Source organism: Boleophthalmus pectinirostris, unplaced genomic scaffold (assembly GCF_026225935.1).
Source record: "Boleophthalmus pectinirostris isolate CB_2022bp ecotype Guang Dong unplaced genomic scaffold, ASM2622593v1 HiC_scaffold_22, whole genome shotgun sequence".
Lineage (NCBI taxonomy): Eukaryota > Metazoa > Chordata > Actinopteri > Gobiiformes > Gobiidae > Boleophthalmus > Boleophthalmus pectinirostris.
This window is the reverse complement of record NW_026571190.1, coordinates 7,520,578-7,576,760: the sequence shown is the minus strand read 5'-3', so window position 1 is coordinate 7,576,760 and position 56,183 is coordinate 7,520,578. Positions and strand designations below refer to the sequence as shown.

At 39.1% G+C, this 56,183-nt stretch overlaps 2 protein-coding genes and 1 pseudogene across 2 annotated transcripts; 1 reads left to right on the top strand and 2 right to left on the bottom strand.

Moving 5' to 3' along the window:
- The first annotated feature begins 335 nt into the window (after positions 1-335).
- Positions 336-24,715, top strand: LOC110158258 (cytochrome P450 3A30-like; annotated as a pseudogene).
- Positions 24,716-36,060: 11,345 nt separating this feature from the next.
- Positions 36,061-41,939, bottom strand: gpank1 (G patch domain and ankyrin repeats 1). The gene is made up of 5 exons (XM_020922713.2): positions 41,676-41,939; positions 40,680-41,574; positions 38,891-39,032; positions 38,234-38,309; positions 36,061-36,816 (listed from the first exon to the last, which is right to left on the bottom strand). The coding sequence occupies exons 2-5, from the start codon at positions 41,097-41,099 to the stop codon at positions 36,366-36,368; spliced, it is 1,089 nt and encodes a 362-aa protein (XP_020778372.1). The 5' UTR covers positions 41,100-41,574; positions 41,676-41,939; the 3' UTR covers positions 36,061-36,365.
- An 888-nt stretch (positions 41,940-42,827) lies between these two features.
- On the bottom strand, positions 42,828-51,030 carry LOC110158273 (zinc finger protein 836-like). Its single transcript, XM_055158683.1, has 3 exons — positions 50,903-51,030; positions 43,529-47,830; positions 42,828-43,452 (listed from the first exon to the last, which is right to left on the bottom strand). The coding sequence occupies exon 2, from the start codon at positions 47,785-47,787 to the stop codon at positions 43,558-43,560; it is 4,230 nt and encodes a 1,409-aa protein (XP_055014658.1). The 5' UTR covers positions 47,788-47,830; positions 50,903-51,030; the 3' UTR covers positions 42,828-43,452; positions 43,529-43,557.
- Between the last annotated feature and the right edge of the window lie 5,153 nt (positions 51,031-56,183).

Below are 56,183 nucleotides of genomic sequence, written 5' to 3'. Positions count from 1 at the left end.
AATAGTGTGTTGCTTCTAGCTGTTTTGACTTTGCGCAGTGGCCACTCAATGCACCTAGAGCGAAAAAATTCCTCCTGCCCAGATAAGAAAGGATTTTTCTCATAGATTGCAATGTAATAACAAACTGCTCGTGTTCGGCTGACAGGGCACCTACAGTTTTCAAAACGGTCGAATTTTGTGGTGATTTTTACCTATTTTTAGATAATAAACTTCTTCTCAGCTCAGAATCCTTTAGTTGTCTTTCCCCGGGGTCTTTGGCTTGACAATAGATGCATGGGTCAAGCTCACACGAGATCCTTCTCAGTTGCTGCCGGAAATTATGCAATCAGACGGAAGCAAAAACGTGCAAGGTAGAAAAATAGTGCGTCCACCGAATCCACTGCCGAAGCGCACCTTGGAGCTGCCATGACTTATCTCGTATTTTCCGTGGAGACATGGATCTTGCTGCTGACTTTTATCTGCCTCTTTGTCGTGTACGTAAAAATATAACGTCCCAGTGTCGTTTTGTGTAGTTTGAGTTCGTGCGTAACGCTGTCGCACGCATTGTTTTGGTTGTTGAGCAGGTATGGCTCCTGGACGCACGGGGTGTTCGAGAAGATGGGAATCCCGGGGCCGAAACCAGTTATATACTTTGGGACCCTCCTGAAAACCAACAAGGTAGCTTTCTGCATTCAGAAATAAGAGTCCAATCCAGTATTTTATTTTATTTTCGGAAAACATAAAAAGGAGTCGAAAGAAGAGCAATCTTATGTTATATTCTTATGTTAATTTCATTCATTAAGACAATGCGTATAGAGTGGGACATCCCTGGTTTGAGATGGTTGATAATAATAAAATTGTGAAACGAGTGTGTAAGCTGTTGCACTCGGCAGTAATGTGATCAATATAGTCACATTTTCTTTGTGTTTTGGTCATTTTTAAGCAGCTTTTCTGTATTTTACCTAAACAAATGACAGTTTATGCCTCTCTTTGCTGATAGCACTAGGGGTGTAACAATATCCATGTCTCACGATATGATATCGTCACGGTATGAACCTCACGGTACGATATTTATTGCGATATCGTGGGAAAGGTCACAATATGGTGCTGAGGCTCACGATTAGAGATTTAACAATATCCAAATCTCTCGGTACAATATTTTCACGGTATACATCTCATGGTACAATATTTACTGCAATATTTTGTGGAGGCTAACAAAACTGTTAATATTCTAGTTTTTCCTCATAAAATGTCTTGACAAGACTTAATCCAAAGAACTAAGACTTAAAAGTGTTTAGAACTGTTATTTCTTCTTGTAGTCTGCACTGAAATGGAGCAAAGGATCATGGTCTATGTAGTTTCCTCTGTCTTTTTTTCTTTTTTTTTAGCTATTGCCATAACTCTTTATTTAAGCAAAGAGAATTGTGATTCGATATATTGTGAGGGTCCACGATCAGTGTTGGGAATTGTTACTTTTAAAATGTATTCCCCTACAGATTACAGATTACATACCCCAAAAAGTAGTTTGTAACGGAATTCATTAAGTTACTTTAGGTGAGTAACGTAATCTGAATACTTTGGATTCCTTGATATTGTCATGCTTTTTAAAACTACCTGAATGTAACAATCACATCCTGAAAATTCTTGTTTGTTCTCTTCAAATTGTCTGTTGAGCCCAAGTCTCCATGAACAGGCATGTGTTTGCTGTAAAGTAGCAAAGATTAGGAAATCTTAACATAAGATATTTTGTCTGTTAAAAGACAATAAAAAGCCCAGTCTTTCCTTAACCATATTTAAAAGATTATTGGTAGAGAAATGCTTTCTATATGAGATCACTGCTGCTTTAAATTATGTCCACCCTACTGTTAGGTGTCATATTGTTTATTAAAAAAAAAAAAAAGTCACTTTCAGTACAAACATAAAGGCGCCAGCCCAGTAAAAATCAGTAATATTTTATGTTTTTTACTCAAAATGATGCAGAACGCATTATTAACAATGACGATTATTAACAACCTTGTCCATTGTGTGACCACAATTAACATTAACAAGACGTTTACGTAGCTCTTATTGTGCACGTTCTGTTTGGGTTTCCGGCAATTACAGAAATTAAAAAAACAAAACAAAAACAAATGGGATATAGCTCAAAATGTGAAAACCATGTAATCCATTTATTTCAGCAAAGTAACTGTAATTCAATTACCACTCACTGAAACAGTAACTGTAACTGAATACAGTTACTCATAATTTGTACTCTGATTACGTAATGCCAGTACATGTAATCCGTTACTCCCCAACACTATCCACGCTATTATTGTGAGAACTTTGACAATACGATATCACAATATTTCGGTTATTGTTACATCCCTAGTTGGCATGGATCAGATTGGTCAAAAATGTGGACACCTGGGACATTTCTTGTATAAAACTGGGACAAATCAGTGGTTTTGGATAAATCCACTGGGACAGGGGACACAAGGCTCAAAATTGGGACTGTCCTGGGTAAACAGGGATGTCTGGTCACCCTAAATGCAGTTTTAGGGCCCATATTATGATATTTTCTAATCTTTTATAATGCTGTTTCCTCATCAAAAACATAGTCTACTTGGAGTTGTTTCATTCACACATGTTTAACACACGTGCTCCAGTGTGTTTTTAAACTCCATACAGCTTCACTAGAATCATTTGGATCATTTCAGCCCTGGAATTGCCGATCTGAACAAAAGGTAAAAGATAGCTGTTAACTTGAACTACCACTCCATAACATCACAAGGTGGAACAGAGCATTTGGGGGTTTATAGGTGTAGGCAGATACATAAGAAATGCAACTCAGGAGGTAACAAGATACTAACATGGCTTAAAGCTCACAAAAGTCCATTTTTCTTAATATGGGACCTTTAAACCTTCAGTTAAAAATCATCACACACATTATGTTATCTGCCCCCTTTTTCAGATATTATTTTAACACAAACTGTTACTAAAACTGGTGTGAGATAGTATTTTGACCCCAGGGTGAACATAGTAAAGTGACCCCCCTAAAGGATTTTGACTCCCCTTACTTTGTTCTTTAGTAGTTACTTATATGATCATTATTTCTTATGTAATTGACTTTTATTATATATTGCTACATATTCACTTTCTTTTAAGGTATTTTAAGGAATGTTTTGATGGAGAACGACTGGGTATTTTGTGTAAATGTAACGTATTGTTAAAATTGCATATACATCGCAATCTTGTCACTTTTTATATTGTATTTTACATTGTTATAGTTTTTAATTTGCTATGTTCAGATAATCCTTAATCATAATGTCAATTTAGGCAATAGTTTGTAAGGATAATGACCTTGAATTTAGGAATGTTGTGTTATAATAACCATATTGGGGGGTCAGATTACTCATAGGTTTCCCCTATTTATCTACTTAATTGATCAGCCCTGTCTATTTTAACAAGATTCCAAATCATTATACATCACTTTGATTACCTAACTAATTAATAATTACTTATCTCGTTTTCAGTAAAATATGTGTTTAAACAACTTTAAAAGTCATTTTTAACATTCAAAAGTTATAATCCACATAAAAAAATGCATCTGAGATCTACAAAAAACACTTTTAAATATGTAAATATGTTTTATGGGGGGGGGGTCAATATTCTATGGGAGGGTCAACATACCATAATAGGATTCTGACCCCGGGGTCAAAATAATATATGGTATGTTGTTGACCCTGGGGTCACCTCACCGCGGGGTCAAAATCCTATACCACACCAGGAAAATAGTTTTCTTCAACAACCATGCATGCACCAAACACTTGAAATCACATACTTAAGCCCATCATCTTGAAAAGCTTTGCAATTAGCCCTAGTGCTAATTTAGCCCGACACTGTGACTCATTATGTTATCATGTAATTACTGTAGACTAAAAATACACGTGTTGTAAAATGTCAAGATAAGATTTGTTCATCGATCACTCCTATCAAATTCCTATTTTTAACAAGTGAGATTGTACACAAATAGAGCGGTAATATCAGTTCAACTACAATCACATTTTGAAGTATAGACCTTTTCTTATGGATGGGACATACACCTGCTTCTTCATATTGCTCTGCTTAGTTAAATTGAAAGCCTTATTGTGAAATACTCTTAACACAGCTACCTCTGCTGGAAAATACACTGAAGTAGACAGTCAAGTTTATTTACCATCAGTACGGACCCAGCACCTGGACACATAAACCCTTAAAATACTGTGATAGTGTCCATTCCAGCCTAGTACAGTCCAGTATGGCTATGCTGCTGATGTAGGGAGTATTATACAGTACCTCTGATGACTCAAGATAACAAGGACTGAGCTGGCAGTGAGAGCCCTCAGTACAGCACAGAAATGCAGTTACTCCAAAGGCTATGAAGACCATAGACGGCATAAAGAAGTGGACTAAGGGAGAGTGACATCATCCATAGCGTCTCCAGTCAAATGAGGCTCACGAGGCAAGCAGTTAAAGGACCGAATTTGGAGCCAAGATCTATATTAGGAATTTATTTACAGACAAAATAGCAAAATAAAACACGATGCAGAGCGGGTTATTACCATAGACTATATAAAAGAAGTGGACTAAATGAGTGTGACGTCCTCCACAGCGTTCAGCGCCGCTCAAATGAGGCTCGCGATGCTCATGGTTACAGGAGAGAGTCTGGAGCCAGACTCTGTGATTTTTTTGACGGACAAAATAGCGAAAAAAAAATTCAGGATCATGTAGAGCGGGTTAATATGAACATTTTAAGACCAAAATGATGAGGCTCACTGCAGCAGTTACAGAGAGAAGGATGACAAGATCCTATTGTAAGTCAATTGGAGCCAGAGTTAGAAGAAGCCAGAAGAGGTGAACTTCCTGTCTGGCATGCGGCGGCTAACAGGTTAGCTATCTCCACTCATATATATGGTCTATGGTTATTACAAATATTTTAAGATCAAAATGAGGAGCCTGACAAAGGGCGGGAGGCAACGTTTTTCCAGTACAAAGTGAATTTGAGTCAGAGCCGATGGAGCCGGAAGCATGCCTGTGCTCACTTTCTGTTTGGATCTGTAACTTGCCCCATCACTTGCTTGTCTGAAAATAAATAATTTTATGTCATACTGTAGAAAACTACTAGCCAGGCTGGCACCACCTAGTGCCTCTGCTCAATTTCATTTCTCTCCAGCAACTAGGTCAGGAATCAAAATACACTAGACAGTTCGCAAAAACCCCAGAAGTGCAAGTTCAGGCACCAGCCAATCAGCAAAGAGCTATATATTCTGTGTTGGCAACGATTCACAAGATCAAGGATTTAAAGTCGGAACAAAGAGAATGTTTGGTGAATTTTATCAAGAGGAAAGACGTTATTGTCCTTCTTCCTACAGGATTTGGGAAAAGCTTAATATACCAGTTAGCCCCGTTAGTGGCGCATTACATACATCAGCGATTGGTTAAATGATAAAAAGTACCTGCCTACAGTCGAGCGAACAAATTCGTAACACTGCGAGGTAAGACGGTTTCCACAAAGTGAAACCGGCTGATGAATCAGGCTAAAAAACTACAGATAAAGCAACAAGGTTTATAAAAAAAGACAAACATCCTTAAGTTTATGTAAGTTTATTCTTCCTCTGTGTGTATCATTTTCTTTCTTTTTTTATTTATTTTGAGGACATACTAACTAGAGGAGTATTCTGTCTGCAGGTGTACTTCCTCGCTGACCTGGAGTGTGCACAGAAGTACGGCAGAGTTTGGGGGTGAGCTCACGTTACACTCACACGGAGACCACAGCCAAGAAAATACTAAAAAGCTAGTTCTTCCCTTGATTTTTTTTTTTTCTGGGAAACAGACAAAGAAAATTCTATATTCATTTCCAGTTGGAATCAGTTTCTTGCTGGTTTCAAGACACACATAGCCTTAGTGGCATCATCTTACAAAAATTAGACTTAGACAAAACTTTATTGATCCACAAGGGAAATTACTTTACAGTAGCTCACGCATCACAATATATTATAATAACAAAGAGAAAAAATATAAATGGTAATAATAAATTTAAAGGTGGGAGGGGATTGAAAATGTAAAAACTTTGCTTCATCTATCCCCTTTTCAAATCATGCATGGTTGTATCTGCATTTGTATTGTTGTGAATTGTATGTGCAGGTTTGAAATAACTAACTAACTAGGAGCAGAAAAAGAAAAATTAGACAATGCACGTTTAATTTAATAACTTTGTATACGGCTGCTATCGCCTGTGTTTTGTTCTCTCAGGTATATAATGATGTTATATTTAATCTCCCATTAAAATCCAAGTGAAAAAGACATTCCACAAACTCCACACAGGACTTGGTGAGCTGCTCCAGAGCTTTTGTTTCTACGAAGGAAGACATCTGGAAACTTCAGTTTATCTCTAGAAAGAAAAACAACAGAAACATTACCATACACTCATAGTTACACATGACTGTAACTGTGTATATGTACAGTATGTATTAATAAATGTTATGTAATAAATTATATGTTTTTGTAGGGCTCCAAATGACTATGCAAATGATAAACTTCTACTACAAATTTTTAAAAAAAAGTAAATAATAATAATAAGTAGCAATTTAGTAACACAAATATATCTCGCTGTAGTAATTTCTTTAATATTACTGTGTGGTCGTATCCTGTTCTGATAGACTAGATCAAATCCTTTCTAAAACTAAGACCAGTGTTGTCCTAGTTAAATAGTTTTTTTCTGTATAATTCACAAAAAAATCAGATAATAATCAATACTAAAATTAGTATACTCGATTGATTGATTGATAGTATACTAATTGAGCAAGTAGTACTAAAAAGTCACATTCATAGGACAGAAATGAACCTTTTGTGAACAATTTTAGAATGAACTTGAGCGTATCAGAGCAAGTATAGGCGAGTTTCATTGTTGACAAAAGCGCGCGTTGCATGCTGGGAATTATTGTGGTCTGCAGCAATAAACACTAATTCAACATGAAGGACGGAGTGAGAAAGCACGTAAAGGGTATTGATCCCGGTTATTTTTCCACTCTAATGGCAGAGGTTCGAAGACGATTTGACCAGAAATTGGTCATAAGCATCGATGGACGCCAAATCACCCTTTTCAACCCCGACAAAAGGTGGACCAAACCAAATTTTTGGTCAGAATTGCCAACTACCTGGTCAAATATTCACTTGGGCGATATCCACAATGACTTGGTGGAAACTCCTGGGCCATTCACAGCAGAAAAGATGAAAACCTCCAAGAGTCTCGATGTGTTGTTGAACTTGTTGGAGTCCACGGTTTGCTCGGATCTTCTACGTTTGCTCTGCGAATGTTTGAAAGCCATTTAATTCACCGTTAGCGGTTCTTTTCATTCGGAATACGAAAAAGACATTTTCCTTCTTCTGTGCTTCTGTTTGTGCATCCGATAATGCAGCAGGAATTGACCATTATCAGGGATAAATATGCGAGGTTACGCACTGTGTTTGACCGCTATCGTGTTTCTTCCCTCCAACCAAAATATTTCTCAGCATGCAACGCGGGCTTTTAATAACAATGACGTCACCTGAAACTTGCCTATAAGAGCATATAGACTAGTATACACCCATGGACAATTATGAAACCTACATGTACCACTGAGGGAGTACACAGATATAAGACCACATGGGGATATAAAAAAATACTACAATTTAATGTTGAAAATCACTATTGTAGACTTTTATCCAGATAAAGTGTTTTTCATCATCATCACTGCATTGGAACCGGTATTGAGGATCGAATAGTATCAAAATGAAGTTTGAAATTTTAGTATCAACAACACTACAGCAAAGTACTGTAGTTATTTACAAGTGCATGTTTTTGTGTCCCTGGTGAAGGTTCTATGAGCTGCGTCAGCCTGTTTTAGCTGTGACGGACCCGGACATGCTGAAGACTATTCTGGTGAAGGACTGTTCACCAACTTCCCCAACCACAGGGTGAGGATTTACATAAGTATCAGTATCCAGCTGCACAAGTCTCAGAGTGTAAGGTTTATGGTGATTATCGTATTTAACACAACACCGTATCATAATCGTGAGAAATCTTAAAAGGTCATCCATTTAAAAATATCATTGTATTTGATTATAAGGATTTATATGGGACAACAGTGAGTGAGTGAGTGTGTTAACTAGCCGAAGATTTTGTATATTTTTGTATTCATATGCAAAAAGACAGATTAAATTCATAATTCAGAAATGTAATCTCTTTCTACACAGTACATACACTGGTTCCTGTACTGTTTCCACACATAGTTGCTTTTGCATAAAACTCCGTACAGATGTAGTCATATCTTTGTGCAGTTTGGCTCAGATACATAGAGATACGTAATAGTTCTGAAAGCTTTTGCCGCGTCCCGTTTTTAGTTGATTAATCGAGAATTTCTTGAGTCAGTGACAACCTATCAACCTGATACTCTATATCAGTCTGAAATTTCAATCTGCAAATTCCAAACCAGAAGTTAGTGTACGTTTCTTTAAATAAATTGTTTTAGATGAATATTGTGAATACTTAAAAATATCCAAATTATAGCATAATCATCAACGGATGTCATAGATCTTTTATAATGTTGTTTCTTCATCGCAGACAGATCTGGAATTGTGGTTTGTTTCATTCACACATGTTTAACACAAAAACCCTGCATATTTAGGCTGTGTTTTTCTCGCAGACTGAAACCACTTGACTTCCACCTTGTGATGTCATGTGGTAATTGTTAAACTCCATACATCTTCACAAGAATCATTTGGATAATTCAGCCTTCGAAATTTCTGTTATCTTTTGAACAAAAGGTACAAGGTTCCAAAGGTGGAACAGAGCAGTTTGCGCTTTGGAGATGTAGACAGACTAATACTGATACATGTAAATAAAACAAAACACAACTCCAGGTCTGTTTTTGAGGAGGTTTACATTACATTATAACATGGCTTAAAGCTCACAAGAGTCAATGGTACATAATGTAAACCCTTTCAGCAATTCAAACCATCTTTTGTATGGGAAGGAATTGTTTATCTGAAACCTATGAGTAGCAGACTTAAGCACAATATGTCTTCTGTAAAGCAAAAGAAACATTGTGGTTGCAGAACCTGGGCCTGCTTGGGGACCTCCGAGATGCCATGACTCTGTCTGAGGACGACAAGTGGAAACGCTTGAGGAACGTCATCAGTCCAGCCTACACCTCCGGCCACGTCAAAGAGGTGAGGCTCACTACTGGGCATTATACTCAAAGTCACAGGTGGGTAGTACTCAGTTACATTCACTCCGTTGCATTTAATTGAGTACCTTTTCAAAGAAATTTTACTTTTCTAGTAGCATACTTTTCCTTAAGTAATGGTTTATTATTGTAATTATTTCATGTTTTGTCCTTCAAATTACATTCACTTGAAAGTATACATCAGATTTTTCCTCCCAACAGTTACCCTTTAAAGGTGTATTGTGTAGCTTTTCTGGTGGAGGGTCTGTCAAATGTTTTTCCTCCATGGACATGTTATTGCTTTGTCTGGAATGTTTCACAATATGGCACATAAATTCCATTATTTCTATCATCATGGAGACCAAACCAGGTCAAGTTAAAGGAGTGGCGACCCCACTCATAGTCAGAATGTCTGTTTTTCTAAGTATTTTTTAGCTATAAAACCACCTGTAATTGAATAAATGTAGAGTAGAGATGTTTAATGTCATACTGTGGAACATTCCAGGCAGAGCAATGACATATCCATAGAAACAAGCAGGTGACGGACCTCAAACCAAAATCTTACACAGTACTGCACTTGAGTAAATATTAATTTGTTTTGAAGTAACGTTACTCTCATTTGAGTCTTATGGAGTTCTGATCATAATGTAATTTTGAAAACATGCACAATTGGTAAAATACTCCAGCTATGGTAGTCCCATACTATGTTCCAGAGTTCAAAATGGGAAAATAAGTCCCCTGCTCCTGAGAGGTTGTCCTAATGGCATTGAAGGATGGTCAAATACAGAGGACAAATTTCCGAATGGAGACAATAAAATGTATCTTAACCCTATAACAGAACGCTGAAACACATGCATACATATTTTCATACCATAAGTTGTCCTATGAATCTCCATATAATTATCACACTATTATTACCTGGTAGTTTTGATCGCCACCAGTAGGGTCCAGTTAGATTTTTTTTACCAGTCAAATATCAGTCAAAAATTTTGATACACCGTCTCATTCCATGTTTTTTTTTTAATGTTTACTGCTTCCTACATTTTATATACATACAGAAAACATCAAATATATGAAGCAAGGTATATGAAATTATGTAGTTAACAAAATATTTTTTTAAATATATATTTTATATCCAAATATCTGCCTTTTGGTTTGTCAGCCTCTGTAAAACCTTGGCCTTCTCTCATTGTGTTTCATTATGAAGTTTTTTGAAATGGTTTTCACTTTACAGCTGTTTTGAGTTTTTGTTTCATAGTTTTAATGCCTTCAGTGAGAATTTACAGTGTAAATCATTACTGACATAAAGAAAAAACATACATGAAAAAGTGCGTCCTAACTTTTGACTGGTGGTGCACGTTGCCCACAGCCTGTGTGTCGTCCTGGTAAACCTGAGCAAATATGACTCCCTGCATTCATGCACTATTCTTATTTTCTAACAGATGTTCAAAGTGATGAAATACCACTCTTCTAAAATGGTGACGAGGCTGAAGGAGAGGGCTCAGAGAAGTGAAGTCATCACTGTCAAAGAGTAAGTGTCTGCTCTGCTCCTCTGGACAGAAGAGGGGAATGGACAAGTGTGGTGGCCATTACTGTGTTTTGACTAAGTAGTTTGAGAATCTCTTATACTGCCTTCATGTGCTCCTCGAGAGGTGAAAAATGCAAGAGCTTAATGCCACATGCTTTGTGGAGATAGATGAAAATCAGTTTGTGAATTTGTACATTTATTTTAAAGATAATCTTTTTGTGTGTGTGTTTTGTTAGCTTCTACCATGCTATAATGTTGTTCCCTCATCAAGAACATGCCCGAGGAGGTTTTAGAGTCATCCATGCATGTTTGAGTATTTTAGCGATCTCTCCCAGGCCCTATTCAAACCCTCTTTACAGCTAGCTTAAGATTCTGTCCAGTGCGCTGCCCACAAGCCTACCTCACCCATGCTCCCACACGACAATGTACACAACAACTTGACAAACCTGATGCGATGTGCTGTCGTTTCATTAATGGGATGCACGCTGATTGTGTTGTGATAGCACTCTGAAGGGGAGTAACTAAATATGGAGAGTAAAGGGAGGGGAGCATTTAAGTTCTTTGGCTTATTACATTTATATATACATATTTTTCAATCATAAAAGCAACTGTTTTTTTTTTTTCAAAACAGTTTAATTTATTATAGATGTAATGTTAGCTGGCTGAAGTAAAAATGTGCAGGATATTAAAAAGGTAATTAAAGTAATAAAGTGATAAAAGTAATAAAATAAAAGCAAAATTTTGGGGCAGACATTGTGATTGCAATTAGGTTTGTCATTTATGTTTAATAATAGAATTCTGTTCAAAGTTCATACTTTAAACATGTTCAAAAGAATTCACAACAAGACTAAAATAAGAACTGACAGACAAATACAAGAATCACATTTCAGCACATGTTTGTACAGATCTGAACTACAGGGTTAGCAGTTTTTATGCAGAATAAGACAGGACATTTTGTTGTTTGTGGAGGAAATTATTGCAGCCTTTATTTCATGTAGATTGTTATTGTGATTGCAAAAATATAATAAAATAACAGCGATTTGCGTGTAGATAGATAGATGACCACTTGTTGAATAAAATCTTGACTCCCTGACATCCTGTATGTAACCTGACCTGATCTTCTTGCTCTGTGTGTCCCAGTGTGTTTGGCTCATACACCATAGACGTGATGGGCACCTGCATCCTCAGTGTGGACATGGACGTGACCAACAACCCCTCCGAGGAGCTCATGCACCACGCCTCCAACCTCTTCAACGTCTCCATCCCTCTATTCATGTTAATAGGTGACTCCACTTTACTATGCTTACTCCTGATTTATTTAGCCCAGTTGTAATTCTAGATAGGTGCCAGTTCAGACCTGAATGTGACCAACAAATCCCACTTCTGAGCTGCTTAGATCATACCAATCTCCTGAATACTTGTCCCGTCCTGTTCTTTATGTTTATAGGTGATTTTAGTTTGTTCGTAGTTTAATTCTAGCTTTGATCTGAAGGTGGTTTCAGGAGTCTGTCTTATTTTGTTGTCATTGCCATCCAACAATCCATTTTCTTCCATTTCCCCTTTCACTCTTCCCTTTAGTCCTCCAAATTGCCTCTGCTTGTCCCCTTCACACTCCCCCTTAGTTCTCCAGAACCCCCCCATCCCCTTTAGTCCTCCAGAACCCTCCCTCTCCCTTTAGTCTTCCAGAACCCTCCCTCTCCCCTTTAGTCTTCCAGAACCCTTTCTCTCTCCTTTAGTCCTCCAGAACCTTTACTCTTCCCTTTAGTCCTCCAAAACCCTCCCTCTCCCTTTAGTCTTCCAGAACCCTCCCTCTCCCTTTAGTCTCCAGAAAACCCTCTCTCCTTTTAGTCTTCCAGAACACTCACTCTCCCTTTAGTCCTCCAGAACCCCCCTCTCCCCTTTAGTCTTCCAGAACCCTCCCTCTCCCCTTTAGTGTCCCATAAACCTCCCTCTCCCTTTTAGTCTTCCAGAACACTCACTCTCCCCTTTAGTCCTCCAGAACCCTCCCTCTCCCCTTTAGTCCTCCAGAACCCTACCTCTCCCCTTTAGTCCTCCAGAACCCTACCTCGGCCCTTTAATCTTCCAGAACCCTCACTCTCCCCTTTAGTCCTCCAGACCCCAGCGCCATTTCCTACTCACTCTCCCTTTAGTCCTCTCCCCCACATCTCCCATTTTTCCCTTTACTCCACCAGACCCCAATCCTCCTACCCTTCCACTCACTCTCCTCTTTAGTCCCCCAGCCCCCTCTCCTCCTCCCCACTCACTCCCCCTTTTAGTCCTCTAGACTCCGCCCCAACTCACTCTCCTCTTTAGTCCTCTAGGTACTGCACGCTTTAGGTTTAGGTGTTTTTTTTCCCAATCTAAAGGCAATTTTAAAGCTGATTTTGTGTGTGATTGTTTGTGTTTGTTTCCAGGTTTCTTCCCTTTCCTCACCCCGGTTCTGGACTGGCTGGGGTTCGCTTTTTTCTCCAAGACTTCCTTTGCTTTCTTTAAAAACATTGTGAAGAAGATCAGGCAGGATCGAAGTGACAGTTCAAGAAAGGTCAGAAGGACACATCTGAGTATTGATCTGAATCCAAAACAAATCATTATTGAAAATAGGAAACTCTACTAGAATGCCGTACTCAAAGTATGTTATTAGGTTCTTTTTTCAGACCAAGAGTTTTCATATCTATATCTAACAGTTTGGACTGCTCGAGGTCTTCCTCAGAGGTGATCACGTGATGTTGCTGTGACTTGTCCGGTCAGCTGATTTAAACAGTTTTTGGCATTGTCTTCCTACTGGTGGATGCATTGCGACAGCGCCATCTACAGTCCCACTTCCTCAGGACAGTATCCCAGGTGTGTGAGAGTAAAAAAGCCCTCTCGTCTCGGTTTATCGTCCCGTGGGCATGTTTCCGTATTTCGATTGCATCTTTAATCCAGCGACGGTGTTTGTTTTCCTCTGTCCCAGTGATGTTTACTCCGTCCCAGTCCATAACGTGGTTCTCTCTTTTAAAGTGGTCAGAGAGGGCTAATTTGAGTTATTCCTGTTCTGCTTTGTGCTTTGTTGCTCGTGTTTCACCTTCGCTGTTTCCTTCTCGCATTCATGTCCTATATTCCTTTTCTCGTTTACTGAACTCCCTCCCTGTTTCCCCATTGTATGTTTTATTGCAGGACATTATGACGTTACATTTATGCTCCGGTTCTATTTTATCTTTTGGGTGGAGGAGTAATTGCCTGAATTTTCTGTATGGTTTCAGTGGTGTGTTCATATTGTGTTTTCTCATTGCCCTCTGCACTTTTTCTGTTATGCCCCTGATGTACGGTAATGTTATCATGCCGGTGCTCTTTTTTTCTGTTTTATTTTTGTTTTTCTGGTTCTGTTTTTCTTTTGTTGTTTTCCTTTGTTTATTGCCCATTTTGGGTATTGGCACTGCCTTAGTGCGTTGTGAATGTGTCTGTCTTCTACATGTTTGTCTTGTTCATCTGTTATACTCTGAGGAAGAGCACTAAGTGAGCAGTCCAAACTGTCAGGTAAGCAAACAAACTCTTGGGCTGAAAAAAGAACCTAATAACATAAATTATCAGGAGACCAAATGAACCTCATTGGACTAATACTCCAAGTAGATAACACATAATGCTTTTTCACAACTCAATTTGTGAAAGACTTAAAGTGGATCTGTTCTGCAAAATAGATGTTTTAGATCTTTTAACCATGTTGTATTTATTTTACTTCATGCATGTTCGTGTTAACTTTATTACCGTTTTCACTGTCACCACCAATACACTAGAGATGCGCGGATGGGCTACTTTTTCATCCGCAACCGCATCGCAAAACTCATCATCCGCCTGCTATCCATTTGCAACCACAGTTTTTCAAAACAGCACCCGCCCGCCATCCGCTCGGTCTCCTCCCATTTGCTCCGAGTTCAGAGTTATTTATTTGAATCCGCCACCCGCCCGAATTTAATTAAAATATTATTTTTCGTCACGTCATCCGCCCGACCCGCGGTTTAGCCGCGGAGTCTGCGGTTGTAACCGCAATCCGCGCATCTCTACAATACACGCCCACTCATCTGTACTTACTTTGTTCGCCAGTTGTATTTTTACTCCATTCATCCATCCATTTTCTTATCCAGGGATGGGTTGCGGGGACAGCAGTCTAAGCAGGGACTTCCAGACTTCCTTCACTCCAGTCACTTCCTCCAACTGTATTTTTACTCATTTTGGCAAATGAAAAAAAAATAAAAATGACTACTCGTGTGTGACAGCTGCAGCTATCCATCAGAGGTGCCAGCAACTGCATGGCTCTTTGTTGTGATGACGTTTATGGTGACGTCAGAACCCTTTGGGCACCGCTGTTTTTTAACATGGACCTTGTTAGATCAATGTACCGTATTTTTCAGACTATAAGTCACACTTTTTTCATGGTTTGGGTGTTTTCAAACATATTTATATATCAAAATTTTCACACTGACACTACTGACTCACACGCGCTCTAGGCTTGTGTGTCAGTATCTGCTACTACTGCACCTGTGCATGCCTCCTGCAGAAAAAGCTGCTGTTTTGCGAGTAGTGAAACAATAATCGAGCAACAGAAAGAAAGTTTGGAGTGAGCGAGAAACTTGTGAGGGACTGGCGGAAAGTGGGGATGGAGAACACAGCTTTACGGCAAATGGGCGGATCCACAGTGCAACTTTCTTGAAGTCATTGGATGGATGGACAAAGCTTGAACTCCAGTGATAAACGAAACCATCCTGTCGGGATTCAGAAAGGCTGGAATAATTCTAAAAGGAACTGATGCTGAGTCTGGCGACAGCGACACAGAAGAGAAAGCGGTGCTCCGTTTACCTCATGGAGCTACAGTTTACCTCCGGAGATCATGCAGAAATGATAGGATGAAGAATTCAATGGATTTAGTGATTTGAAGTGAGATGGAGAGTTTGGTAAATTTGTTCTGTTGTTTTGCTATAGTTATCTGAAGAACTGTTCATATGTGACGTAAACATACTAATGCCTATTCAGTCTGTTGTTCTCTGTTCTATTGTTATTACTAGAACTTGCCTTTCAAGTTAAAATGTTGGTTCCTGGTTTCTGATTATATAAAATAACATTTCCCCAAAATGTTAATATATATGTTTTTTTCTTCTTCATTGTGCATTTTTTGGCTGACGCGACTTATACTCCGGAGTGACTTATAGTCCGAAAAATACGGTACCTTCTCAGATAAATATTGAGATTTAGAATGTCCACATTATAACATAATGATTCATAGCTGTCATAGATTATAAGCATGTATGTAGCATGTTTCTTTCTATTCAAAAGTGTTTGTGTCTAAATATTTTTCAGAACCATGGAGACTTTTTGCAATACCTCAACCAAGTTCAGTCGTCCAACAAGCTCAAGGGAGAGACCTATGAACAAGGTATGTCCAAGTGTATTCATCCATTTTTGATTTGAAATAAATAAATCTATAATTGCTAAACTGATATATATGTTAACCTTTTTTATTATCAATTACAGCTTAAAAGTTTTAGCCCTAATGTCCCTTCAAAAGTTTCTTTAAATTACATTTACTCAGCTACTTTTTCTCCTACTTCATTCATACTTTTTACTGAAACAACAGTAACAGTATGAAATAGTAAAAGGGCTTGGAGAACTATTTTAAAACATTTTTAGGCCCTGGAGAAGACACTGTGCGTGGAAATGTGTAGGCTGTCCTTTTCATAATATAAAGGACTTTTATTGTCAGAGTGCCACAGATCTCAGAGTTTTGCACTTTACATTCGCATTATTATTATTTTTAAGTTCTAAAATGTTTTACAGGTCTCTTTTTGATGCTATTGTGGCCTATTCTTTGATGAGGACCTTACATATAAATACATTTTTAAAGCAACCTGATCCCCCAATGCACTTGTTTGCTCCTTAAGTTATGCTAAGTTATGGTTTCTCTTTCCACTGTGAGTAAGTCTAAAGTGACAAAAGCTTTATATTGACAACATGAAATTATTTAAACATTTGTATTTATTTCACTGCTCTTCAGATAAGGTTTAGTTTTTGTAATTTTTGTGTTTGACCTGTGAAAATACTGTGCTTTATTTCATGTTTTGCCATTCAAATTACATTAAGTTCAAATTCTACATTAGTTACCTACTTGTGGCCATGAAGATAGTTAGTTTAATGGCGTACTGTGGAATATTTCAGCAAAGCACTATCATCTCCAAGTAGAAAAGTTGCTTGGTTCTGCTTTTAAACTTATTAGCACATTAAACCATGAGCAGATGTTAAATGTCTGATGAGTTGTGTCTGATTGGATGTTGTGTGTTGTGTAGTGCTGAGTGACCACGAGCTCCTGTGTCAGCTGGTCATGTTTGTGGTGGGGGGCTACGACACCAGTGCCTCGGCTCTCACCTTTCTCGCCTACAATCTGGCCCAAAACCCGCATGCCATGAGCCGCCTTCAGGGGGAGATAGATGCCACATTCCCAAATGACGTAAACAAATGCAGTACAGCACAGTTTGACCAGAAGATAGGACTGTTTTTAATGCAAGTGTCAGGAGGAAAAAACATCTAGGGCTAAAATAATAGACCGACTGACTACAAATCAGAAGGTTATATACGAACTAGAACTCAGGTAGGACTTAACTAAGGCTGCTTTCAGACTGCAGCCTGAAGTGACCCAAATCCGATTTTTTGGCTTCTATGTGACCTGTATTCGATCTTTTAATGACAGTCTGAACGACACAAATCTGATTTTTTCAAATGCGACCCAGGCCACTTGAATATGTGCTCCTGAAACCGATACATATCCGATCTTTTGACATGCGACTTCAGTGTGAACGGCCAAAGTGCATTCATCGCCACAAACGTCACTATTCTGCACTGAAGTAGGCGAAAATTGTTAATGAACTCCATGTCACTGAAGTGAAGCACATCACCACTCACCACTCTTGGCTCCGTCTCCGCATCCACACGTTCCTTTCAACTGACGTCGCTGCTGCTGCCCCACAAAACACCACGGCCAAAAAACCTTGTCTTTCTCCTTCTCAATCTCCTCCTTAAAACAAGTAAGTTGTTCATGTTCTGGCTCCGGTACGAGAGGAACTTTAAAATCTCCAGGTGCTCAATGCTCACGTCCATGTTTGGACAACTTCCGTAAACACAGAGCACGCTCGCTGCGGTTTATGTCATCGTGTCCTCCAGTGCGCATGCGGGACACTTTCGGGCCGTTTACTGTTCACACAGGGGATCGAAATACAAGTCGCATTTAATTGGAAATGTGAACAACCTCGCAAACCATTGGATTTCACACAAAAAAAATCGGAGTTGAGCGTTAAGCCCTGCTGTCTGAACGTAGCCTAAGTCTTTGATGGTGCACTATAGAATTTTTGTCATGGGGGGGCTGCAAAATTTTCCATGCTGTGTCTTTAAACTCTCTTACATATACTGCATATATTCAAGCAGGTCCATTCCGATTTTCAGCAATAAATTTGACATACATACATACATACGTACATACATACATGCATGCACTTCTTTATATTCTTTATATTTATGGCTACAAATTTTTATAAAAAATTATTTTGTCTTTATATAAATAAACATATACATGTGAAAAATATAATTTCCCAAACAAGAAATAAGACAAACATTTAAACGTTTAAACTGAGTGACTTCTGTTCCAGACCCCATGTTTTTCATGACAGAAGGTTGTTTGCACACCTCTCCACTAAAAAGACCCAAGCAGATCATTGATCATTACAAATGAATCTTCATCTCAATTAACTGTATTGGAATTGGATTCATTGCACAGAGATGTAGACAGGCTAATAGTAAAGCTCAAAATGCTCTGTTCCACTGTGTGTTATGATGTGGTAGTTTCCAAGTTAACACCTACTTTTTACCTTTGTTTAGCAGAGATTATTGAGTCTAAAACACAATCAAATACTTCATACCACATGACATCACAAGGTGGTGCAGAGTTCCAGATGGACAGAACTCCATGCAGTGTGCACATGCGTGTAAAACATGTTAAGGCAACAAAACACAACTCCAGGTCTGTTTTTGATGAGGAAACAACATTATAACATACATCAGAGAATGGTGTAGTATGGGCCCTTTAAGCTCAGTCAGTTTCAGCTTTGTGTGATATAGAGCCTGCTCAACATACAAGACATACACAGCTCACTAGGACTATACGAAGTCTAAGCCGATCTGAAACACTAGTATTATACAGGCCTAGTCTTGGCTGATGTCTGGAGGTAACTTACAGTTTGTGTGCAGGCTCCGGTGGAGTATGAGGCCCTAATGCAGATGGAGTACTTAGACTGTGTGTTCAATGAAAGCCTGAGGTAAGTGTAGGATTAACGTGCAGGCTTTTCTCTATGATGCTAAATTAGGAAATAGATGTGCTAGCTTGTATTAAAGTTACAGGTGAAGTCATTAGAGTTTAGAGAGAATTTTGTACTGCCACAAAGCAAATGAGTGATATGATAAAGCTATTGACAGGAACTTTTGACCAGATATTTATAACCCAAGTCCATAAACGATGCAGTAATCTTTCTCTATCTCTTTCTCTCTCTTTGTCTCTCTCTTTTTCTCTATCTCTTTTTATCCATCCTAAAAAAAAAAAAAAAAAAAAAACTTAAATAAATAATATAATTCCATAACTTGCCTTTTCTTTGTTTAAGGCTATACCCATCCATCGCTCGTACAGACCGTGTTGCAAAGGAAACAGTGACTATTAAAGGAATCACTATCCCCAAAAACATGGTGGTGATGGCGCCCTTCTACGCCCTGCACCGCGACCCAGAGCTGTGGCCCGAGCCGGAGGAGTTCAGACCAGAGAGGTACCGTTAATCAGAATCTATAGGTGCTACTTTTTATAATAGGTTGGACTATTAATTTCACTAAAATACAGTAAATATGATTATATTTAAACTTATTACACTATTTTATGATATGTGATAGAATGTTTTTTCCTCATCCGAAACATACTTAGAGTTGTGTTTTGTTTCATTCACACGTTAAACACACAAACCCTGCATATTCAAGCCTTTCCATACACCTTCACTAGAAGTATTTGGAAGATTTCAGCCCTGGAAATGACTCAATTGAACTAAAGGTAAAAGGTAGCGTCAACTTGAAAACTACTTCTTCATGACATCACAAGTTGGAACAGAGCATTTTGAGCTTTGTAGATGTAGACAGACTACTGTATTTTCCAGACTATAAGTTGCTCCAGAGTATAAGTTGCACCAGCCAAAAAGTGTGCAATGAAGATGAAAAAAACACACATAAGTCGCACTTTTTAGGGAAATGTATTTTGTAAAATCAGAGACCAGGAACCGACATTTCATCTTGAAAAGCAAGTTATAGTAATAACAACAGAGTGTGTTAACTGTTAATATGTTAACGTAACATATGAACAGTTATTCAGATAATAATTGCATAAACAACCTAACATAAGTTTTATCAAACTCACGATCTCACTCCAAATCACTAAATCCACTGAATTCTTCATCCTCTGTGTCACTTCTGCATGACCTCTAGAGATAAACCATAGATCCATGATGTAAACGGAGCGCCACTTCCTCTTCTGTGTAGCTGTCGACAGACTCAGCACCAGTTCCAGTTAGAATTATCCTGGCCTTTCTGAATCCCGACAGGATGGTTTCAATTGTCACTGAAGTCCAGCCTTGGTTGATTCATCCAGTGACTTCCAGGGAAGTTACATGGTGCATCTGTGAACCTGTGTTCTCCATCTCTGCTTTCCGCCAGTTCCTCACAAGTTTCGCGCTCACTCCAAACTTTCTTTCTTTCTGCTCGATGACCGTTTTCGGCTGAATATTTCACTATTTGCAGCGATACAGCGGCTATTTCTGCAGGAGTCATGCGCAGTAGTGTGTGAATTGACAGAGGTACAGGAGTAACAGGAGCAGCAGATACTGATACACAAGCATATATATGATACATAAGCCTAGAGCCTCTCGTGGCTGTCAGGCTGGAAAATTTTAATATATAAGTCGCACTGGAGTATAAGTCGCAGGAAACACCCAAACCATGAAAAAAAAAGTGCGACTTAATAATAAAGGGTTAATCAAACGTGTCAATGAAACAAAACACGTCTTAAAGCTCACAAGAATCCATTTTATGTTATATCAGAGTATTTCTTGGAATGTTTTATCAATTTTGTGTGCTAGAATTTTGTTTAGAGGCAGTAAAGTCACATTTGACACACATGTGACATACTCACTCTTTTAATCATGAAAATGGGTGTGTTTGAACTTTGCTCAGGTAGTGGTTTAAACAAAGACATCGTCATTAGGTACTTATATGGTGAGCCCTTTGTACAAGTAAATGTGGATGAATACGCAGTGACCAGGGCAACGGTATAACAGATTCTTTTTGGGAGTGACATGCTTTTAACAACACACTTGTTTGTTTTGGCTTTTGTGTGAAAATGGGTTATAAGTAAGGGCTTGAAATCCTTTACTTTTTACTGAACTGTATCAATTTGAAATACGACAGTCACAAGTTTAGATACAACCTCTGAATCAATGTTGTTTTTTTGGGGACATCAAATATATGGAGCAAGATTTCTGGAATTATGTAGCAATGTTTTTATATAGATATTTTAGTATTATTTATTTCATCCTCATAGTATCCACCCTTTGCTTTGTTGACAGTGCTGTTAACCCTAGGCCTTTTCTCATTGAGCTTTACAATAAAGTCTCCTAAAAGGTTTTCAATTCAAGGTGTGCCCTGACAGGGTCAAAAAGGGTGGCTGTTTTTTAAATCTAAAAATGTGAAACAGGTTTTGAGTTAGTTTGAGTTTATTTTTTGTTTTGTTTGTTTGTGTCCATTGACAGTTTTGATGTCTTCTAATCTAATCTAATCATGGAAATAAAGATGAACCATAAATGAAAACACGTGTCCAAACTTTTGACTAGTAGTGTATGTCGGACAGACAATTTGCAGACTTAATCAAATATACCCTAATAAAATTAACCAATGTTTTCGATCAATGAAAAACTTAAAATGATTTTTAATAAACTGTAACAATCATTGATTTCAGGTTTAGTAAAGAACAAGGAGAAGATCCATCCGTATTCCTACATGCCGTTTGGAGTGGGGCCCCGGAACTGTGTGGGAATGCGCTTCGCCCAGGCTGCGGTCAAACTGGCCCTGGTGGACGTCCTGCGCCACTACAGCTTCAGTGTGTGTGAGGAGACAGAGGTGAGCAACTGGGTAAAGTGATATCATATATTAAAGACAAGGTATTATGCTTTTCTTTAGTTTCTATCATGTTATGACATTATTCTCTCATCAAGTTTAGAGTCATCCATGCATGCTTGAGTGATTTAGTGATCTCTGTTGGGCCCTATTCAAACCCTCTTTATAGTTAGCTGTAAGATTCTGTACAAGGCTCAGCCCACAAGCCTACGTCACCCATTCTCCCACATGACAATTCTCCATAAATATACAAAAACTTGATACAAAACTGTGCACGGCAACTTGACAAACCTGTTCTGATGTGCAGTCGTTTCATTAAAGGGCCCATCTCATGCAAAATAACTCTTTTCACATTGTATCTTCTGCACATAAACAAGCACAATTTGGGTTTTGGAACATCCATTACACAATAGTTCTGAAATCTTACTGATTTCTTGGAGACAGTCACAGACCAGGAATTGTGAAACACCAGCTATTGCTCATCCCCCCGCCCGTCCTGAGAAAGCACAGGCTCCGCCCTCCAAACGTGACGTAGGCTCTGAGTGAGCCGCCCTTCCTCCGCCCATCTCAGGGAGGGAGGGGGAGACAGACGTGCACCCTGATAGTGGTAGGAATAAACTTTTATTCATCATGGCGAAACAGCCTTATGTGTTGGACCTGGAATCAGACAAGGACTTTGAGGTGCACGAAGCGCAAGCACCATGTCAACATCAGCTGAACATTACTGATTGGTAAAGTATTAATAAACGGTAGTAGATAAACTTATTATATCGTGTACACTGCAGTGGAGAACAATGAGCTGATGCTTTCGCTTTTGTTTAGGTGTTCATGTGGGAATTGTCAGCCGATGCGGGGTGGTGGAGCGGGTGAGGGAGGCAGGTACAAAGTGCTTTCTGCTACGTCAAATGCGTCATAGGTGTTGCTGCCATGTCATCGTTGTAACAGCTTCAGTTCGTTGTCACGTGGGAAGGTGGCAGAAATACGCTGTTTGTTAAAAAAAGGCTGAATCAATCTAAAAACCACTTCGGCGACATATACAAGGCCCACACATCACTCTTAGAAGGTAGAAAGCTCTGAAAAGTTGATTTTGCATGAGATGGGCCCTTTAACAGGAGGCAGGGCACACTGATTGTGTTGTGATAGCGCTCTGAAGGGGGAGTGACTAAACAAAAATGAAACTTCTGAAAGATATTAATGTGTTGTTTTCAGTTAATAAATCATTGTCATAACATTAAAAGGTAACATGTTGATCTAAATACGTTATGTGCCAGCATTTAACATCCCATAGAAATAAAATACCCCCTTTAAACAAGAGAGTCTGGTTGGTAAAATTTGAAACATTCTGATTTAAAGGGTGCATTCATTAATTCATGCCTCTTTGCCTTGACCCTCAGATCCCCCTGGAGATGAGCCATCAAGGCATGATGGGACCTGTGCGACCAATTAGATTAAAGATCCAGCTGCGGTCGGACATATAAGGAAATGAGCACTTACCCTGAATGCACTTCTACCTTACATTTCTACAATTTATAGTTTGAATTATTATGGGCTACTTACTGAAATTAGTAAAGTATTTGACAAAAGAGAAATATTTCCAGTTAGGTTTTATTGTAATGTAAAGTTGTAATTGTCATATTTAAGGATTTAAAGCAGCCAGTGGTTTGAGATTTAGGCCCCATCCACACTAGTTTGTATTCGAGTCATTTTCGTTGTGGATGCAGTGTTCATCCACAATAATCCGATGAAATACGACTCCAGAGACGGAACGATCTGGTGCCGCCAACTCCCACGAATTCATCTGAGAACGGATCTGATTCAGCACTGTGTGGATGCCTGAAAACGTTGATATGCTGGTGTATGTCTATGTACCACGAAGTAATTCACTGCCAAAATGTGAAGAGGCTAGAATACATGTCCATTCATATATACGGTCTGTGTGTACGACCTGCGGATGTATAATCTCTGAAAAGTTTAACATGATCCATCTCCAACGCAATAGAAGCACAGAACAGACTCACCATCAGCAGAACACCCCTCTGTCACAGAAAGAACACTCATATTCCACTGAGTCGTGTCCTTTAGTCCAACAGAAGATGAACCACATCAGTGCACAATAGTGAGCCGCTTTTTGAATGCTTAGTTTATACAAATTAGCCATACGGTTTTAAGTTGTGTTTCTGTAAAACGTAAACAAATCTGCTCAAATCTGTGTGGATAGGGAAGACTTGCGGACACAGAAACGACGTGTCTGGATGCAGATCGTTTCCAATACGGTAATAAGGTGATAAGTTTCAGTGTAAACGTAGCCTTAAAATATATATAAATATAATTAAATAAAAGGCAAACAAAATTGGCATAGAATACAAATAGAAATGGAAAATTGATCCATTATGCCACTATAAAAAATAAGTGACAGGTTTGTGGAGATGCAAGCCAGCTCACAGTAAAGACACATTATTTTTTCAAATGTTTCATTCCAATAAACACAACCAAAATGAAAAAAAAAAAAAAAAGCTTGTAGTTTAAAAAAGTGACTTGAAGGACTCATATCATGCTATTTTTTGATGTGTTATAATGTTTCTTCATCACAGACAGACCTGGAGTTGTGTTTTGTTTCATTCACACATGTTTAACACACAAACCCTGCATATTTAGGCTGAGTTCTTCTTTCAAATGGAAAATACTCCACTTTGTGATGTCATGTGGTAATACAGAAAGTGCTCCACTGTGTTTTTAAAATCCATCCACATCCTTTGGATGATTTCAGGCCTGGAATACATGCATCACGAATCTCGGACTTTCGGTCATTGCGCAATGCATACTGGGAAGGGTTTTCCGAAAAAGTGAGCATCAAACCACCATGTTTGTTTTCCCAGTGGGATGTGTCTATTGACAAAGCCGATCTTTTCTAGTCTTTTGAACCATATCGCTTTTGTTTCTGGTTCTGATATTGTCATATTTTAGTTATGGGATTCAGACATCGTAATTGTGTGGTTGTTGGATACTAACAGCAGAAAACGAGATTCGGAATGTTTGCAAACTCCATAAATGCAAAAGGGAATCAGATCTGTGTGACTGCAAACCTCTGTTCAAACTGTTTCCCTTCCCAACGGAATTGAAAAATAGTGAAAGGTGAAGGTGATGGGCAGTTTGCAGCGAACATTTTGTATGTGGAGCGCCATCATCCCATTTGTTAAGCGAGAGGTACAGAAGACAAAGGCTGAGCTCACACTTTTTTGTTCTTGTGGTTTTACAACAACATCATGTCTTGGTCACTTTGCAGTGGAAGGTGTTTCTTGGCGAGCAGCTGGTGCTTTTCACTTTGGTGTTGACTTTTTAAATTCGTAACAAAGGTTGAGCGCTCCACATATAAAATGTTCGCTGCAAACTCAGATGATTTGGGCAGTCAAAGGTTTCCTTTTTGGTCCTTCCTGTGGATCAATACTGCCCATCGCCTTCACCTTTCACTATTTTTCAATTCCATTGGGAAGGGAAACAGTCTGAACCGAGGTTGCACATAGATTCACACAGATCCGATTCCCTTTTGCAATTATGGATTTCGCAAACTTCTGAATCTGATATCCAACAACCACACAATTACGATGTCTGAATTCCAAAACTACCGTATTTTCTGGACGAAAAGCCGCTACTTTTTCCCTAGATTTTGAACCATGAGGCTTAAATAAAGGTGCGGCTATTCTGTGGATTTTTCTTCCACCGCTAGGGGCGCTCTAACCGGAATTAGAATAAAAAATAAGATAGACGAAAAATCAATGCAAAGAAGAATACGGTACTTTTTCTTCAGCAGATAGAACACGCACGAGAAATTACCAACTGGTAATTATTTTAAAATCCTCACCCCTTCATCATGGAAATGGCACGAAGAAGTTCGTATGATGCACGTTTTAAGCTGAAGGCCATCGATCTTGCTATCCAGGAAGGAAACCGTGCTGCTGCACGCAAGCTTAGCATCAATGAATCTATGGTGAGACGATGGAGGCGTCAGCGTGAAGAGCTCATACAATGCCAAAAGTCAAAAAAGGCTTTCAGAGGACATAAAAGCAAGTGGCCTGAACTTGAAAATGTCCTGGAGGACTGGGTGAACACACAGAGAGCAGGTGGCCAAGGTGTATCCACTGTACAGATCCGACTGAAAGCCAAAACAATCGCCCGCGAAATGAATTTTGAAGATTTTAAAGCTGGGCCGTCATGGTGTTTCCGATTTATGAGACGTAAAAACCTGTCCATTAGGGCACGGACCACTCTCTGTCAGCAACTCCCTGCTGACTATCAGGAAAAAGTTGAAAATTTCCACAAATTCATTGAAACAAAGATACAAGAAAACTCCATCAGACCAGACGACATCATAAATATGGATGAAGTACCTTTGACGTTTGATCTGCCTCTAACCCGGACTGTTAACAAGACAGGTGCATCATCCGTGTTGTTGAAAACAACATGCCACGAGAGAACGCACTTCACCTGCATTCTGGCATGCACGGCATCCGGACAAAAACTTCCTCCAATGGTGATTTTTAAGCGGATAACTATGCCGAAAGAACAACTTCCGAAAGGCATTGTGGTCAAAGTTAATACCAAAGGGTGGATGATGGAAGGCCTAATGAAGGAATGGTTAACGGAGTGCTACGGCAAGCGCTCGGGAGGATTTTTTCACCAGAAAAAAGCATTGCTTGTTTTGGATAGCATGAGGGCCCACATCACAGATTCTGTGAAAGCAGCGATCAAGAAAACAAACTCCATTCCAGCTGTGATTCCTGGAGGTACAACAAAGTATTTGCAGCCACTTGACATCAGTGTGAATCGAGCATTTAAAGCCGCTCTCCGGGTTGAGTGGGAGACTTGGATGACAAGTGGTGAAAAGTCATTCACAAAAACTGGCCGCATGCGAAAAGCATCCTTTTCTAATGTCTGTCAGTGGATCCTAACAGCGTGGAGTGCTGTGAAAGAATCCACCATCACCAAGGGGTTCCGAAAGGCTGGACTGCTATGCGAAGAGAATGGCGTCCCTTCAGAGTCAACTTCACCGGAGGATGACGGAGACAGATGTGACGAAGCGCTTCTGAGGCTGTTCAACTCCGAAACTGAAGAAGAGGACTTCATGGGTTTCAGCGAAGATGATTAAAGTGACTTGTGGTTTCAAACACAAGAGAAATTAAGGTAAATAAATACCGGTTATTTTCTCTTGGTTCTGTTCCGTTTTAATGAGCAAAGTTGTTGCCGTGTTAAAAGGCACTGTTTAAAGAATCTGTTCAGGTACATACATGTACATTTACAGTACAAAATCGTTCTGTACATGCAGTAAATATCAAATTTTTCAACATAGATATCTGCGGCTTATAGCCTGGTGCGGCTTGTATATCGTTATTTTTAAAAACAGAGCGGATGCGGCTTTATACAGGTGCGCTCTTTCGTCCAGAAAATACAGTAAAATATGACAATACCAGAACAAGAAACAAAAGCGATATGGTTCAAAAGACTAGAAAAGATCAGCTTTAACAATAGACACATCCCACTGGGAAATCAAACATGGAGGTTTGATGCTCACTTTTTCGGAAAATCCTTCCCAGTATGCATTGCGCAATGACCGGAAGTCCAAAATACATGATGCATGTATTGCCAATCTCTACTGAGCTAAAGATAGATAAATGTCGCTGTTAACTTGAAAACTACCACTACAAAATATCACAAGGTAGAACAGAGCATTTTGAGATTTGGAGATAATAATAAAGGGTTACTCAAATGTTCGAATGAAACGAAACTCAAGTCTTGTTATGTTTTTGTGAAGGTAACAACATTCTAACATGGCTTAAGCTCACAAGAGTAAATTTTGTGCAATATAGAACCTTTAAGTGATAACAATTTTACGTTTCTCAATTTCACATAGTATATATTTTTCACATTGACTAATTTTGTATATATTTTTTATTATTACTATCAAATAATACAGAGCACTCTTATTACTATGCAATGTTTGGGTCAATGAAGTAATGACTGAAGGTGCTGGCTTGGCTCATTTGATATCAGATCAAAGGTAAACAGGAAGCAGTACTGCGAATCAGAGCTGTAAACTCAGGACTGCATCTGACACACTCACTTAGACTTGGAACTGGACGTAAACACCTTATCTCCCCCCACAACCATTTCAAATAGACCTGTTAAACTGGGCGGGACCTGGAGGACTAAAGGGGGTGGTGTCTGGACATGTATGACCAGTCAAAGGTTCGGACGCACGTTTTTATTTATTTTTCTTCTTTGTTTCCGTGATTATTTACGTCGTAGATTCCATGACTATGAATGGACACATACTGTATGGGGATGAGGTAAACAAAAATAAATTCAAAATAAATCAAAAGTTCTTAAAAATACAAATATCTACCATTTGCTGTAAACTCGAACTGAACTGGTTAGGAATTTCTTGATCCTGACAAGAAATAAGGAGGTACTTAAGACATTTAACTTTTTTCCCTTTGCGACATGATTCCATTTATTTTGCATCACACATTACCGGTCAAAAGTTTAGAACGCCCTAATTTTTCCAGTTATTTATTGCAATTCAAGTCCAATGAAGAGCTTGAAATGGTACAAAGGTAAAAAATGAACAGACAGAGGTTAAAAAAAAGGATAAAAGATACAAAACACAAGTCCAAGCTCTGCCAAAACGACCTGAGGAAAAAAGAACAAGATGGTAAAGCTTGAAAACATGAAGTGTCCACAACAGTGTCCAGACTTAAACCCCATCGAGCTGGTTTGGGATGAACGGGACAAAAGAGTGAAGCAATCTACAAGTGCCACACATTTATGGAAACTTCTGCAGCAGACTTGGGAAGGACTTTCTGAAGAATAGCAGGTGTTTTTCGTTGCGTGTTCGCTGTCTGCTCCGTGCGTGTTTACGTGCGCTGTGGGTGGTGCGGCTTTGTAGTTTACTGAAGTCGTGCTGGGACACCTGAGTGGATTCGTGTATAGGGCGCTCTGGATTGCCTGGAAAATACGGTACTCAAATAAAGCAAAATGTTCTTAATTTAAGTCATTTTAATTTAGCTAGTGTTGGATTTTTGCGGTGCAGGCATCACAATGATACGCGTACAGTGGGAATAGGCATTATTCAGCGCAATACATATAATTCCGAAATCCATTGGTGAGCTACTTGGAAGGGGGTGGAGAGCTACAAGTAGCTCCCGAGCCACAGGTTGGAGACTCCTGCAGTAAGCCTTTATTATCAGTGTGTTTACATTTCTAAAGCTCAAAATACTCTGCTACACCTTGTGATGTCATGAAGAAGTAGTTTTCAAGATAACAGCTACCTTTTACTGTTTGTTCAGTAGAGATTGGTTCCAAATGATTCTAGTGAACGTGTATGGAGTTTCAAAACGCAGGAGAATGTTTGGGAGAAGTAAATATGCCTAAATCTGCAGGGTTTGTGCGTTGAACATGTTTGAATGAAACAAAACACAACTCCAGGTCTGGTTGTGATGAGGAAATATTTCAACATAGATTAGAAAAAGGCATAACCTTTGTAAGCCCCATGTGCACCCTTGGCACTACGCCACGACGCCTGGGCAGGTGAATAGGTCAGTACATGACCGCTGACACAGTCTCTGGTGTAAGTGGAGCTAAAGTCACTCAACTTTGCACAATGAAAATAGAAATCTAAAATCGTAACAAGATTTTTATTTAATTTTTTTCCCCCTAAATCAGCCCTATCTTGATTTCTTTATTTCAGCCCTGGAATTGCCAATCTCTACTGAACTAAATGTAAAAGGTAGCTGTTAACTTGAAAACTACCACTGTGTGACATCACAGGTGGAGTATTTTGAGACAGACTAATAATAAAGGGTTATTCAAACATGCGAATGAAGCAAAATGCAACTCCAGCTATGTTTTTGAGGAGGTAACAGCATTTTTAACATCATTTAAAGCTTACAAGCCTCAATTTTGCATAATATAAGACCTTTAATATAATTTCATATTTGTATAACATTATATAAGGTATTATAATTATAGATATTTGCTTGTATTTCTTGCTTGAATGCTTGCTAACCTTCATATATTTGACCAGAATTATTTTTTGGGACTGTCACTGTGCATTAAATGTAAAAAAAAAAAAATAATAATAATAATAATAATAATGAAAAGAAAAAGTACCTGTATGAACAGATAAAAAGTGTATTTTTATTAGACCAGTCAATACTCATTTTCAATATTTTTGCCCTTAAGTTATTATAAAATTCACACACATAAAGCTAGATACATGTGTTTTTGTTATTTCGGCTAGAATATATATATTTTTTTTCTTAGTTTTTATAATATCTATTGTACTTTTGTGGTCTGTTGTGTGTCACATTATGATAAAGCTATTTTAATGGCTACAATTACCAAAGTTTCCATTATTTAAAGACCAGCTTTAACCATAAACCTCGTCTCCATGGTTTCATCTGTGTGAAACCTGCTAACCCTGCACTTTAGTCCTTATATCCAGAGGTGGGAAGTACTCGATTAGATTCATTCAGTTACATTTACCTTTAAAAGTAATTGTACTTTTCTAGCAGCATACTCCTACTCGAGTTATTTTAAGGTGCACTGAGTCACTTTTCTGGTGAAGGGTCTGTTACCTTTTCAATGTATCTACCTCCATGGAGACAAAAAAATGACACCACCAAGCCAAGTTACACGTCAGATCTGTGGAGAGGTGACCCATGTTTTTGTCAAGCAATAAAAACATCTATGATTGAATAAATGCTATAATAGATAAGATAGGTCAAAATGAGTTTCCTCCGCAGGGTGGCTCGGCGCTCCCTTAGAGATAGAGTGAGGAGCTTGAGGAGCTCGGAGTAGAGCCGCTGCTCCTACGCATGGTGAAGAGCAGTTGAGGTGGCTCTGGCATCTATTCTGGATGCCTCCTGGGCATCACACCTCAGGAGGTGTTCCAGGCATGTCCCACCAGGAGGAGGCCTCGGGGAAGACCTGGAACACGCTGGAGGGACTGTGTCTCTGGTCTGGCCTGGGAACACCTCAGGATCCCCCTGGAAGTATGGGAAGTATGGGCCTCCCTGCTTAGACTGCCCAAGATAAGGAGGAAGAAAATGGATGGATGGATTTCTTGCACTGCTCCTTCTGATATAATTTAATTTGATATTTTCAAAGGATAGACACAAAAATGAGCCAGTGTGTGCTTTATTTAATGTTAAAGCCATTCCAAATATGTTCACATCACATTTAAAATCAGATCTCTTTTTTATCTAATTTACTTGAGTAGTAATTTTCCCAAATACTTTCTTACTCTTACTTGAGTAATTTTTGGACAACTACTTTGTGTTTCTTCTTGAGTTAAATTAATTTTGAAGTAACATTATTACTTAAGTTAAAAAAAAAAAAAGTTGCCGACTCTACCGACCTCTGCTCATATCAAAGAACAGAAATTGTACTTGTACTATTAGCAGATACAGATACGGCACAGATAGGACCCAATCAACCTTTGTAACAGTCACTCCTCTGTTTACTCTTATGTGGGAAAGACAACTCCAAATATGGAATTGTAATCTACTGTAATCATTTTATTACTTTATAAGGAAACATATTTGTGAGTGTGTGAGTCAGTGGAAGATTTGGTATTGTTTGGTGTTGTGTAAAAAGGCTGTAATGACTCATGATTCACACGCTTAATCTGTCGTTATATAAATACTAGGGGTGTCAAATTATCGCGTTAATTGCGATTAATTAATTACAGTCATATTTAGCGCGTTATGTTTTTTAATCGCGTTAATCTCATTTTTAATCTCTAACTTTAGTGTTTCTGTATGCGAGTTGCTTTATTATAAAACCTGTTTTTATGTGTTGTTGGGACAACAGCACACACACACACACACACAAAACACATTTACACATTTTTTTATTTCGGTAATGCTACTCATTGCCGGAAACCCACAAAAAACGCGCGCAGTAACAGCGATGTAAACGTCACGTTAACGTTGGCGGCGTCAGGACGAGGTGGTAGAGCCAGTAGAACAGAGGCAGCAGTGCACAGGTAAAAACGCATTCGTGTCTTGGAAATTCTTCTCCCGACGTGAAATATAAAAGAAAATAACAAATATAAATCGCCTACAACTTAAATGTCACTGGTGAAAACAACCTGCATAGGCTCATGATGTCTGCACTACTGTCCTATAGTGACCTGCCACATGAGGGACATGCACACAAAACACACACAAACAAACACACACACCTTTCATCATCGTCATTAACCTGAGAACGCGCGACCACGTTTCCTTCCGTAGTTACTGTGTGGACACCGACGTGCTCCCCGTGCGCCGCGTGTGGATCGTGTTTTCTCGCGTACGCGGCGTAAACCGCGCTTCCTCCTGCGCGCCTCTAAACCAGAACTAACACCAAGACTAAAACCAGGACTAAACCAGTCCAGGACTAAACCAGGACTAAACCAGAACTAAAAACCAGGTCTAAACCAGGTCTAAACCAGGACTAAACCAGGACTAAAAACCAGAACTAAAACCAGGTCTAAACCAGGTCTAAACCAGGTCTAAACCAGGACTAAACCAGGACTAAACCAGAACTAAAAACCAGAACTAAAACCAGGTCTAAACCAGGACTAAACCAGGATTAAACCAGAACTAAAACCAGGTCTAAACCAGAACTAAACCAGAACTAACACCAGGACTAAAACAGGATTATCCATTCCAGGACTAAACTAGGACTAAACTAGGATTAAAGCAGGTCTAAACCAGGACTAAAAACAAGGACTAAAACCAGTGATCTCATATATAAAGCATTTCTCTATCAATAATATTTTTAATATGGTTAAGGAAAGACTGGACTTTTTATTGTCTTTAAGTAGACAAAAGTTATCATGTTCAGATTTCCTCGTCTTTGCTACTTTACAGCAAACAATTTCTTATTCATGGAGACTTGGGCTCAACAGCCAATTTGGAGAGATTTGTTAAACAATAAATGACTTTATAAAAGTCACTTTTTTTTTAATCTATATCAGTCTTTTGATCTGCCACAATAATGTAATAATGAATTTAAATTAAAAATACCTCAAATTGAAGGCTTTTCTCAGCAATTTTTAGGTGAGATTAAAATGAGATTAATTAGATTAATTAATTACAGATCATAATTAATTAATCTCTCAATTTTTTTAATCGCATGACAGCACTAATAAATACATTGTGAGTACTTTTTTCAGCATAAATAGTAGTTTTTGCATGAAATCCCGTGCAGGTGTATTCTTGTGAGTGAAGTTTGGGTCCAATACATGGAACTCAATAGTCCCACTCACTTCAAAATATAAAATTAAGACTTCCATTCTTTTTTCCACTAGACTTTTATCGAATATTAAGGAATTCAAAGACATCAGGGAGGTTACCCAGCTGCATGCTTATTTATATCCATAACGCAGTAGTTTTAGACCAGATATCAATGTTTGTCTTGCTATTGTGGCCACTATTTATTACCGATATTTGCAGATACCGATATTAAGCTTTTAATATCTATAGCACAGACCAAACTGAGTTAAGTTAAGTGAAGTTTACAAATTAACTTTTCGCTTTTGTAAGAAATAATAATTTGGGGGTTTAAATTCATATTTTTGCAAATTTAGTCTAAACAAAAAAACACATCTGATGCACTGAAGACAAACTGGGAGTGACAGGAATACACAGACTGGGACCGCGCAAAAAATATCAGTGCCAAATAACGACTAAATTTTTATGGGATGTTTTAGATGTGGAAACAGTATTATACATTATAACATAGATCTGAAAATAGTGTAACGTGGGCTCTGTAAATCAGCTTATAGGTCCAGAAATCAGATAAGGATCAGATTTTGGTTTGAGCGTAACATAGCCTGTGACTTGTTCAAAGTTGTCACAATACTTAAATTTTGACTACAGCCCTAGACCAGAGACAATACTCTAATAGGAGACCAGATAAAATACATACACTGCCATTTTTTGAGAAATCTTGACAAAATCTGAGGTAGTAATACACTTGTAACATCATCTCAGCACTGCTTTTGTAGAAAATAAAATAAACATACAAAATTACACACTTGGTACAGTAAAGGGCACAAGAAATTGCCAGTGTACTGAGGAGTGAAGCGTGTGCGTGTTACCGATTAAATAAAGGTTAAAATAAATAGTGCCTATATTTAATGTGGGATTAAACACCTAAACCCCGCCCACATTTCATTTCAAATAGAGCTGCTAAACTGAACAACTAAAATGAAAATAAGTACTGAAAAAACAAAAATGTGGCTGTTTGCTGCAGGTGTTCAAATCAGTGGGAGCAGGTAGAGGGTGCTCTTGGAAAAAGGATCAAAACTAAAATACAACGGACTCCACGCACTGCAAAGTAGTAAAAATTGCATGAGGAGAAATATAGTTAAAAGGCCTTTATTTAAATGGCCAAAGCCAACATGTTTCGAACAAACTGGTCTTCATCAGGGCTTAATTGATGAATTAAACCCGGATAAAGACCAGTTTACTTCTTTGGAGTGCCTGGAGTCCATTGTGTTTTAGTTTTGAAAATGAGTATTGAAAACGCAATAATGACATTAGGACCGTTTTTATGATTTCTTGAGACAATGTTTATTAGGTAAAAATTGTCAAATATCCCAAAATACTACACAGTCTGAGTAGAAGACGCAAAAGTGGAGTAGCGTCTTCACTTTTTATTCCGTGTTTAGACAAGCATTTTTGGGAGAAAATCTGCATGCATACGGTGATGCAAAAGTGTGTGGAATTTGATTGGGTATCCATGCCAGGTATGTATGTGACGTAAACGCGTACACGACGTGAGCAGATATGACCATAGTTTTGCGTCTTGGGCAGTATAGACGGAAATGCTACGGCGAAGCATATTCAACTTTTCCACTCTGGAGGGTGGTTTCAGATTTTTGCGTTTTTAAGCCCCAAAAACGTCGTCACCGTCTAAACGAAAGGCACTTCCGATTAAATATTTTAGTTTTTTGTTTTTTTTTTTACCAGCAAGCGTTCTTGTGTAAACATGCCCTTAATCTTTATCACAAGGGCCTCCAACTTTTTTCCTCTGGTGAGCTACTTTTACAAAACGAAAATGCCAGAGAGCTACATGTTTTAACAGTCACAGGAAATGACTATATATGAAAGCCACGTGGCACAGTTCGATGCCTATAAAACATAAACCATTATCCATTTATTAGTGCAGAAACTTAAAGTTTTATCATGATTTGAGTAAATTTCACTTGACAAGTAAAATTATCTACCAATGGAACAAGACTTTTGGTACTTAAAATATGAAAACACATCTTGCTACATTTAAAATAAGAAAAACAACAACTTTTTGCACTTAAAATAAGAAAAACAACAACTTTTTGCACTTAAAATAAGAAACAAAATCTAATTTTGCTTGAACTGAGAAAAAAAAAAACACTTATTCCATTGGTAGATCATTTTACTTGTCAAGTTGAATTGAATCAAATCAAATAAAGCAAAATGTTCTTAATTTAAGTCATTTTAATTAAGCTAGTATTGGATTTTTGCAGTGCAGGCATTAAACTGATACATGTACAATGGGAATAGGCATTTAATCCAAATTTTACTTATTCAGTGCAATACATAGAATTCCGAAATCCCTTGGTGAGCTACTTGGAAGGGGGTGAAGAGCTACTGGTAGTTCCCAAGCTACAGGTTGGAGACCCCTGCTCTATCATGTGAATTTAAAGGTCCTATGTCACACTTTTCTTTTTTTTTTTTTTTAACAGTGAAGCGGAGCACTTCCTGTATTACCACGACACATCACAAGTATTTTCCGTTTGAGAGAAAAACACAGCCTAGATTTGTGTGTTTTTAACATGTATGAATGCAACAAAACACAACTCCAGATATGTTTTTGATGAGGAAACATAATATAGAAAATAGCGTAATATGGGCCCTTTAAATGATCCAGAAATGTCCAGAAATCAGATAATGATCTGATTTTAGTGTGCACAGAACACAGCTATTGACTTGCTCATAGTGTTGTCACAATATAAACATACCTCAATTAAAAACTCGGTACTAGGAAAAAGCTGTATACTCAATATTGATTTCAATACCACAATAATAATGAAAAAAACAGTCTTTATTTAGACAACAGAATGCCATTTTCAGCATTAAACTGTATTACTTTCTTTTAAATTACCATGTGATCTTATATCTTTGTAATCCCCCAGTGGTCCATGGGTGTATACTAGTCTGTGTACTCTTATACTTGTTCTGATACAACTCAAAATCATTCCAGGAAAGGTTCATTTCTGTCCTGTGAATGTGACTTTTTTAGTATCAATAGCTGCTCCAGTGAGTATTTAGTTTGGATACTAGTTCAGTATCAGATTTTCGATACTACTGCTCGCATAAATACTCGTCTTAAAGGTAGAAGGCGCTCCGGAAGTCTCTCTCCCAGTTCTTGTCCCTCTGCTCCTTCCTCCTCTCCTCCTCTCTCCTCACCCCTCTCCCCACTTTCCTCTCCTCCTCCCTCCTCCTCCCCCTCTCCCCCTGCACAGCCTGAGCGTCCATGGCCTTAAAGTGTGTGACCCTGGCCTTCTTGCCTGGCCCGTAGCCCAGCCCATCCGTGTCCCTCTTGAGCACCGTGGGCACCGGCTGACGGGCCCCGCTTCCCTCTGGTCCCAGGCCGCTCCCGGGGTCCCATCCGCAGCGCAGCATCATCTGGTAGCTGGTGCTGGAGGCGGGCAGGCAGTAGTGCGGGGCGGGTGGAGGGCGTCGCAGGTTGAACTGGTGGAGGGTGGAGGAGAGGTGGGAGGGGGCTGGGCCTGTGTAGGACGTGCCGCAGGATTCGCACCACTGTGGACAGGGGGCGCTGAAAGAGACAAAATGAAGATTTAGTGCAGGTGGTACAGGTGGGCAGTCACAAGCAAAACAAGAAAAGGATTTAAAGGGCATACATTTGATTTCAAACCATTAGTCCTTTTTGTTACTGTGATATTGCACCATGACACAAACAACAAGCTCTGTTACTCTCTGCCTTTTGTCACTCTGGGATAATGCCAGGCAGCTGGTTTCCCATGATTCTTCATATGATTCTTCCCATGATTGGACAGGTGACCCTGTCAGTAGCTTGTATATTAGTTATTACCTCAGAAAATGTTATGTAAAATGAATACATTATATTATATCCTGATCAAAATCTTACAGGAGACTGAAAAACATGGCAGATTCCTAAATCAGTGAGTGAAGCACTAAACTCTGTTAACCTGAGGTGAGATTAGGTCTGTCGCGGTTAGGGAATTTCTCCTGCGGTACAGTATAGCGGCTCAACACCATGGTATGCAGTGATACAGTAAGTAGAGTAGTCTCTAAAAATGGACCCGTGTAGGACTCTGGGTCGAGTCACGTTGGTCACGTGATGTGATCACGGTGGCCCAACATGGTGGGCGTTTTAGTACCGCGGTGATTGATTTTTGCGGTTGTCGCGACAGCCCTAGGTGAAATAAATTGAATTTTATCTGTAAATGATATGTGACCAATGAGCCCCTTTCATACGCGTTTCACATGCGTCAATTAAAAAAAATGCAGGATCATGTTTGGTTTGTTCTGGCTGATATCAATCTGTATAAAAAATATACAAAGATATCGTTATGGTTTTCCCAGGCAAGAGTTCATGTGGTCCTCGGGAACTCCAGAAAATATTTTTCAGCGTTGAAAAATGCACTCTGACTCACATTAGTGGGGAAAACAACCCTGAGTTCCACAGCTGATGTCTCTGCTGTAGAGACCAAACGAAACCAGCTTATTGATCACTGTCAGTTGTCAAAGTCTTAAGGGCACAATAAGTGTGCAGAAAAAAAAAGAAAAATGGTGAAATGTTTTCAAAAACAGTCACTTGGCCTTTGAAAAGGCTAACAACTCCTCTTTACTAGTTAGCTCTCTTAAAAGCTGTCAAAGAGAAGGATCAGTGACTTTACTCCAACTTTACAAGTCAGACCCTGGACGTCTCATCTGGAACACTCTACAAGAATGCAGAATTAAGCCCTGATGATTTAGGGTCTATCAAATGAACAGCAATAGTTAGAGGGTGCCAACATTTCTTGCATTTATCGATGTAGATTCAATTATGTAATGAATAGACGTGACACCAAACAGAAATATCTCTGAAAATGATTTGAGTTCCAGATACAGTGTGAGGCCACAGCAGCATGTTACTGTTTTTGTGCTTCCCTGTGGATTGAGCATCTCTGTATATAGTGGCTCTTTATATAGTAGTAAGTAAAACAAACCTTTTAGCAGGCTTGGAGTCTTTTGTCGGTCTTCTGCCAAAGCTGTCCAATTCTTCTACCACTTCTTTATGGCCAGCTGAAGAAAAATTGAAATAAAATGAATATTGGGTTAATATTTACACTATATATTGTACATTTACTATACTTATTTTGCTGAACAATACTTTTTTCAACCTTAAAGCAGACCAATTCTGTGCCAACTCAGAGCTTTTCACGATGTTGTTTCCCCTCACCATTTACTCGCCTGAAGTAGTATTTGCAGCAGCTTGTGCATTTATTTTATCAACACCCATTTTCACCAGCAACAGTACATACCTGTTTTGTATTTATTTCATTCTCCAATTTTATTTTCTTACTCAGTGATACACAAAGGCTTTGGCAGTGTTGTGTAGTCCTTTTGGTACAAATCAGGAAAAATAAGACTTGTTTCTTTTATCAAATAATTAAGATTATAGTTAGAGGAGTAAGTGAGTGAGACAAATTTTGTGATGTGTGTGTCCAAATTATAACATAATGATCCACAGATGTCATAGATTACAACTACTAGTACATAGTAGACATGTCTTCTTAAATATATGCCTGAATAATATCTGTTGCATTATTATTCTGAAGTACACTACCATCTGACAGTGAGTCTGACTCGACTGAATGAGTTACCTTCCATAGCGAGGTCCCTGGCGTCACGGCCCTGCAGGTCCACCACCCCTACCCAGGCCGCCCCTCTCTGCAGCAGGAGTCTGACCGCCGCCCTGTGCCCCGCCCAGCTCGCACACATCAGGCCAGTCCACAAGTACGAGTCCTGCAGTCCACACAGAAACATACTGCGTAATAGAGCTGCATGATATCAGAAAAACATGCAATATTCAATAATTATGATTTGCAATATTATGTTATAAAAAACGCCCTTATGTAGAATATTTGTTTGTTTAGAATGTTAAAATATATTGAAAACAGCAAGAAATGACTTGCAGTGTATATGATAAGTTTGAGTATACATTTCCAGGGTGTCTCCGTGTTTGACTACCCCAAATTCAAGACTTTTTAAAGACCTTTTTAAGATCACTTAAATGAAAATTAAGACCAACGTCGCACCCATTATGTGGGCGAAAAACACCAGGTCTAATTCTAATAATTACCAACCAACTACCGGTACCTTATTTAAAATCTAAGGCTACGTTTATATGATGACGGTCGTTGTGTCTTTACTTTTTATTCCACGTTTAGACAGGCATTTTCGGGAGGAAATCTGAGTGCATAAAAGTGCACAAAAGTGCGTGAAATTGGATTGGGTATGCATGCCAGGCGGCTCGGTGGTGACACGAGGTGGTGATGTATGTGACGTAAACGCTTACGCGACATGAGCAGATCTGAACAGAGTTTTGCATCTTGGGCAGTGTAGACGGAACTGATTGTTTACTCATTGTCGCCGGCGCCAAAAACCAAAGTATTGTTTGTGCATACTCCAAATTAGATGTTCATTCATGTTAAGTTATTTCACGTTGTTGTTGTTTTTTTTCCCTCCCTCCATTTAACGTTGCACTGCAGCCTGGTTGAAGAAACAAAAAAAATATGCTAATGAAATTTAAGACCTTTGTGAAAAAAATAAGACTTGGACAACATAATTTAAGACTTTTTAAGGCCTTAATTTAGGAACATAAAATTTAAGACCTTTTTAAGACTTTTAAGACCTCACGGCTTTACTAAAATATACTAAAAATTAATCTTATTTTGGTGACTTCCTGACTTCTTTCCTTTTTAAATGGTTATTTTTAAAAATAATTAAAACGGGAAAAATCTGTGAAGGTAGTTATGATTAGATTATGTATAATAAAAACAAACCACAACATGTTTATTTTGTTAATTTTTTTCTTTTTAATGCTTCCCTCACAAACTGCCACTTGATTGATGTAAAACTATGATAAGTATTTACCACATTTGTGTGACTGTCGCTTCAGCTTAAAGGTCATATGTAGCACAAACTGGATTCTTGTTGCTTTTTAAGTCATGTTATAATGCTGTTACCTCATCAGACACATATGTAGAGTTGTGTTTCTTTCATTCAGATATGTGAGTAAGCCTTACTAGTCTGTCTATAGCTCCCAAACTCAAAATCCTGTCATATAGCTATAGTTTTCAAGTTAATAGCTCCATTTATATCTTTAGCTCAGTAGAGATCGGCAATTCCAGATATCAGCCAAATGTTTCTAGTGAAGGTGTAAATGGTCCCTCACCCATTCACACACACATTATACATCAGGCGTGAATGTGTGAATGGTGTATGGAGTTTAATAACACAGTGGAGCACTTCCTGTATTACTGCATCACATCACAAGGTGGAACAGTATTTTCTGTTGGAGAGAACTGTGTGTATATCTTTGATAAGGAAAGAACATTATAAAATAATGAGAAAATAGCATTATATGGGCCCTTTAAGACCTTATGGTACCTGGAAATTGATGTCTGCTCCCTTGATCAGCAGAGCTTTGAGAACCGATGTGTCTCCTTCGTGGGCACAGCGTAGTAGCCGCAGTCCTTGCAGCTCTTCTCTCCTCTCTCCATCTCCTGTCTCTCCATTCACACCAGGCGCCACATGCCCTCCTCCTTCAGGATTCAGCTGACCATTAGCAGTCCCGTCTGCTCCCGTACCCTCTCTCCTGTGTCTTAATTCTCGTCTGATCTGCCTTTTTCTTCGGCTGGGCTTGACCATCTTTGCTGCATCCCCCTTCTCATCTTTCACCAAGTTCTCATAAAATTCTCTGGCCTCTAGTCCTGTTATTGGAATAGTTGGTGCTGGGCTGGAGTGGTGAGCTTCTATTCTAAAAACATCCCGGTCAGTGGCACGGGTGAAACCTTCTAAAAAAGCCATGATGAGCCAAAATAGGGTGACTGGATTTTCTAAATAAAAAACTGGGACATGCCCGGTTTGTGGTGGTTGATAGTAAAATTGTGAAACGAGTGCATGATTAAAGAAAACCGTTCTACTGTCAGTATAGTCACATTTTTTTTGTGTTTTGGTAATTTTTAAGCATGCTTTTCAGTATTTTCCTACACAAATTAAAAAGTATGCCTCAAAATAGGGACACCAGGGATATTTCTTAGATAAAACTGGGACAAATCAGTGGTTTTGGATAAATCTGCAGGAACAGGGGACACAGGGCTCAAAACTGGGACTGTCTCTGAGAAATAAAGACATCTGCTCACCCTAAGCCAAAACCAACACTACCTTATAATTTGTTCCAATAAGATAAGTGGTAAGCATCGCTCCAAATGCTATCTCACCATTACTATTAAATCATTGAATAAGAGAGTTGATGAATATTTCTTTGCGATTATTTTCCAACCTGTGAACATAATTTAAAAGATAAGATACACATACATTTAACACAAGCTCTGTCAATAAAAAAAAAGCTGCCTATAACTTCATATAACAAAATAAACTTACAAAACATTGTCCCGGCACAATATCAGTATTGTCAGATCCAAGACTTCATATAAATTAGATAGATCGGTAATATACGTATGAAGGATTTTCTCAAATAACGAAATCGAGCCCGGAGTGGTTTGTTGTTGTTGTTAGCACGTTAGCATAGCTCAAACCGGAACACGATTTGAAACGTTTGGGAAAGTGCTGCTCTCTAGTGGTGTGGAAGGATGCTCTGTGCAGAAAGGGCAACAGCAAAAACTTAATTTACGTTAATACACGTAAATAGAAAACTGGGACATTCCTGGTTTAGGCTGGCTTATAATAATAAAATTGTGACACGAGTGCGTAATTAAATAAAAAAATTTATGCACTCGGCACTAATGTCAGTATGACTCAGTATAGTCACATTTTCTGAGTGTCGTGGTCATTTTTAAACAGCTTTTCTGTATTTTATCTGTCTGGGACATTTTTTCTAATAATACTGGGACAAATCAGTGGTTTTGGATAAATCTGCTGGGACAGGGGACACAGGGCTCAACAATGGGACTGTCCCAGGTAAATACGGTCATCTGGTCTACAAAATAAAACCAAATAAACCAAATTTAAAAAAGCATCAGCCCCGAGTCGATGAAAAAATATAATATTGTATAAGTGAAACAGACTGGTAGACCTAAAAGTGTATTATCAAGCAAAAATATTCAGATAATATGCAAATAAATAAAATCCACAAATTGATTTGTTCCAGTTTTATACAAGAAATATCCCAGGTGTTCCTATTTTTAACCAATCTGATATCTACCAAAAGTGAAGACAGGCATAAATTGTCAATTGTTTAGGTAAAATACAGAAAAGCTGCTTAAAATTACCAAAGCACAAAGAAAACGTGACAATACTGACTCACATAATAATCATGAATAGACCAAGTGCAGAACAATTTTCCTTAATTACTCATTTCACACAATTTTATTATTATTAACCACCCTAAACTGGGCACATATTCGTTTTTGATTTTGAACATCTGGTCAACCTAATCTAATCAGGCCTAAATGTCCGAGGTTTGGACAAAGGGACATGGATCATTAATGCTTTTCATTGTAAAAAAGGCTTGTACTTGTACTTGTACGAGTAACTTTGATGTACCTGTACAAACACTGAAAATGTGATGGCATAAATAGAATTACAACTATTAAGATTTTTTTAACAAAGATTTATTGTTATGGCTTGTTTTAAACAAATGAGGAAGCCTAACAAATAATTATACATGTGCACATATATTTTTAAAAGAGAAAGCCTACATGGTTAGTAAACATGCAAACTAAAACTAATAAAACTAAAATACCTGCCTTATCTGCTGACATGTTTGTAATATGTGACAAAATTATGTACAACCTTATATGAATGAATGGACATGTTGAAATGAGAGTAGTTGACAGTTTATAAAACTTGACTCACTGCATGATGCTGAAATGAACAAAATGGTAGAAAATCTATTTAATTTGTCTGTATTTGTAAAGATGTCAACAGATTATAATAAAATGAAGTTGGTGATAATAGCAATACGTTAGTAAAGATGTTAAAATAATCGGAATAAAATTTAATCAAATGCTAATGAGATAAAAGTGACTGTTTATCACTGAAAGGATGTTTCTTGGTATTGTCATTCATAACTCTACCATACACTCTTACAGAAAAGACAAAATACATTGCCATAGTTCATTTCAGCTGGTAGCACAGGTGGCTCTGGTACAGCTCCCTTCAGTGTTCCCAATGATTGTCTCCCTGTCGCTGAAATGTCCTAAAAGAGAACCGAGAGATTAGATAAGAATCAGGAACCATTACATAAGATGACAATAAAGATACTACCAACTCACCATGAGCGGTCTGAGCAGCTCTTGTAGTGCTAATGGAATTTCTTCATGTGTCTGTTTCTGTCCCCAGTCTGAGAGAAGGTCTGTCCACAGTGTGGGCAGGAGTATGGCCGCTCTCCAGTGTGGATGCGCATGTGCACGTTCAGTTTGTCTCTGCTGATAAAGCGCTTGTTGCAGCAGCTACAGACATGAGGTTTGTCCCCCGTGTGATATCGCTGGTGCATCTTCAGTTCTGTCTTGCGGCCGTAAGTGCGTCCACAATCAGGACACTCAAACTTGGGCCGGACGGCCATGTGCTGGCGGCTGTGCAGCTTCAGACTGCTGCTCGTGCTGAAGCTCTTTGGGCACTGGTCGCACTGGAAAGGCTTGAAGCCAGTGTGGATGTTGACATGGAGCTTGAGGCTGGCAGCGTTGGCAAAGCCATTCCCACAGATGGAGCACAGGTGAGGCCTCACTCCAGTGTGTAGACTCATGTGCTTCTCTAGTTTGTTTTTGTTCAGGAAACTCCTTCCACAGACAGGGCAGTTGGTTGGCTGCTCCCCTTCGTGAGCGTTCATGTGTTCTGCCAGCTCTGCCAGTGTAGCAAAAGCCCAGTCACAGCGAGTGCACGAGTAAGGCCGCTCCTTCCTCAGTTTCTTATGTCTAAGACAGTGGTAGTCAAATTCTTCTTTATGCTCAAAGCTCTCCGGGCAGCAGACACACTGATAGGGCCTTTCCAGTATGTGAGAGCGCAGGTGGAGCTTAAAAGCATTCAGTTTTATGAATACAGTGTGACAATGTGGACACATGCACTCTCTTTTCCTGTGCACCTGCATATGCCTCTTGTAATGAGACTGTTTTTGAAAAAACTTGGAGCATCGGACACAATAATACTTTCCACTTACATGACCTTCCTCATGCTTCTTAAGAGCATGCTCAAGCTTGAACTTCTTTCCACATACCGAACATGGATATGTCCTATTATGGACCTCTTCTTTATGTGCCTGAAGTTCTTCAGGACTGCTAAAGGTTTCTGAGCACATGGGACAAATACCATTTCTTTCCTTTTCATGTTTCTTCATATGCCTTGTCAGATCTTCTGGGAAGGCAAAGGTCTGCTCACATGTGCTGCATGTGTAAAACTCCCCATTTGTTTCTTTGCGGTGGCGTAAAATGTGTCTTTTTAAATGATTCTTCCGCTTGAAGACACTGCCACAGTCAGAGCAGGCAAAGCTCTTTTGAACACCGGGAATTCTTTTTGCATCATTCCTATGGACCTTAATGTGGCTCAAATATAAGGATTTGTGCTTGAACTGTTTGTCACAAAAAGGACAACACACAACCCCTGGTTCATGCAGGCTTTTATGATTTTTAAACTCTATCCAGTTGGAGAGGTTCTGTCCACAAACAGTGCAGGTGTACCTGCCTTGGCTGTGCTGGACCCGATGGTGACGCTTCATGTGGTAAGACTGGCTGAAGGCCTTGTCACAGATGGGGCATTTGAAAGGCTTCTCCTTAGTGTGCACTCTCATGTGTCGGGCCAGTTTGTTTGGCCCCCTGAACCACCTGTCCTTACAATGAGGACAGCGATGTCTTTTTGGAACAGGTTTGGGCACTTTGTCTGTTTCATTGTTAGCTTTTGATTTGGATTTCTTGCCATCTGAGAGCTCCTCACTATCATTCTCTTCATCACTCCCAGGACAATAGTCACTGCCTGATGCACCTTCCTCCTGCATCTCTACATTACTTTGCCCCTGTGTTTGACTCACACCCTCATTAGTCTCACCTAAATCTGTGCTTAAAGACACTTCGGCGTTACAGTTTGATTCACTTTGAGGAGTAACTATCTCTGCTGTGCTGCTAGTCACACGTCTTGGTCTTCCTCGCTTTCTTTTCAGGACAGTAGGTGCAACAATCTTTTGAGTTTGAACCAAAAGAGCTTCCGGGTTATCTCCACTGTCCATAGCAACATTCTGACCTACCAACTCCCATTTACCCATAGGGTTCTCTTCACTGTCACCACCACTGTCGTCACTCAGAGGTTTGCCCATTATTCTTGCCTGTTCCTCAGTCTCACTCCACAGGCAATGACGTCTAAAATGTCCTAAAAACTTGTGATAATTTGGACTTATCTTGTTACAGTAAGGACACACTACAGGGTCAGGAGGGTGCATACGTTTGTGCTTTTGTAATTCCTCTGCACTGGCCAGATCCTCACCACATCTGGGACACACAAACATGCCGGCCCCATGCTGCACCTTCATGTGCCTGGTCATGTGGTAGCCTTGGCTAAAGGACATAGTACACAAGGAGCACGTGAAGGGCTTCTCCTTAGTGTGCGTCTGCATGTGCCGGAGGAGTTTGTTTAAACTAGGGAAAGAATGGAGGCAAAGTGGACAATGAGGATTTTTTAGATCAGTTTGAATAAGTTCTTCATTGTCATCATCACTGTCCTCTGTCCTAAGTTCTGATAAGAGTTTTTCAGTCAGTTTGTCATGACCAGGCTCATTATCCTCATGGTTAAAATAATCTAAAAGGTCTGGAGGGCCTGCATCTTGAGAAATGCCATTATCCTGACTTACAATAACATTCATATCAATGTTTTCAACTGCCAAATTTGTAGCATTAGATTTTGGTTGCTTTGCATCTAGCTTCCTTCTATACCTCCTTTTCTCTTTAGGCAACTGCTCCAACTCTTCCTGGTTTGGCGGCGATTTACAGTGGGCCTTGACATGTGCAGCGAACGCGCTCGGGCTCGGGCAGACCTCCTGGCAGAGTGGGCACGGCACGGGTTCAGCTGGATGGCTTTTTTTGTGCTCTTGTAACTCTGTGGCGCTGCCGAGGGTCACGCCGCAAAGCGAACACACGTGCTCTCCCGCGTCGTGCTGCCTCCTCATATGCCGGAGCAGGTGGTAGGTTTGGCTAAAAGTGACTGAGCACACGGGGCAGCAGTAGGGCTTCTGCTGGGTGTGGCTCCGCATGTGCCGCACTAACTTGTTGATACCACGAAAATGCCTGTCGACGCAGATCGGGCAGGAGGGACCTTTAGCCTGACTTTTGCGTGAGTCTGCAATTTCTTCCTCTTCATCGCTAGCTTCCATTTTGATTTCTTTAAAATTAGCCAGGGTGGACGGTAGGCTTGAGTTGCAACTATTTTCTGAAACATCATTGCCAGCGCTGTCACTATAATATTGCTCATCGCCATCATAATAAAAGTCAGCCGCGCTTCTCGAGATGGAATTTCGTTTGTAATTTCTTTTAGCAGGGAGTGATATTTTAGCAGCTGGTTTAGCTTTAGCCGGCTCGTTCACTTTCGCTGACGGTTTATTCCTAACCTCGTCCTTCCTAGGTCGCCCTCGCTTTCTTTTAACAGGGGGTTCTGCTTCGTCTATGTACACATTCACTTCAGATACAGTTGACGACTCTACCTCAGCACTAATCTGCAAAGCCCTGGCTAAAGTGAAAGGAGCTGGTTCGGAAAGTAGTCTCTGCCTGAGCCGAGGGTTGTTGGTCTTCTCTACCAGCTGTTTAATTAGAAGTTGTTCGTACAGTTCTTGGTAATTGGACGGTTTCAACAGCTGATCTAAAGCGCAGATGAATTGTCCGGCGGTCTCCCCGGACATCTGAGCCCTCTGGTTAAAGTCGAGCATGTGCTCCTGTGACGTTTGGTTAGGGGAAAAGTAAACACTAAGAGCTAAAATGGCATCTGCGTACGTCATTTTGCCTGACAGTAAGGTTGTGAGGATGCGCTGACCCTCTTGCCCCAAACAGTTTTTGAGGAGGACTAATTTAGTAGAGTCTGTCAGCTTGCTCTCTCCTAATTGTTCAGTGTAATTTTCAAAAGACCGGAGCCACCTATCCCAGGGCATACAAGGCTGTCCCGGGGCTGGGAGGAAGTTCGGAGGAGAAGACCGGATAATAAGGATTGGCTCAACAGTCATGTCCGGTCTAGAAATTTCCTCCGTTTTGATTTCTTTCATACAAGGTTCATTTGTCTCTGTCTGTTGAAATAGCTCCTGAGTTTTTTCTGCCTCTCCCATTGCAGCCAACTCCTGCTCAACCTGTGCTTCGGAATCTTGAGAATCTTCCATGTCATGTGTTGAACCTTGCTCCCTTTTAGTATTCTCTTCCTCTTGCACTGAACAGAGCTCTTCCTGGGTATACTGCGTCTCTTGTAGTGGACTCAGCGCCTCCTGAGCGTCCCATACCTCTCCCATCGTCATCATCTCTGCTGCATGGTGCATTGAAATCAGTTCATCCTGGGCTTGACCTGTATCTGCCATTGTGACGAAACTTTGGTCTTCTGACTTCAAAAGTAGCACATGCCTAGAAAAAAAGAAGAAAGTGTTTATGCAACAGCAACTTTTGTTATTCTAATTACCACAGACAGATATCTGGGACTACAGGTGGAAATAGTACTGGTGCTAGAATCTGGTACAATGAATCTCTCCTGTTAAGTCTAATGGAAAAAAAAAAAAAAAAAAAAGTGCATCTCATTAAATAAAACAAATGAATAAATAAATAAATATCCCACAAAAATGTATTTTGCCCCACTATACTAGTCCATCTCAAAAATGAAAAAGTTCAATATTTTTGTCTCTTATTTCAGTACGTCAAATTATTACATAATATTATATAAATTCATGACACAGAGTGAAATATTTTAAGATTTTTTCTGGATTTTTTAAATAATTTTGGCTAATAGTCAAAATTCAATGTCTCAGAAAATTTAAATATTACATGAGATCAAAAAACAAACAAAAAAAAAAAACATTTGAAAGCAATATTCAGCTTTTTCACACTATAAACATTTTTTGAAACACTGAATTTTGGGTTTTCATTATCTGTGAGCCATAATCATCATCAAAATGTCTTGAAAGTCTTGAAAGCTCCACTCTGTGTAATGAATTTATATATGATTATATAATATTCAGACTTTTTTTTTTTTTAAGATGGGCTAGTATATTGTATAAGCACCTTAAAGGGCCAAAATCCGACTGTGGTGTGCTATCTCTAACAGTGTTATTATAAAGTTGTTGTTATTTTTTTATTGACCATGAACTAGGAAGTAATGTTGCAGGGCAGTTTTTAAAAACCTTGCTCTGGCTTCTGAAAGTTGTGAAAAGATCAGTTCAGAAAAGCAGTCTAATAAATAGGATGTTAAGACTATGTTAACAAAGTGAGGGAAAAGTTAAAGCTGCACATTTTTTAAGACAAGAAAAAAATAAAAATAAAAATCAGGTATAGAGCTGCATGAACCATTCCTTTGGTCCGTATATCAAATATATATGAGTAAATACTTTTTAATGCAAAAACGGCCTTAACTTAATTTAATAACATGCTGTTTTTGTTTTGAAAAATGCTGGGTTAAAAACAAAATTTAATTCAGTATTTTCCCCACTGACATGCAGGGTGTAGTGAGAGGTTTGTGTGGGGGCTTGAAATATACTACCACAAATCTTACACACACACACACACAAACACACAAACACGCACGCACAAACACGAGCACGCACGCACACACACGGTCAGGGGCCTCACTTGGTAATTCTGGGCCCCCTGAAAAAATGTCCTCCCCCACAGATTAAACCAAGCAGAAAACTTGGAACACAACTGAAGCAGATGCATGCGGTAAAACAAAAACAACAAAAACTGTTTCTTCAGTTGTGAACATATATATTTGGGTTGCAAGAATCACTCGAACCAACGTTGCAATTTGAATGATATGAAATTAGTATTACAGGGAGAGAATTGATAGGGCGACTAAAATTGTAATCAGATGAAATTCTTGGTGGACTAAAGACATATCCTGCCAATTGTCTACAGCCCTAAGAATTGAGCGTGCTACGTCTAAAGCTTAGAGCAATTCAAACACTGACTGTAGGGGCTCTGCAGAGGCTAAACACGATGAAGGATGAAAGGTTATATCATAGGTATTACAGCAATTAATTACATTCTTATTGCAGATGTTTTCTTTTACACCGTGATAAAAATGCAGGTCATTTGTGGACTGGTCAAACTATTATTTCTATTGTGCAGAGACTTTTAAAATACATTATCAACCAAATAAAGGTTGAAATATGGTGACTGAAGGCTTCTAAATAGAGAATATGTACAAACAAAGTGAAATATTGATAACATTGATGATAATTAGACCATTTTGATTTAAAGCATACCCATTCTGCAAAATTGACTTTTCACAGCTTTTATCCATATTATAGCTGTTTCCCCTCACCATTTACTCCCTCAAAGTTGTTTTTAGAGTGAAATGAGCATGTTTGACCAATCTCTAATTGCCAGTCTTTATCAACTATAAAAATATTTCTTGCCATTGTTTTTTATGAGAGCAGAGGTGAAGAAACTTAACCGCAATGCCCGGTTCAACTTACCCCATAGAGTAGGGATGTAACACTAACCTAAATACTGTGATATAGTATCGTTAAAAGTGTCATAATAATATCGTGGACTGTCACATTATATCAAATCACAAGTTTCTTTGCTTAAATGCATGGTTTTATAGTAGCAACAGCTTATAAACATAGGGAACTACATATCCCATGATTCATTTCAGTGCAGACTACATGAAGAAATATGTTTTTTAACCAAAATTGTGTCAAGGTATTTTAAAAGCAAAAAAAGTGTCCCATCTACAATTATATTAGCCTCTTCAAAATATCGCAATAAATATCGAACCATGAGAAGCATATCGTGATAATATCGTACCGACAGATTTGGATATTGTTACATCCCTACCATAGAAACTTTTTTTTAAATAAATTACAATATATTATATTTGTGGGGGAAGATTTTTATTCTTATTCTTATTATCTTTTTGCAATATTTTGTGAACGTGCTGTATTTTTCTTTGAATGATTAAAAACAGAAATACTCCCAAACTTTTTAAGGAATAAGTTAAGTTTTTTTCTTTTTCAGTTTTTAATGTCATATTCTAATAAAAACAGCAGCCTATAGTTGTTTAGATTTAAGGGGCGTTTTAACTTACCCTGTGGCTCAACTTACCCCAGTCTCCCCTACCATGATGATCAACAAATATTTGGGTAACTTCCCATTGTTTTGAATAGATTCTAGCTTCTGTCAGGTCTGAAAATGTACCCCAAACTTATATTTACGTCCAACTGTTTACCTGCTAAACTTAGATCATAATGGACACTGTTAATGCATGTATGTAAAATAGCATGCGCGTAAAGCTCCCGAGCATTAGGATAACATTAGGCTAAATAGGCTGCACTGGTTTTGCCTGTGGTGGAGGAGGAGGTGGAGACGAGCCTGCGTAAAGCGCAACAACAAAGGCACGTAAACGCAACGCACGCGGTCGAACAGGGGCGTATAGCGTGTGTTTAAAGTATGCATTCAGAGGTTCGTCGTATTTCTTCTCACCGTCAGCGTGAGAGTGTTGAGGATCCAGCCAAACTCTGCAGGCATCACATCAGCGCCATGTACAAGCGCCTCGGATATGCGCCTCTTCCGCTCCGTGTCCTGCCTGCTCCGGCCACTGCGAGCGCCGCTACACGGACAGGAGGAGGGCTGCCAGATAAAAACAGCATTTCCTCACCTTCCTAAAATAATCACCGAAGTCATTTTTTTTTATTGCCAAAATTTACTTTTTGCCCTTTATCCTCTCCTCCCTCATCTGACCACCTATGGTTGAACTGCCAACACCCTGGAGTAGATCATGTGCAGTGTTGGGAAGGTGACTCTTAAAATGTATTTCCCTACAGATTACAGATTACATACATCAAAATGTAATTTGTAACAGAATCCATTAAATTACTTTAGTGACCATAATCTGAATACTTTGGATTACTTGATATTGTCATGTTTTTTAAAACTACCTGGATGTAACAATCACATCCTGAAAATTCTTGTTTGTTCTCTTCAAATTGGCTGTTGAGCCTGAGTCTCCCTGAACAGACTTTTGTTTGCTGTAAAGTAGCAAAGACTAGAATGTCTTAACATAAGATGTTTTGTCTGTTAAAAGACAATAAAAAGCCCAGTCTTTCCTTAACCGTATTAAAAAGATTATTGATAGAGAAATGCTTTCTATATGAGATCACTGCTGCTTTAAATTATGTCCACCTACTGTTAGTTGTCATATTGTTTAGACCCTGCTTTAGTCCTGGTTTAGACCTGGTTTTAGTCCTGGTTTAGTCCTGGACTGATTTAGTCCTGGTTTAATCCTGGTTTAGTCCTGGTTTAGTTCTGGTTTTAGTCCTAGTTTAGTACTGGTTTAGTCCTGGACTGGTTTAGTCCTGGTTTTAGTCCAGGTTTAGTCCTGGTTTTAGTCCAGGTTTAGTCCTTGTTTTAGTCCTGGTTTAGACCTGGTTTTATTCCTAGTTTAGTCTTGGTTTAGTCCTGATTTTACTCCTGGTGTTAGTTCTGGTTTAGTGGTGCACAGGAGGAAGCACGGTCCATCTCTTCTTTAAATACAAAGTGTAATGACAATTTTAGTCCTAACCTTTTGTCGTCTCTGGGTGCAGGGGATCCAGGCCTAACGCGCTACCCGATTGGCAGATTGGATCGTAAAGCAGAAAGGAGTAGGAAGTAGAATGGATAAGTAGAGTTGAGTAGTGAAAACTAGACCACCGGCCGTAAAGAGAGCGGTAAAAACCGTGTGACCTCCTGTCACCCATACACCCAGTGCACTGGCACCTGTGCATTTATATATAGGGCTTGACTCCACCCTGCCCCCTTGTGGCCAAGCCGAATATAGGTCACCCTGTGCCCAGACAAACAGTGACCCAAACTAACCCCAGCCTAAATGAAAGAAAAATGGCTCCTACACAAAGTGTTGTCTGAATTTCGAAGACACAAATGAGTTTTTGCCCCTGCACTGTTGGCTCTGTTCTACTGGCTCCTCGACCTCGTCCATTGTGAGACTAACACCACCAACGTTAACAAGACGTTAACACAGCTCTTATTGCACGCGTTCTGTTTGGGTTTCCGGCAATGAGTGGAATTACCAAAATAAAATTAAAACTAAACAAACAAAAAAAGGGATATAGCCCAAAGTGTGACTGTAACCGAATACAGTTAATCATAATTTGTATTCTGATTAGAAAACCATCAGTTGGAAGTTCCACAAACCTGAATCGGGGCACTTCTGGTCTATAGCATGAATCTATAAGCTCTGTGCATGGGAGCACTGTATCTCAAAGCTAACAGTCACTTTGATTAAAATTGTAAAATATAAAATAAACAACCTACTAAAGTTCAAATGAATCAAAGTAAAGATGATCTAATTGTTTTCATGTGTAGAATACTTCAGTTTGTAGCATTGTTTTAATATTTATTATGCCTCAAAATTAGCATTAATATTAGCCTTGAGATGCGACCTTTCTGAAAGCAGAAGTGTCCTCTGATGAAGTATTCATTTTATGTGTGCACTTTTTAATATGTTGCCACTCACATCCACCCACAGCTCTCAGTTCACTGCCTTATCTTTAAATATGAAGGTAATTTAGCACAACAGCAGAATTCTTGATACATAAATGTAGTATAAAAGTAGTGATTGTAACAGTGTGGCTGCTGAGCGCTATTGTGCACAGAGCCTATTGTTAGGATAAATAACAGTGCTTACCAACACTGCTGTAGTTCATTATTGTATAAAGCTGTGAGACTCATATATGTCAAGACAAATACATGACATTCCAATCGATCTAATGTAGGACGAGCAGAGATTCAAAATTCAAAACGGAGCTGGGATGGTTGGTGTAAATACTCTAAAATAGTAAGAAGAGTGCGTAACATTGTCCGTTCTTGAGTCCCTTGTGGGTCAGTGTACATCTGAGAGTCTTCTGTTGGTGTAACTGACCATCAGGACAAGAGCTACTGATAGGGATGATGCTGTGACTTGTTACCCAGACACCACCCCACTAGGTTGAAAACCTGGGTCTCCAATAGGCGGCCTGTGGGCCAACTCCGGACCTCAAGTGCTTCTGGACTGGCCAGCGAGACCCCAACCCCAATTTAAATGTGACCAATTCAGATACATTAATTACCGTATTTTCCGGGCTATTAGACGCGCTCTTAAGCCTCTAAACGCATCAAAAAACGACCGTGCGCCCACAATCCAGAGCGCCCCATACACGAATCCACTCGGGTGTCCCAGCACGACTTCAGTAAATTACAAAACCGCACCACCCACAGTGCACGCAAACACGCACGGAGCAGACAGCGACCACACAGCGAAACACACCTGCAGACACACTCATCACTGCACGAGGAACGGAACGGAGGAACGAACCGAAAAAGCGAGTGCAATGTGCCACTCTGAGCCACAACTGAGTCACTGCAAACACGCCAACAATCCAGCAGTCCCAGACAACACACTCCTTATGCACCACATTTGAACAAAGCCCAGAGTCACTGAGAACGAGCCAAACAAAGTCCGACTGACCCATCCAACTGTTGTGTTTCGTTTAAAGTCCAGTGCGGTTTATTTGTGAAAAAAGTTTGAAAATAGACCATTTAATGACACTGCGCCTTATAACCCAGAGCAGCTAATAGCCCGTAAAATATGGTACCAACATTATACATTATCAGACTCACTCATTAATTTTAGGTGTAATATCCAATATTAACCTCAAGGTCAGAGTTGCACATTTTGTTCAACTAAACGTTCCATTATGCCAAGCAAGCAGGGAGCAAGAGGAAATTCTTTTTTTTTCTATTTGTTTGTGTTGTATTTAAAACTCATCCAAGTGATAAACGGACATTTTAGGTTTTTGATCCACGCCATTTTTAACATTGTAGATTTTTTTGTGGACACCGGCTTTGCAATGTGGAAATGTTTTGGCCCTCGGGGAAATAAAACTGTGTATAAAACTCATTGTGTCTGCATGGGAATGTCAGCACTAACTCTTTGCTTTTAATATTTGATTAATGTGGGTAAATAATCAAGTGATAAAAGCTTTATGTTGACAGTATAACATTTTTTCTTGGACATTTGTGTTTCACCACTCCTTCAGATATGTTTTTGACTACGTTTACACTGAAACAAATCTGCATATCACCAAATCACCGTATTGGAAACGATCTCCATCCAGACATCCACAATCCTTCCCTATCCACACAGTTTTGAGCAGATTTATTTATGTTTTACAGAAACGAAACTTAAAACCACATCGCCAATTTGTATAAACTGAGTGCTCAAAAAACAGCTCGCTAATCATGCGCTGATGTTTCTGTCAGACTAAAGGACATGACTCAGTGGATTATATATGTTCTTTCTGTGACAGAGGGGTGTTCTGCTGATGGTGAGTCTGTTCTGTGCTTCTATCGTGTTGGAGATGATTCATTATAAACTCTTCAGAGATTATATGTCTATTATATGTCATGCGCACAGACCGGACATATGAATGGACATTTATTCTTGCCTCTTAGCATTTTGGCAGTGAAATACTTCACGGTGCATAGACCTACATCAGTGTATCAGTGTTTTCAGGTGTCCAGACAGAGCCAGATCAGATCCATACTCAAATGAATTAGTGGGAGCTGGCAGCACCAGATCATTCCGTCTCTGGAGCTATTTTCAATTGGATTAAAACAAAAACAACTCGAATATGTACTAGTGTGGACGGGGCCTAAGTTTGTCTCATTCTTGTGTCTATTCTTTAAAAATACCTGATTTTGTGCATTATTTAATGTTTTGCAACAACTGTTGGATGTTGCATTCCGAAAAGTTACTATAAGTAATACTTTTTTACTCTTGAGTCATTTCATTTCAGGTCATTGGACCGGTGCTTTGTCCTTCTTCTTGAGTAATGCTAATATGAAGTAACGTTACTCTTCAGTACATTTAACGTTACTCTTCAGTACATTTGTTACTCTTGAGTGCATTTATCATTACTCTTGAGTACATTTATCATTACTCTTGAGTTCATTTATCATTACTCTTGAGTGCATTTATCATTACATTTAAAGTTACTTTTGAGTTCATTTAATGTAACTCTTAAGAACATTTAAAGTTACTCTTGGGTAAATTAAACGTTACTCTTGAGTACATTTATCATTACTCTTCAGAGCATTTATTGTTACTCCTGAGTACATTTAAAGTTACTCTTGACTTCATTTATCATTACTCTTGAGTGCATTTATCATTACATTTAAAGTTACTTTTGAGTTCATTTAATGTTACTCTTAAGAACATTTAAAGTTACTCTTGGGTACATTTATCATTACTCTTCAGTGCATTTATCGTGACTCTTGAGTACATTTAAAGTTACTCTTGAGTGCCTTTATCATTACTCTTGAGAACATTTAAAGTTACTCTTGAGTACACTTAATGTTACTCTTGAGTACATTTAACTTTTGAGTACATTCTTTGCTCATTTCTCTACTCATCTCTGCTTATGATAGATGTCAGCTTTGTACAGGCACTGCTTTTGCCAGGAAACACCACTAGATGGAGGCACTGGCACACAGAATGAGGATGCTGGAGGACCAACGCAAAGTGGCCCTTTCCACATGTTTGTTAGTTTGCTCTAGTATAAAGAGGGAGGTATTATGCAAAATCTACTTTTTTTCTTTTCTTTAGCTATACCATGAAATAACGTTGCTCGCTCAATACGTGACTAAAGGGGTTTCAGGTTTGTCAAGTTGCTGTGTACAGTTTTGTGTCATGTTTTCGTATATTTATGTAGAATAGTTGTGTGGGAGC

Excerpts from the sequence above, each read along its gene's own strand:
- LOC110158273 (XM_055158683.1), bottom strand. The coding sequence starts at position 47,787 with ATGGCAGATACAGGTCAAGCCCAGGATGAACTGATTTCAATGCACCAT.
- gpank1 (XM_020922713.2), bottom strand. The coding sequence starts at position 41,099 with ATGGCTTTTTTAGAAGGTTTCACCCGTGCCACTGACCGGGATGTTTTT. Across the intron at positions 38,310-38,890 it reads CAGGGACCTCGCTATGGAAG|CTGGCCATAAAGAAGTGGTA; the intron begins GTAACTCATTCA and ends ATTTTTCTTCAG. Across the intron at positions 36,817-38,233 it reads GACTCCAAGCCTGCTAAAAG|CGCCCCCTGTCCACAGTGGT; the intron begins GTTTGTTTTACT and ends TGTCTCTTTCAG.